Genomic DNA, 72,089 nt, shown 5'->3' on the forward strand with positions numbered 1-72,089 from the left:
GGGAACGTAAAACATCTTTGCGAGGGAACGCAAAACATCTTTGCGAGGGAACGCAATCTTTGCGAGGGAACGCAAAACATCTTTGCGAGGGAACGCAATCTTTGCGAGGGAACGCAAAAGATTTGAAAAAAAAAAAATCCTCCCATCCTAAATTTTTTTTCCACCACCAAGTAAAATTTCCTTCCTTCCCATTTTTTTTTCTACCACCATGATTCGTCTATAGGATTTTTTTTTTTTCGCCCAAAAGTCCAAACGCTTAGAGAAGTAGCACACCTCTCCTGAACAACCTGCATGATTTGAGGATTCCTTTATGTTCATAGCAGATATGGTGCAGGATGACTCAATGTATTAAATGCATAGGATCGGGACTTTGCTTAAATCCCTAACGCTAATTATGAGCAATAATATTAGTGATGCTTGACTTGGCAACACCACTAATTATAGACAAATTCTGAAAGGTTCCCTGCTTTTTCAATCTGGATTGATCCATTGTCGGTGTATTTTGTATTGTCTCTTATGTATCGTTATTTGCATCAGAGTAATGGTTAAATATCTTTGCTGGTAATGAAGCGCTCCATTGACTATCACTGTGTCCTTGAGCAAGACATTTCTCAGGTTACTCCAGGAGGGGCTGTCCTTGTGATATGAATGCTCCTAAAAACATGCTGCCAAAATGCTGTTAGCATCCGTTCATTTTCATTCAGTTAAGTTACATGATGATGAATTCATATGAGGTTGGAGCCGGTTCTGCACACACACACACACACACACACACACACACACACACACACACACACACACACACACAAACACACAAACACACACACATTGGGTTTTCATGTTTTATGGGGACTTTCCATAGACAAAGATTTTTATACTGTACAAACTGTATGTTCTATCCCCTAACCCTAAACCTACCCATCACAGAAAACGTTCTGCATTTTTACATTTTCAAAAAAACATCATTTAATATGATTTATTTTATTACTTGTTTTTTGTTTTTTTCATGGGGACGAAAAAGTCCTCACAAGGACAAGAATTTCAAATATTGCCATTTTTGTGAGGACATTTTGTCCCCATAATTAGGGTTTACCTGGACCACACACAAAAAGAAATTCAATTACATCTTAGATTAACAGGAATAGTTCAGCAAAAAATTAAAATTCTGACATATACTGTACACTACTGTTCAGATGTATGGGCGATGGTGAGATTTTTAGTGAAAGTAAACACTAAAACAGTAATATTGAGGAATATTAATGCAATAAAAAAAAATGTTTTTTTCCTGTTTTAAAGGGGACCTATTACGCCCCTTTTCACAAGATTTTAAGTCTCTGGTGTTCCCAGAATGTGTCTGTGAAGTTTCAGCTCAAAATACCCCACAGATAATTTATTATATATCTTGTCAAATTTGGGTGTGAGCGAAAACACGCCGTTTTTGTGTGTGTCCCTTTAAATGCAAATGAGCTGCTGCTCCAGAAGAGGGCGGAGCTTTAACAGTTCGTGCTTCGGTTGCTCAACAACAACAAAGCTGGAGAATCTGCTTTGAAAAATGAGGATTGTCAGTAACAGCGTTCAGCCTTACATTGTTCAAACCGGAGTCGACACTGATGGAGAGACTCAGGAAGAAGTTACAACTTTTAGAATGAAACTGGACGTTTCTGAATGGTTAGTGGATAAATTTATGTAGTTTCTGTGGAGTTGATTCAACTCATCCACTAGCATGTGCCGTCATGTTCATCTTTTGTGCAAAACCCGTATGGACGCCCACTCTACACAGCGTACCTGTTTGCCAAACAGAGCCATACACAACCAGGCTAACGTTTATGATGCTGTGAATGGTCTAATAATTTTTTCAAAAATATCACTCGGACAGAAACACTGTTTTTTTAGCCGTTGAGCTTGCCAGGGTCAACTTGCAGGTTAACCAAGCCTACGAGACTGTGCTCGTCTGTTTAGCCAACAACAGAACAGTTAACATGCTTTTGCCATGGCCTTAGAACTGGTACACCGTTGTCGCTTGTGAAAACAAAACGGCAGCTCTGTGGGTGGAAAAGTGCAAATTAAGGGGCGGTGATATTATAATAAGATCCCCTTCCTACGTCACTAGGGGAGTGAAATCTGAGCGGCTTGTCTTTTCACATGATTACAGAGAAAGGCTTACCAAAACAAAGTTACTGGGTTGTCCTTTTTCACATTTTCTGGGTTGGTAGATTCACCGGGTACCCGATTATAGCACTTAAACACGAAAAAAGTCAGATTCTCATGATATGTCCCCTTTAACATATTTCAGAATGAAATTTATTCCTGTAATGGGAAAGCTGAATTTTCAGCATCATTACTCCAGTCTTCAGTGTCACATGATCCTTCAGAAATCATTCTGATATAATGATTTGCAGCTTAAGAAACATTTATTATCAGATTACACAAAAAAAATCTTATCAACCTCAAATTTTTGAAAGGTAGTGTATTGTTATTTTGAGTAAATAACAACTTAAATATCAGCTGTTGCTCACACCAAGCTACCTTAAGGCTTATAATATCTTATAATACCTCCATCTCTTTCGTGAGCACTTAACCTCATCTTAAAAAAAAAATAATAATTCTTATACCTATCCTTTCACTTCCTCTCTATTGTAGCTTAGGATAATCTGAGCACTGCCTATAACTTGTATTATGAGCACTTCTTGTCTATTTGCCTCGTCATGACGACTCGCTTGTTGTATTCCTCACTTGTAAGTCGCTTTGGATAAAAACGTCTGCCAAATGAATAAATGTAAATGTAAATGTAATATTTTATTGGTGCTTTTAATAGACATTTTTGGAGACTGACTGCAGCGATCGTTCCCATTCACTTTTATTATACAGAAAGGAACACCAAGGTTATTAAAAAATGCCCCTTTTATGTTTTACATAAGAAGAAAGTCATACAGATTTGGACAACAAGAGGGTGAGTATATGATGATCATTTCTGAATTCTAGTGCATCCAGTTGAAATTACTCAAGTAATACTTGAACTGACTCTGATCAGATGTGAAGTTTACTCTGATTCTGAGGTGAGCCACTGCAGCACTGGCTCCTTGTTCTCTGCCAGCCACTTAATCTTGGCTGTTGTCTTCTCGATGGCCTGCTGCAGCGCACGAGTTCCCGAGCCGAATCCGGTCTCAGCGTTGTCTTGTTGGAACCGTTTCAACTGAGCAAAGACATCAAGGATTTAATACTTAAGTCAGGTTGGTTTGTATCTGTCTTATAATCCTCTTACAGTGCATGCAAAAGATTTTTGCCACGTGGTTCTAAGGTCAAAGGTCATGTACCTGACTGAGTTCAAATGGTGTGCAGAATCTATTGGTGATGTCACCAATTAATCTGGAGAAAGTGAATGATCCAGTGCCGTACCTGTTGAGTAAAACCAAAAATGTATACTTTCACATATTTTTTTTATATTTTGATCTATCTGTGTGTGAGTGAGTGTGTTATGGTATTTGCCATTCTTACACTTTGAAGAAATAGTCCCAGTTTGCCCGGACAAAGTCCCATGCCAAAGGTTGGCCAATAATATTACTGGCAATGTACCCAATGGTGGAAGTGGCATCCTGCTTGCGGATCTTTTCTGGTTTCATAGTATATTCCAGGTACCTTAATAAAACAATTATACTTGCACACATTATAACACATTATACTTGGCATTTCTTGCAGTATTACCATGTATGCACATAAACCGTCCCTGTATTCAAAAATACATAAAAAAATGCAATTCATACAGGCACTCGAACACCATTTCTACATTGAACATGTTTTTCATTTCTGAATAAAAAATTTGTTTTGTAGGGCTTAAGCGTCTGATGCTCTTCAGTCATTTTTGACCAAAAAATTTTACGTTTTGTTCTTTTAGAATTTTTTACTTCATCGGAATGGTATGAAACTTGGTAAAAGTTTTGGCACTTGCTATGTGAACATGCATCAAAAAAAAAAAAATAAAAATCATGGACATGATTCGAAAAGGTTAAATGGTCCTAAAAAAAAAATAGTCACACTTGTACTCCTCATGGTCAAAAATGAGTGCATTGGAAACAAAGGGGAAATGAATTTCATCTAGTGAAAACGTTTGGTACTGTGCCCAGACAAAATCTTGCTGAAAGCTCATTTTTTGAGATATCAAGTTCCAAATTGGAACTCAGCCTGTTTAGATTTATGGCTTTGATTTTCTCACAGTTTTAGAGTAAAACATGTTTTAGAAAATATATATTTCATATAAAAATTGAAAATAGTATTTTTGTGCATTTTTCATAACAACCATAATCTTTTTTGTAACCCCTAAAAAAACAGCATACTGCATAATAAGCATTTATGGAGCCCCACACATGACATGCAAGAAAAAAAATTAAATCGTGTGCACGATTTACTAAAACATGCGAACAATTAACTATTTAGTTCCTGAACGAAATAGTAAATCGTGCGCACGTTTTAGTAAATCGAGGGAACAAAATAGTAAATCGTGTGCACGATTTAGCCTACTATTTTTTTTCCTGCATGTCATGTCCGTAAGCATATGAATATTAGGCAATACTAATACGAGAAAAATAGAAAAAATGTGACCGCTAAATTAAAGTCATTGTTGTGTAAACACATTTTGTTGTCATCTTATAACTATAAAACTAGAAATGATGTACAGTGATATACAGATATGATGATCTGAACATTTCTCCTTAAAAGTCACCATGAAATCAAAATTAATAATTATTTTATTTTTTACAGAATGTTGCAGTGTTTATTTTAAAGGTGCCATTGAACATTTTTTTACAAGATGTAATATAAGTCTAAGGTGTCCCCTGAATGTGTCTGTGAAGTTGCAGCTCAAAATACCCCATAGATTTTTTTAAATTAATTGTTTTAACTGCCTATTTTGAGGCATAATTAGAAATGCGGCAATTCAGGCTGCGGCCCCTTTAATTGCTCGCGCTCTCCGCCCCCTCCCAAGCTCTCGACACTATCATTGCATAAACAAAGTTCACACAGCTAATATAACCTTCAAAATGGATCTTTACAAAATGTTCGTCATGCAGCATGTCTAATCGCATAAGTATTGTATTTATTTGCATGTTTACATTTGATTCTGAATGAGTTTGATGGTGCTCTGTGGCTAAAGCTAACATTACACACTGTTGGAGAGATTTATAAAGAATGAAGTTGTGTTTATGAATTATACAGACTGCAAGTGTTTAATAATGAAAATAGCGACGGCTCTTGTCTCCGTGAACAGTAATAAACAATGGTAACCACATTTAACAGTACATTAGCAACATGCTAACAAAACATTTAGAAAGGCAATTTACAAATATCACTAAAAATATCATGATATCATGGATCATGTCAGTTATTATTGCTCCATCTGCAATTTTTCGCTGTTGTCCTTGCTTGCTTACCTAGTCTGATGATTCAGCTGTGCACAGATCCAGACGTTAATACTGGCTGCTCTTGTGTAATGCCTCGATCATGGGCTGGCATATGCAAATATTGGGGGCATACATATTAATGATCCCGACTGTTACGTAACAGTCAGTGTTATGTTGAGATTCGCCTGTTCTTCGGAGGTCTTGAGATTTATAAATGAGACAAATGAGATTTATATAAGAAGGAGGAAACAATGGAGTTTGAGACTCACTGTATGTCTTTTCCATGTACTGAACTCTTGTTATTCAACTATGCCAAGGTAAATTCAATTTTCAATTCGATGGCACCTTTAAATGATTTATCTGTGCACATTTTTTTAATTGTCATTCAAACATTTCTAGAAACTTTGAAAAAGCATTTTAAATTAGAAAATATTTTTTTCCTTTTCATCCTTTCAGTCACCCTTATTCATCTTTGAGCCTTGTGCTTTCCTATAGCTCTACCTGTTCAGTAACCAGGGCACTTTGGTGCAGGCCAGAGCTGATCTCAGCTTGACTGCTTCAGCTGCAACTGTGGCCTTCTGGAACATCTGCCAGCCAAAGTTCCATTCTTCTGCTCCGCCCCCAGCGATGGCGTCACAGTACACCGTGGACCTCAGGTTAGGGTGAATCCTGAAAGGTATGAAAAAAACAAAACAAAAAGACCATCTGGACCAGTTCCTGGGACTGAATTATAAGGAGGTGTGGGTGTGGGTGGGTCATTTTTCTTTTTGATCATTTTTCTTAAGATTTTTTTGAGGAATAGAAAGTTCAAAATAGCATTTATTTGAAATAGAAATCTTTTGTAACATTATAAATGTCTTTGATCTCTCTTTTGATCAGTTTAAATGTGCAGTATGACATTATTGACAGCTAGCGGTCGAGTCCGAGTAGGACAGGATGAGGGAAACAACTGTCTCCAATATATTGAATTTGGACTGCAAGTACTGCAGAGAGTTGTTTCCCCTGCCCCGTTCTCCTCAGACTCGACCGGCAGCTTATTATTACATACTCATGCAGGTTGCCAGATTGAGGACATGCAACCGGACAAGTGCAATTGACAATGCAAAGTGACAAGCCTTAAGCCTTGGGTATACTTCGCGCACAGCCTTGCAAATTATACTTCACTTTACTCGTACGCGTACACAGGCATTTAACGCATGTGCAGTTTTGAGCAATCTCTTGCCACAAGTTACAACCCATGTAAACATCTTCGTATTCTTCCATGCTAGAGTTGTATAAATGAGGTACTTTCTAACCTCTTCACACAATCTGTCATCTATATAGGCCTCCATTGTCGCTGTAGCTTGCATGCGTTCCGGTCTGTTCTGTTTATGCAAGTTTTCTTCGACTACCTTGTGAATCGACTCCCCCAGGGCATGGTTGCCACCTTGTGGATAAACTAATTACTGCAAAAAAATTAAATGCGCATGTGTGACCCTGCGTGTACAAAGTAATAAGTTGATTTGCTAATGTGGGTTTGCAATGTTTTTATTGCTGAACTTTTTTAGGTCAGAGCCTGCAATCTCTGACCCAGTTCGTTTGCTGGATTCCTTGACTGCAATACGCTGTGTTTTATACCCGACTGGTAACCCGGGGTGTTGAAATGCTAGTGGTTAAATTGGCAGTGGGGAATCACACAGACCAAAACAAACACAGACATTCAGACACAAAACACACATCTCAAAGTAGAATAACTGGCTCTAGTGTTGTTTTTCTGTGAAATAAGTATGTGAACTTTGCATGTTTCCTAAATCTCTGCAAACATATAATGGTACTTTTATGCTTTAGTACAGTAAAAAAAAAATACATACAACATATTAATTTCTGAAGAAAAAAAAAAAAAAATCTTTTGAACAGTCTATGTTTTGCTTTTTAAATCTTTCCCCGCCATTGCCGGAATTGTCCTTCTTTCAGTGTTTTCACTGTTAATACGATAGGGGGCGCTATTATGCACATTCTGAAAGAGTACAGAATCTCTGGATCAAAACACAGGCAAAAAAATGAGCAAAAACAAGTAATAAATGCATTGCTTATGCATGTTGAAGTACTGATTTTTGTTCAAAATGTTGCTTTTTTTATGAAACTTACCCACATTCAAGTGTATATAAAAAATGCATTAAGCTAGAATAAAACAGTTTTTTCGTTTAAAAGCAGAGGGTCTGTTCTGTGTTTTTGTGAAGCGCTGGCGGTGACTGTCAACTTTTTTTTTTAAATGCTGGCAGGGAAAAAGTTAATATTTTATTATAAAGTATTGTATTCTCTTTTTAAAAATGTCTAACATGTAAACTTTTATAAAGATGTAATAATTTGCTTTAACTGTGAAATTACATTCATCCTACAATCAGCCACATAGGAAACTGATTCTGCAGTTCCTCTGCAAACTTTCTGCAAACTTCCTCTGCAGTTTGCACTCACGCATTGATATTAGGATTCTGCATCCATCTTTTGAACCAGCTCTTGGTTAGCTCTCTGCATCCCTCCACGCCGGTGCTGCAGGCTAGTGAGAGTGCAATGATCTGTGTAAACCTGAGAATAGCGTATTATTATAGCATATAAAAAAATAGCATATTATTAAACATTACTTAATATTAATCAAATAGAGTAAAGATTTGTTCTTACTGATCAGTGTGGCCATAAGGAACTGTTGTCCAGTTTGAGCTGATAGTACCAAAATGTTCAAACAGAGGTTTGACTTGTTTCTTGAGATAAGCCTAAAAGAAATCCATACAGCAGTCCCTTTAATCTCTCTGTTTTACTTTACGTTTGATTATAAAGATGAGATTCAACCAACCTGCAAGGCGCCATAAACTTCACTGCGATCAAACAACTGGAAAAAATAGTTCAGATTCCGAAGCGCCGCCTCCCATGGAATGTATTCCCGCTCATGCATGAGATATTTAGTGGTTCTCAAAGCAAGTGTTATGTTTATAATGGATGCTCTGGAAAAATAAACCAAAAATGACAGTTTTACAAGGAATACATTCATTCACAGTTCCCACACTTTTTTTTACTTTTACAGTTGCTTGTCATTACTGGATAGATACAGATTTTTAAAAAAATAATTAAGGATGTGTTCACAGGTCTGGTTCTATAAAAACGAACTCTGGTGCGATTCCTCTGTTAGTGCGGTTCATTTGATTAAATGTGAACGCTGCATCTGAACCGTGGTGCGCACTAAACAAACGGACCGAGACCCTTGAAAAGTTTCCAAACAAATTCTGATGAGATTTGAGTGAAATACGAATGCAACACGGACCAAAGGCATCTAAACGAACCAAAAACAGGATGTGATGTCACAATATGTGGTAAACCCGTCTAATTGCTACTCAAAACTATCCCAATGGCGTTTCAGGGGGGACCCATTTTTGGTAAAAAATCGTGCTGCGGGGGGTAAAATACATTTTTTTGGCAGGGTTCCCCTGGTAAACGTTACATTCCAGGGGCTAAATATCCTGTTATTTGGGGTCGCTTCAACCCACAGACATGAAAAACAACCCGCTGCAACAGTGTTAAAGTAGCCCAAGACCACGGTCTTGGCAACACTGATCTTTAGGTTTGTTGTTAAAAATGACAGCAAATCAGGAATAAATGTATTGTTTTTTTTTTTCTTTTTGTTTGGGTCAGACCAAAGAACCAAGAAAACCGAACTACAAGTGTGAACACATCCTTAGAAATGACTCAGAAGAACAGTTCAGACATTAATGAAATTTGCAAGATGTATTCCATACAAAAGTAATGTGTAAGCGATGAAATATGTTTGAGCAGTGCATAACTATAAAAAATGTTTATCAATTTTATTAATTTTTAATTTAATTTGATTCATTTCCATTACTTTCCCAGGACAAAAACACACCCCAAGATCATGGGAACTCTGAAACGCACAACCATTCAAAAGATTAGGGTTGATGAGATGCATAAATGTTTCTGAAAGAAGTCTCTTCTGCTCACTAAGGCTGCATTTATTTGATCACAAATACAGTAACAATAGTAATATTGTGAAATATTATTACAATTTAAAAGAACTGCTACAAGAAACATTACTTCTTATCAATGCTGAAACCAGTTGTGCTGCTTAATATTTTGTGGAAACTGCAATATATAGATAAGCATTTATTTGAAATAGATTTTTTTTTTTTTTGTAATATTTTAAATGTCTTCTATGGCAAGCCGTTTTGACTTTTATTCATTCTCAGGATATGAATTCTTGATATCAACAATTCAATTTTCACTAGTTAAAATGCTAATTCTTGATATCAGGAATTACATTTCCACTTAGTAACAAAGTTCATTTTTGATATCAACAATTCAATTTTCACTAGTTAAAATGCTAATTTTTGATATCAAGAATTATATTTCCACGAGTAAAAACTAGAATTCTTGATATCTGTAATTGTATTTTCACTAGTGAAATGTCACCATAGGCTGCCATTCAAATTCAATTGTTGATATCAAAAACTGATTTCTTACTAGTTGAAATTCCAGTTTCACATATCAGAAATACAATTCTTACTAGTACAAATAATAATTTTTGATATCAATAATTCAGCTATTTCAGTAGCTGAAATGTCAGTTCTTGATATCAAAAATTGAATTGGTACTAGTAAAAATGTTAATTTTTGATATCAATAATTTGATTTTCACTAGTGACAATGTTAGTTTCTGATATCATGAATGTGATTGTTACTAGTAAGAAAGCCATTTTAGATATCCAAAATTATATTGATATCAGAAATACATTTTCAGATCAAGAATTTTTACTAGTACCAATTCAATTGTTGATATCAAGAACTGACATTTCAACTAGTGACAATTGAATTCTTGATATCAAAAATTTGCATTTTACTAGTAGCAATGTAATTATTGATATAAATTCTTATTTTTCCTAGTAAGAATTGTATTTCTGATATTTGAAATTGGAATTTCAACTAGTAAGAAATCAGTTCTTGATATCAACAATTGAATTTGAATGGCAGCCTATGGTGACATTTCACTAGTGAAAATACAATTACAGATATCAAGAATTCTAGTTTTTACTAGTGGAAATTCAAATGTTGATGTCAAGAAGTAACATTGTTACTAGTGGAAATGTAATTCCTGATATCAACAATTGAATTGTTGATATCAAGAATTGCCATAGTCTTCACTGTCAATTTGATTCATTTTAATGCATACTTGCTGAATAAAAGTAATATTAAAAAAAAAAAAAAAAACTTACTGACCCCAAACTTTTGAACAATAGTGTATATTAAATGTGCAAATGAGTGCAAACCTAACAACTCTCACCTTGCTAGATTAAATGCATCATCCAGAATCTGAGCTCTGTTCACCACAGGTATAACCTATGTAAAGAAAAGATATAACAGATTGTTTTTATGTCTTTTCAGCATTTTCGTGACTGTTCTTTCTCATAATTTTCATGCAGGACCTGGTGATTTGACTCCAGTTGGCTGAGAAGTCGCTCCCAGTTTCCAAGGTCGTAGTTCACTCTGAAGTATCCTGACACACGGAGGTTGGCCAGCACCCATTCGCTTTTGCTGACTTTCATGGGTTTGTGAATAGCTTGGAGCAGAAAAAATAAGGTCATATTTCATGTATTATCTTCAAGCAAGGAGAAAGCATTTCATTTGACAGTAAGTAATTCATTATTACACTACCGTTCAAAAGTTTAGGGGTCAGTAATGAATGCTTTTATTCAGCAAAGAAGCATTAAATTGATCAATAAAGACATTTAAAATGTTACAAAACACTCTGTTCTTTTGAGCTTTCTATTTATCAAAGAATCCTGAAAAAATGTATCACTGTTTCCTCAAAAATGTGAAGCAGAACAACTGTTTTTCAACAATGATAATAATATTAAATGTCACTTGAGCAGCAAATCATCATATTAGAATGATTTCTGAAGGATCATGTGACACTGAAGACTGGAGTAATGATGCTGAAAAGTCAGCTTTGATCACATGAATAAATTACATTTTAAATATTCTTAAAAATACAAATAATTTAAATTCCAATCATATTTCACAATATTACTGTTTTATTGCATTTTTGATCAAATAAATGCAGACTTTGTGAGCAGGAGAGACTGCCTTTCAACCTTTTGAACAGTAGTGTATTTTTAAATTGAAATGAGCCAACAATATTTCAGAATTCAGTTAAAGCTGTTTGCACAAATGACTCTAAATAGTGCATAACAAAAATATTTGAACAAACCCTAGCTAAACTTAAAATGACAGAAAAACTATTTACTTTTTAGACTCTTTAGACCTGGGCCAGTAGTCAACCTACTAACAACTCAGAGCAGCCTAGCAACCATTCAGAACATTCTGGCAACTACAGAGCAACATGTTAACAGACCCTCAGAGTGCCTTAGCAACACCCTGGCAACCACCCAAAACAACCTGGCATTGTGATTACAAGTTTTGCACATGAAACACTTTTTTATCTTCAGTAAAAGTAAAAAAAAAAACAATGCGTGCACTCAAGGTCTTCTCTCGAGCCAAAAAGGTTTTGTAAGCTTCACTCCCTTGTCCTCCAAAAACAAATCTAATTTCCAAAATCCAGGATTTAATGCATCTCCAGCCCCCTGTAGAATAGGCTACTAAGTAACATTTGACTCTTTGCCTACTATGGATTGGCCCTTGTGATGGAGTGCAGAGACCCATAACCGAGTGACCTGCGATTTTATTGGCTGAGCGAGAGCTTGTAAGACCTGTTGCAAGATTTTGAGGTTGATGGTAAGTATAAAGTGATTTTAGAAGGTTTAATGTACCTGATTTCTGCAGAAGCCACAGCTGATCATGCTCCTGGCCTGTTTTCATCCATTTGATGGGCACAAACCATTCATAACTGAGATTTAACACAGCAGTTAGACTTCTAGCAAGGAGTTTCAAATGATCTAGAAATAATATATTTCAATGAAGATGCTTGACAACATACTTGAATTCAGATTTCCTTTCCACCACTGCTTCTTTCTCCAGGAGAAAGTGCTTTTGGCTGACGTTCCCTGTTCGAGTGTCAATGGTGACTACTGGGTAACCCATCTGTAGTATCCAGCGGTTCATGATCTCGTGAACACTATACGGTAGTTTCACCCTTGGAGTTTGATCTACTGCCTGGTTGAGATGTGAAAATGAGCATAACGTTGAATTCCAGCATGCCTCACAGTATGTTCTTTACACCACATATAAATCTCAAACAGTTAATAAATATCCCACCTTTTGAAGATGATCCCAGAGATCTGAATGCACCGAGCTTCCAAAAGCAAAATGGTTCAGATAGTTCTATGGGAGAGGAACAGCACAAACTCTTTTCTATGGTATTAAGTGTTGAGTAAAATAGAGCTGCACAATTCTGGATAAATTGGGAATCACGATTTCTTTGGTTTGAAATAGAAATCACGATTTCTCGCACAGTTCTGAATAGACAACTAAACAAAATAACATGTTATTTACAACAGATTCTGACAAAATGTTGATTGCTGAAATTAATTTAAAGCATTTCATTAAAGCTGCAGTCCGCATTTTTTGGCCCTCTAGCGGTTAATAAACAGAACTGCACGCGTCTTGCGGAAGAACATTGTAGCCGGAGCTACTTTTCTCTGTATATGTCTATGGCGAATCACGCAGTTACTGTGATACTCTGCAGCGGTTCCTACCAGTCCGGTCTGAAATAGTCCAAATATAAACATGTATTATAAGTGTAACATAATGATTCAGGGTAAGACAAAAACATGGTTTGGAAAATGGATTCATGTTGTACATTCTCATTATATAATTTTTGTAAATTTTGAACACAACAAAAAGTTACGGACAGCAGCTTATTGAATTAACTATTTTAAAAAATCGGGTTGAGTGAATGATTCAACGACTCACTCATAAAGACTTTGCTTGTTTCATTACTAGATGAATCAGCATTTTTGAACAAATCTCTTAAATGAATGATTGAATAAATGTTTTTTTTTTAAAATAGTTCCTTGTCGCCACCTGCTGGTGTAATGATGTAATATTTACAATCTTTATTTGAAGCGCCAAGTTACTTGCTCTATTTTAATTGCTACCATATACATCAGCAGTGTTGGGGAAAGTTACTTTTAAAAGTAATGCATTACAATATTGCATTGCTCCCTAAAAAAGTAACTACTTGCGTTACTTGGTTACTTAGTTTTTATGGAAAGTGGCTGTTTGTTTGTTTCTATTACAACAAAAAAGTTCTATTTTTAGCATATATAAAGGCCCTTTCACACCAAAAGTGAAATGAATAGACCAATTTGGTGCAGACGTCACTTGATGTCAGTTACGTCAGCAGACGTTAGTTACATTACTTGCAGCTGCGCGCTGGTGGCAGAAAAATTGTGGTAATAAGTGGAGGAAAATGGGCAAAATTATTAAATTGCGGGATATTAAAGGTGCCATCGAACGTTTTTTACAAGATGTAATATAAGTCTAAGGTGTCCCCTGATTGTGTCTGTGAAGTTGCAGCTCAAAATACCCCATAGAGTTTTTTTTAATAATTTTTTTAACTGCCTATTTTGGGGCATAATTAGAAATGCGCCGATTCAGGCTGCGGCCCCTTTAATTGCTCGCGCTCTCCGCCCCCCCAGAGCTCTCGACTCTATCATTGCATAAACAAAGTTCACACAGGTAATATAACCCTCAAAATGGATCTTTACAAAGTGTTCATCATGCAGCATGTCTAATCGCGTAAGTATAGTATTTATTTGGATGTTTACATTTGATTCTGAATGAGTTTGAGGTTTTGCTCCATGGCTAAAGCTAACATTACACACTGTTGGAGAGATTTATAAAGAATGAAGTTGTGTTTATGCATTATACAAACTGAAAGTGTTTAAAAATGAAAATAGCGACGGCTCTTGTCTCCGTGAATACAGTAATAAACGATGGTAACTTTAACCACATTTAACAGTACATTAGCAACATGCTAACAAAACATTTAGAAAGACAATTTACAAATATCACTAAAAATATCATGGATCATGTCAGTTATTATTGCTCCATCTGCCATTTTTCGCTATTGTTCTTGCTTGCTTACCTAGTCTGATAATTCAGCTGTGCACATCCAGATGTTAACTGGCTGCCCTTGTCTAATGCCTTTCATAATGTTGGGAACATGAACTGGCATATACTAATATTGGGGCGTACACCCCGACTGTTACGTAACAGTCGGTGTTATGTTGAGATTCGCCTGTTCTTCTGAGGTCTTTTAAACAAATTAGATTTATATAAGAAGGAGGAAACAATGGAGTTTGAGACTCACTGTATGTCATTTCCATGTACTGAACTCTTGTTATTTAACTATGCCAAGGTAAATTCAATTTTCAGTTTGATGGCACCTTTAAGTCACAATTCTGAGGAAAAAAGACAGAATAACAAATATATCTCACAGTTCTGTTTTTCCTTCTAAGAGTTATGAGATATAAACTCAGATTTGTTAGGAAAAAAAGTCAGAATTGTGAGATATAAACTTGAAATTAACTTTTTTATTCTTTTATTCCGTGGCTTCCACTGACTGCTACTGCAGAACTGTCGTTTTCTGCCACCAGGTAGGCTCCACCCACAAAAAACATCATCGCTGTTTGCAAACACAAAATAGGTCTATAAGCTTGAGGCTGAAGGAAACGCAAATTCATGCCTCTACAGTAGAGGCCATTCGGGAATACAGAAGAATAGGACGCAGGAGAAGTAAATGAGTAAATGTATGCTCACGTTTAGTCTAGAACCTGTCTAGCATAACCATCGTGTTTACACACACAACACCTCTGCACTTACGCAGGATTCCTCTCAACATGGGGACAGGAGAGGAGTCAGTCAATAAATTGAAAAAACAAAGTAACTTCTGTTACTTATTTGAAAAGGTAACTACAATATTTTGTTGTAAATTTAAAAGTAATGCGTTACTTTACTATTTACTCGAAAAAAGTATTCTGGTATGCAACTCGCGTTACCCCCAACACTGTACATCAGTGTTTATATCTGAACTATAAACTTTTATCCCAGTACTTCTGTGATATTTTGAATTATTGTAACACAGAAATAATGATACTGTGTGGTTAAAAAATGTTTGTGAAACTGTTTCATACCTATACATGACAACTGTTTTCTCTGGCTCAGCGGATCCTACGCAGATTTGAATCTTCCGCTGCCTCTGATGTGTTCGTACTTGTCAAAGGTTTAATAGACATAGCCGAATCGTTCTCATTTAGGAACAAGATCGAGTGGGTGTTTGAATCTAAATCGTGATCTTCTAACAATAAACCGTGCAGCTCTAGAGTTAAAGTTGCATGAACTCTTCAACTTGTTCAAAAACTTCAGACTACAGAAAGACTTACACCGAGTCCCTTGGCAAACACAGGCTCCGTCAGGAATTCTGAGAGCATTTTCAGCACCGCAGCTCCCTGTAATGACAAACATATGTAATGCTTTTATCTCCGACTGGACTGAAACTACCCTGACAGCTTTATGACTGTATTTGCAACCCCTCAAGGGATAGTGCTTTTGGTGGTCTTTCGAAATTCCACACTATCAGTGCTAAAGCTGAAACCCAACATGGATCATCCAACATAAGATCCAAAAAGTATTTCAATGTTATAATCAATACTAATGTTATGGGTGCTTGCCAGGCCGTTGCTAGGCTGTCGTTAAGGTGTTATGAATAATTATTAGCACATCGATATCCTGTTTCTAGGGTGTTCTGAGTGGTTGATATTCTGTTTGCTATCCTGTTTCTGTGTTTGTGGATGGATGGTTGTTAATTCCATTGATATACAGTTGCCAGGGTATTTTTAATGGTTGCTAGGGTGTTGTGGGTGGTTGCTATGGTATTCTGAGTGTTCTTAGTGTTTTTCAGTTCTTGGTGGTCGCTAGGGCATTGCTATATTTCTAGGTCTCATGATAATGCATTTTTTCAAAGTTTAATAAGTAATGGATGGAAAAATACAATGTTGCAGGTGGTTGCCAGGGCGTTGCTAGGTGGTCGTTAAGGTGTTCTGAGTAATTATTAGCACATTGCTATCCTGTTTCTAGGGTGTTTTTAGTGATCGTTATTCTGTTTGCTATCCGGTTTCTGTGTTTGTGGATGGATGGTTCTGAATGTTTGTTAATCCATTGATATCCAGTTGCTAGGGTATTTTTAATGGTTGCTAGGGTGTTGTGGGTGGTTGCTATGGTATTCTGAGTGTTCTTAGTGTTTTTCAGTTCTTGGTGGTTGCTAGGGCATTGCTAAATTTCTAGGTCTCATGATAATGCAGTTTTTCAAAGTTTAATCAGTAATGGATGTAAAACGACATTGCTGTGAGTGGTTGCCAGGGCGTTGCTAGGTTGTCGTTAAGGTGTTCTGAGTAATTATTAGCACATTCCTATCCTGTTTCTACGGTGTTCTGAGTTGTCTTTATCCTGTTTGCTATCCAGTTTCTAGCTCTTGGGGGTCCCAAGGGTTTGTGGATGGTTGCCAGGGTGTTGCTATACTGTATGGTTGTCAAGAGTGGTATTTAGTGTGTCCCTCTCTGGTTGCTAGAGCCGTCTGGTGATGGGATATTCTGAATGGTTGTTTTGCTAAGTGTGCGATGCTATCCTGTTGCTGAGGTTTTCTTTATGGCTGCCAGGGCGTTGTTATGTGGTTTTTAAGATGTTCTTTGTGTTGCTGTCTGGTTGCTTGGGGGTTGTGGGTGGTTTCTATGGTATTTTGAATTTTCTTAGCATCGTTCAGTCCAGCTGCTAGGGTGTTCTTATTGGTTTCTAGGCGTTGCTAAGTTTCTAGGTTTTATGATAATGCAGTAGACTTTTGTACCTTGCTGTAGGATATGGTGTTGAACATTTCACTAATCTCTGAAGGAGTGTTGACCTCTTCCTCCTTTCGTGAGAGAGGGTGAGAGGAAGTCAAGCTGTCCACAGCAAATGCTCTTTGCAGGTCGTACAGAATGATCTGGTCTTTCTGGTGAGGGACAGAGTTGATCATCAATTAAGTGTTACATGTTTTTGTCTCTTCTAAACTTTTAGCTGCACTGCAACATGCACCACTGCATCATGCTCTCTCAAAGGTGAAGTGTGTCATTTCTGCTCCACTAATGGCTCTAAACAAAACTGCAAAAATAATAAATATTGACAGATTTACCAAGAACTTAAGAAGAATAAGAATTGATTACCTTACTTACCAAGAAGAATTTATTTATTTGTTTGTTTATTTATTTATTTATTTTAGACTCCAGCATCCCTGCAACTCTACATAGGACAAGTGATTTCCATCTATCCATCCATCTGTCCATCTGTCCATCCATCCGTCTGTTTATCCATCCATCCATCTATCCGTCCGTCCATCCATCCATCCATCCTTCTGCACATCCATCCGTTTGTTTATCCATCCATCCATCCATTTATCCTCCATCCTTCCTTCCATCCACCCATCCGTCTGTCCATCCATTCGTCTATCTATCCGTCCATCCATCCATCTATTCGTCTTTCATCCATCCATCATCCATCCGTCTATCTATCCATTCGTCTATCTATACATCCATCCATCCATCTAAACATCCATCCATCCATATATCCCTCAATCCATCCATCCATCTCTCCGTCAGTCCATCCATCCATTTATCATCCATCCTTCATCCATCCTTTCATCCATCCATCCATCCACCCATCCATCTGTCCATCTATCCATCTGTCCATCCATCCGTCCATCCATCCATCCATCCATCCATCCATCTATCTGTCTATCCATCCATCCATCTGTCTATCCTTCCATCCGTCTATCCATCCATCCATCCATCCATCAGGCTTAATAAATAAATAAATAATTTATTAAACCTTTTTTAGGTTTACCAAGAATTTATTTGGCCTCAAAATAAAATAAATAAATAAACAAATAAATAAATAAGCACTTTTTTATATTTTGCCTGCAAACAAAATTCTATTTTGTCTGAGTATATGTCTGCTTTTGAATGACCATCAAAGGAGAAAGACGCTATTCAGGCAGGGATGTTGTAGTTACTGCATCCACAAGCAGGGACTAACTGAACCATGCTAACCATCTAAACCTTGACCCCTTTGCTTAAACAAACAGACCAAGGTTTTGAAATCACCACAGAGATACAGTGTTTATACTCCTCAGGAAATCAGCCTAAAAATGACTTATAGTCTATTCATTTAAACTGAGATAGAAAAAGTATGTACACACTTCACCTTTAAATGCAGGCAAGTTTTTCTGCATTATGTAAGTGCCTTGATGATTATGTAATAGTGTGAGCACATGATTATCTAGTGGATATCTTAAAATGATCTCAAACAATGGCACTATTTCACAAATCCTTTGACCGTTGTTCTTACAATGTTCCAAGTCGGCTCAGCATGATCAGCGCCCAGATACTCCACGTATGAAGCAAACCCCTCGTTCAGCCAGAGATCATTCCACCATTTCAGCGTCACAAGGTTTCCAAACCACTGGAAGACATAAATCACATGGCAAACTGTGTGAAGCAAAAGTACTCAGAATCCCCTTTACTGGGCCTAGACGTACCATGTGAGCCAGTTCGTGAGAAACCACAGTTGCAATCCTCTGCTTGTTGCCATTGGCAGATGTCCTCGGGTCATATAGAAGCGCAGTCTCTCTGTAAGTGACAAGACCCCAGTTTTCCATGGCTCCCGAGTTGAAGTCAGGCAGCGCAATCTGATCTGAAAAAAGAGGAGGATAAATTTGCATTCTGCTATACTTTGAAGGTTAAATGTTTTCTTAATGAAGTTGGTCATACCTGACTTAGAAAGAGGATAGCTAGTATTGTAATATTTCTCAAAGAACTCCAGTATTGGCTGAGTAATGTTGAGTGCATAGTTTCCTTGCCCATCATCAATGGCTTTTTTCCGTGCCCATATTCTTACCTGTGACAATCCAAACAAACATAACTTAATGGCTATAAAAAAATACCCCATCACAGAGTTTAGAATAATAAATTGGCATGGAGGTACTACCAAAACACCCTTGTTGACTTGAGCATTGATGTACGTAAAATCACTGATGATAAATGCGACGAGATATGTTGACATCCTCTTTGTGGGTTCAAATATTGTCCTGGTAATGGCTGCTCCATCGATGGTGATATTTTCTTTCTCTAAGATGAAAAAACAAGGACATTATATATAGAAAGCCGGTGCACTCGTATTATTATGAATGGGAGAAAGTGCAACGCGCAGTATATGGCGGAATAAGTCCCGCCTTCTAAATAAGAGCCAATCGCCGATTGGTAAAGTCATTGCATCACTGCAGCGGCCGTTAGTTGCTCCTGTTCCTATAGAAACAATCAGGCGCGCGCTTCCTATAGAGTCACACTTAGGACTGCACATGCACATTAGCTTGATCCAGCCTGAAAAATGCTATTTTTTGTCATGATTCGAGCATTTAGAAATAAAATTTAAGAGACAGTTGTTGTCAGATTTCATTGGTGATTTCAAATATGAAATTTAATCGAAAGCTTGGCAAACAGCTTTGGAGAATTTGATGTTTCCGCATTTAAAGTGATAGGAGCTGCAGAGGCCCGAGAGGCGTTTAAAAGATGGCCGCCGAGTGAAATGACTTGTCTTAAAGGTGCCCTAGAATCAAAAATTGAATTTACCTTGGCATAGTTGAATAACAAGAGTTCAGTACATGGAAAAGACATACATTGAGTTTCAAACTCCATTGCTTCCTCCTTCTTATGTAAATCTCATTTGTTTAAAAGACCTCCAAAAAACAGGCGAATCTCAGGGAGCGCGCGATTTAAAGGGGCCGCAGCCTGAATCGGTGCATAGTTAATGATGCCCCAAAATAGGCAGTTAAAAAAATGAAGTAAAAAAAAATCTATGGGGTATTTTGAGCTGAAACTTCACAGACACATTCAGGGGACACCTTAGACTTATATTACATCTTTTAAAAACTGGTTCTAGGGCACCTTTAATTTTGGGAGAAAACAAGAAACTACAATCAGAGATATTTGTCAGTTAATTCAAGGATTTTGAGTAAAATTAATTATTTACCTTTATGCATTTATTTTACAAATTTGGCAGATGCTTTTGTTTTTGGATGAGATAGTCCATCCCAAATATTAAATCTTCTTCATATTGTTCCAAAACCTGTATGTAAGATACTTTAAAGAAAGTTGGTAACTGAACAGTTTCAGTTCCCATTGACTTACATTTAATGATAGTCAATTGGATACAAAACAGTCTGCTTACCAATATTCTTCAAAATATCTTTTTGTGTGTGTGTTCTGCAAAAGAAAGAAATACATACAGGTTTGAAACATGAGGGTGAGTAAGAAGTTGACAGAATTTTCATTTTTTTCATTTTCATTATCTCTTTAAGGGATATATTTAATCAGTTCATGGATTCCCTGGTAATCAAACCCATGACTTTAGCTAAAGACTTGTCAAGACTTTTAGCTATAAAACGCTGTTAAATATGCCAATTAATTAATTAAATGCCAATTACTTAATCATATAAACTAATTGCATATAACAAAATTACTCAATTAAAATAAAAAATAAGAATTAAGATCGTTAAAAGACATTACATTTATTGAGGCAGGTGAAATCATTGAATAGATAAAGTGGTTTTAGAAGTAAATATATTGTTAATTAATTTCATAAATCTGTCACTGGCCTGACTGCAGCAATCCATTTTGCATTTGAAAAACATTTTTAACAGGGATACATTAGAAAATCTTGACAAGATTTAACTAATGGGATACAGAAACGTTGTTTTGATTTGAAATTGGCCCTGCAAGCAAAACATGATTTGAGGCAAAAGTTTGCCTGGTTTGCTCATGGTTTGTTCAGATAGTCAAGATTAAGTTTGAAGCTGATGGAGGCTGAGGGAATAATTGCAAGGAAAATAAACGGAGTTGACTTGCTCCGAATGACACATAACCAGCAGACTACCATGACTCAAAAACCACGCACAACATGCAAACTTTGCACTTTTAAAGGAATTAGTCATTTCCTTCATGTTGTTTTAAACCTGTGACTTTGTTTCTTCCATGATTCACACATGGTGATGGTTAGTTCACCCAAAAATGAAATTTCTGTCATTAATTACTCACTCTCATTCCAAACCCGTAAGCCTTTTGTTCACCTTCAGAACACAAATGAAGATATTTTTAATTAAATCTGAGAGATTTCTGTCTGTCCATAGAGATCCAAATGCAACTGCCACTTTCAAGCCCCAGATAGACATCATTAAAGTACTCCATGTGACTCCAGTGGTTTAACCTCAATTGTATGAAGCAACGCGAGTGCTTTGTTTGCGTCAGTTCCTGAGTCCAAATTACATGACAAAAATTGTATTCAGGGGCCGTTCACACAGAATGTGTTTTTTCATTCCATTACGCTACTTTTCAATTGTTTTTCTATGTAAACAAGCGCTAGACGGATGTTCATGACCGTTGTGCTTGCGTCTCGCTTCTTTTGCAGCATCTCGCGCGTGACACAGCTTTCTAAAAATGTGGCGCTCAAGTTAAAAGAAGTTAAAAGACTTTTTAAAAACGTGTCTCTTTCGTTTTTTCATTCTATTGACCAGCGTCTCACACTTTTAACAGCAAAAAAGCATTCTGTGTGAATCAACCCTTAGTAATGTAATCAAGATTACTCATTTTAGGTACTATTTTTTTAATTACTTTTTAGATTACTCACCGCAAAATCCCCAGAGTTAAATCAACTCTGCTCAGAGAACATATGGTCCCTCTCTACATAGAGTTAAAATAACACTGAAGCACAGTTAAAGTTAATGAGATAATATGCTGTTTGTGGAGTTGTTTAATCAGATCTTGAGAGATTTAATGTCTTTTATCTTCAGTTAATTTCATCTAAGGCTGTGGCTGGAAGTCATTTGTAGTTATTGTGCTTCTCTTCAGTGATTCTGCTTGTTAACAGCAGGTGTTCATCACTAATGCTCAATCATAGCTTAATTAATCACTTAATTATCTCATTAACTTTAACTCTGCTTCAGTGTTACTTTAACACTATATAGAGAGGGACTAAATGTAATCTGAGCAGAGCTGATTTAACTCTGGGGATTTTGCTGTGCTTTTGACTTAACTCATTTATCACATTGATTTGAATAAGATAATCGTGTACCATATTAATTTAAAGATACAAAGAGAAAGAAAATATATTCTATCTTTTGTTATCAACAACATGAAGTACGTTAAATATTACATTACATCAGGGTTTCCCAAACAGCAAAATCCCCAGAGTTAAATCAACTCTGCTCAGAGTACATATGGTCCCTCTCTACATAGAGTTAAAATAACACTGAAGCAGAGTTAAAGTTAATGAGATAATATGCTGTTTGTGGAGTTGTTTAATCAGATCTTGAAAGATTTAATGTCTTTTATCTTCAGTTGATTTCATCTAAGGCTGTGGCTGGAAGTGATTTGTAGTTATTGTGCTTCTCTTCAGTGATTCTGCTTGTTAACAGCAGGTGTTCATCACTAATGCTAAATCATAACTTAATTATCTCATTAACTCTGCTTCAGTGTTACTTTAACACTAGAGAGGGACCATATGTAATCTGAGCAGAGTTTATTTAACTCTGGGGATTTTGCTGTGCAGACTGGGGTTTGTGAAGGAACTGCAGGGGTTCATGAGTTTAAAGAAAACTATTAAGTAATTAAGTTATAATTAATAAGTAATAAATATAATCAATTAATATTTTTCAAATAAAAACAACCATAATAAAACATTTACTGAAAAAGATTAAAAAATATTTGTTTACCTATCATGTAAATTTTTATTATTTATTTTTGTCTTAATTTTGTTATTGTCCTAACTTAGCTAACCTAACTTAACTTAACTTAAAATCTAAGGGCTCACTTCAAGTAAATATATTAGAGATTCAGCTGACAAAAAAAAAAGCTGGAGAATCCCTGCTTTGCATGCAAATATGAAATGATGTGAATTTGCACATTTTAATGTGTTTTTAAAGACTTCCAGAGACAGCAATACATGGTTAAATGAGTGATCATTCTAGTAATAATGTTTGTCAGGAGCTGATTGTGCAATGCTGCAGTGTTGCAATGTGGAGAAAACACTTCTTTAAGTGAAATGATTTCTGTAAATCCAGTGATCAAATGCTGTGTGGGTCTCAGTTTTCAGTGATAGTCACATGACCAGTGGCTGGTGGTCAGTGTGTGCAATTCCACAAACCTGGAAGAGCTTCTGCACGTATACAAGCAGTAAACTTTTATTGAAAAGAACATTTAAAATATAGCAAAGAAGTAGAATTGATTAATTATGAATAATTTACTGCCATTGTAAGAGTAACATGTAATCAATCAATAGAGAAGTAATTGTCTGATTAGTCTTATTTTAAAATGTAATATAATCCAAGTACTTAATTTTTTTTGGTAATATTCCATATTACATGTAATCAGTTACTACCCAGCGCTGTTGATCATTTATTTTGATAAGTGTAAGTTATTCAATTAATTTTTTCAATCCCTTTAAAGTAGAATTGGCAGGTAACAGAATAACTGAATTGTAAAATGCCCAGTAGACCTTATTAAAAACCTTGTTGCGGCTTATTAGTGCATACAGATTAAAGCACAAACTGAATTAGTTATGGTGCTATTATACTCTTTGCGATGGGTTGATTGTCTTACTAATTTCCTGGCTGTTTGACAGTGCTGTAGTTCCCCGGTCATGGATGAGAGTGATGTGAAACACAGCTTTCATGCCAGGTTCGTCGAAACACGGGAAAGCTTTCCTAGCGTAAGTGGCCTGCATCTGAGTTATGGCAATAAGTCTGGAAAATATGAGATAAGTGTTGGAGCACACTATAAAGTCATCTAAATTTCAAAATGTCTTGATTTGCATTACATACAAAAATATCAAACCAAGTGGCATTTATTTTGAAATATAGCACAGGCACACTTATGTAAAACATTCCAGATGTTTGATAGATGTTTAAAATATAGATAAACTATCATTCAGAAGTTTGGGGTTGGTAAGATTTTTTTTTTAAATATATTTTTGAAAGAATTTTCATATGCTCACCAGGGCTGCATTTAGTGATATTGTGAAATATTATAGCAATAAGTATATTTTAAAATGTAATTTATTCCTGTGATCAAAGCTGAATTTTCAGCATCATTACTCCAGTCTTCAGTGTCACATGATCCTTCAGAAATCATTCTAATATGATGATTTGCTGCTCAAGAAACATTTATTATTATCAATGTTGAAAACTGTTGTGCTGTTTAAACACTCCCTGTGGTGAAAATCAAGTTTTTAATGTTATTTATATGTGTATGTGGTGTTTTTAATATGCTTTAAGACAAACCATGTGCAAATTCCTAAGTCAACACCATTGCTGAGTATTTTCTCTTTAAAACTGCAATGAAAAAAAAGACTGAAACCCTCGGTTTGAAATCGCTGGTGTTTCTGACGTCACAAACTACCTTGTTACCAATCACGTCAACGTGCCGGCGAGCTTTAGCATATCATTAACAGAGAACTAGTAAAGGAGTCTCGAGAGAAGCCAGATTATCCAGGTATATTTTCCTGTTGTAAATTGTATATTATTTGTTATGATGAACTCTATGCCTTTCTCCACTGATGTTCAGAGTTGTTCAAAGCGTTTCTAAGGATAATGATTGTTAGAAGGCAGCTGTCTGACTCTGAGATGAAGAACGGGAACATGGTTTGTGTAACATTAGCATCACATTATTAGCTGTTTGATAATGTAGTCAAGCAAAAGTCTAATCATTTTAATTACCATCATGTGTCTGTTGCTGTAAAGAGCGATACATTGTGCAGCGTTTACCTCAGTAAGTTGACCGAGTGGATCTCTGAGCTGCTGTGAGCGATTGGAGGCGGGGCTAATTTGCATATTCATTGATCCACGTATATAAAATTAGTCAAGGGTGTAGAGTTACATTACATATTTTAAGGCATGAAGAATTGGTTTTCACAGGGGAAAAAAAACATTTTAAATATGTCATTTTGGTGATCAAAGGGATAAAATTATTGACTACAGGGGGATTTAAATATTTTAGTGGAAACCATGATACATTTTGTTCAGGATTATTTGATGAACTGAAAGTTCAAATGAGCAGCATTTATTTGAAATGTAAATCTTTTGTTACAGTATAAATGTCTTTGCTGTTACATTTGGTCAATTTACTTCCTGAATAAAGTATTTAAAAAAAAAAAATCGTACTGACCCCAAACTTTTCAACAGTAATGTATACTGTTCAAAACTTTTGACATTTTCTGAATGCTGAACAAAAAGGAAAGTACACATGTGGTTAGAACTGAGAACTTGAAGGGAACTTAGAAGTTATTGCAAAAAGTCTCTCACATCATCTGTTTTGCATGTGCCACTTGGTGTGATAGATTGTGTATAATGCAATAACACTGGGACATTTTATCTGCTTTAGAATCTGTGTACTTTTTGTTGAAATTGTATTGGCATAAACATGTACAACGTCTCACTTCTTTTCACCATCTTCCATGTATTCACTCCTGTAGAAACCCTCCAGATCATCAGCAAGCTCTCCTCTGAACTCTGTATAGAGCCAGTAGGACTTCCCAGGCTTCAGTTTTCCCTCCAGTTGAATCACCAAGTACTGCGTTTCCTTCTGAAACCAGGTGGTCTTTATGTCTGGAGCCGTTACGCCGCTCACACCCCTGAGTTTTGCATGGTGCCCCTCAAACAGAGTCAAGTTGAGTTTGTTGGAGTGAATTAATATCAGATCTGTTTTCTTCACACAAGTAAACATCACCCCCGAGCTCCCAGTGAAAATATACATCCCGTCGGCGTTCGTCACCAAACGAGGCCAAAGAGTCACGTTGTAGTACTGCGGAGACAGAGTATCGGGCAGTCTGTATTTGTCCCAGGGTTCGTTAGAAGTCTTCAAGGTGGGAGATACTGGTGTTGTAGTTGCATTGAATTTTGCTGCGTTTTTGGACTTTTCTCGATTATAAACGACTGATAATGCAATGATGGTCACCAAGGCTATTGCAGCCAGTATCATGGCTGCAGTGGCCATTTGTTTGCTGATGTAATATCCTTTCCCCATTGTTCACTGCCGTTTGAGTTGAAGAAATGGTGGTCTATGTGCGTTTTACTTCTTTGCTGTGTTGTTGAGATGATGCTAGCATGACATTGCTTTCAACAAAAACAAATAGATGGTTTCCATCTTCGGTGATACCTAGAATACCTAGAAGAAGCAATGTTTCATTAAAGATTCAAGTAAAATGATTGTAGTAAAGGAATAGCTAAGTTGGCTTGAAAAAGCCAACTTACTGAAATGCTATTGAAAGAGTTAGTTCACCCAAAAATGAAAATAATGACATTAATTACTCACCCTCATGCCGTTCCACACCCGTAAGACCTTCGTTAATCTTCAGAACACAAATTAAGATATTTTTGATGAAATCCGATGGCTCAGTGAGGCCTGCATAGCCAGCAATGACATTTCCTCTCTCAAGATCCATAAATGTACTAAAAACATATTTAAATCGGTTCATGTGAGTTCAGTGGTTCAATATTAATACTATAAAGCGATGAGAATATTGGTGCGCCAAAAAAAAACAAAATAACGACTTTAGTGATGGCCGATTTCAAAACACTGCTTCATGAAGCTTTGGAGCGTTATGAATCTTTTGTGTCGAATCATGATTCGGATCACGTGTCAAACCACCAAACTGCTGAAATCACGTGACTTTGGCGCTCCGAACCGCTGATTCGACACAAAAGATTCATAACGCTCCGAAGTTTCATGAAGCAGTGTTTTGAAATCGGCCATCACTTTTGAAATTGGCACACCAAAAATGTTCTCGTTGCTTTATAATATTAGTGTTGAACTCACTGAGCCATCGGATTTCAACAAAAATATCTTAATTTGAGCTCTGAAGATGAACGAAGGTCTTACGGGTGTGGAACAGCATGAGGGTGAGAAATAAATGACATTATTTTCATTTTTGGGTGAACTAACCCTTTAAACTTATAGTTATTATTCTTTTGAGACTACAATTAATCAAACTTTCTGATCAGGCTTTCTCATGCCAACTCCAAAGTTTGTCTTGATTAACTTTTTTTTTATCTAGTTCAACCTAATATGTTGTTTCAAAGTGAATGACTTTCTTTTCTACTAGGGATGCACCGATACCACTTTTTCGAGTCCAATACTGGTACTTTAATTTTTAGTACTTGCTGATAAATCGGCACTTTTGTTTTGTGTTGAAGAATGAAACAATCACCCAATCTAAGCATTAGGTATACTTAATATTTAGTCTTAGTACAAAAAGTCACATAATGCACATCTGGAATAATCCAATGCACTAATTCGTTTTGTGCTCTTTTTCACAGGTGCTTCCTCTTGATAGCTGGCATCATATACCAACTTCCTGCTGTGAGTGAGTTCAGTCAACAAACACATGCACATATTTTAACACTTAAAGGGATAGTTCACCAAAAATTCAAATTTGATGTTTATCTGCTTACCCCCAGCGCATCCAAGATGTAGGCGACTTTGTTTCTTCAGTAGAACACAAATGATGATTTTTAACTCCAACCGTTGCCGTCTGTCAGTCAAATAATGCTAGTGGATGGGAACTTCTACAATAACAGTAAATAAAACTTGCATATTCAAGTCCAAATTAAACCCTGCAGCTCGTGACGACACACTGATGTCCTAAGACAAGAAACGGTCGGTTTGTGCGAGAAATTTTATGTATTTATATAATTTTTTACCTCTAATACACCACTATGTCCAACGGCATTCATCACTCGATTCGTTTGGACTGATCGCGCTCTGACAGCGGCAGTGATGTCTCGCTCTCATTGAAGTATATGCGCGAGACATCACTGCCGCTGTCAGAGCGCGATCAGACCTCACTAACCGAGTGATGAATGCCGTTGGACATAGTGGTGTATTAGAGGTAAAAAATGATATAAATACTGTTCGGTTTCTCACACAAACCGATCGTTTCGTGTCTTAGGACATCAATGTGTGGGTTTAATTTGGATTTGTCTGTCGTGTTTTATTTACTCTTATAGTCCAAGTTCCCGCTGACTTGCATTATACCACTGACAGACGGCAGCGGTTGGAGTTAAAAATCATCATTTGTGTTCTACTGAAGAAACAAAGTCACCTACATCTTGGATGCGCTGGGGGTAAGCAGATAAACATCAAATTTTCATTTTTGGGTGAACTATCCCTTTAATGGCCGTTTATGTGTTAGGAAGAAGGAATATGGGAAGAAATATGTACAAAAGTGAACAGGCCTGTATGTGAATAATCCATCTCATTGGTGATCTATATGCCACAGCCGGTAGGACAGAATGGAATGGGATGCTCTCCCTGTCTCCTGATTCATTCTCAGTTAAACCAATGGATAACCTGAGCTGTCTTTTTAAAAGAAGAATAATTTTGTGCTTGTAAGTGAGAGATGTATGTGAAAGTTCAACTTGCAGATGTTTTTGCATTGAGATACAAAAAAAAAGGATGTGCAGTGGTCACATAAGGGGGTAATGAAAATATAATCATCATTACATCAATAAGGTTTTCCATGAAAAGCAAAAATTATCTTATATTTCCCATTTTTTATATTTTGTATTATTATTTCTTCAATGCTATATAAAAATGCTGGGTTAAAAACAACCCAAGTTGGGTTGAAAATGGACAAATCCAGTGATTGGGTTGTTTTAACTCAGAGGTTGGGTTAAACGTTTGCCCAACCTGTTGGGTAGTTTTATTTAACCCAACTATTGTTTAAAAATGACTATATGGCTGGCTTAAAATGAACCCAAAATAGGTTGGAAATTAAAAATCAGACACATAATTACTAGAGGCAACAATAACAATCAAAAAATGAACATTTATTAATAAGCAATTTAATTTCCAACCTATTTTGGGTTCATTTTAAACAAACAATAAAGACAATTAAACAAACTATACAGTAATTTTTAATCAATAGTTGAGTTAAATAAAACTACCCAGCAGATTGGGTAAACATTTAACCCAACTGTTGGGTTTGTCCATTTTCAACCAAACCTTTAACCCAGCATTTTTTAGAGTATGAGATATATAATAAAGAGTATATATATATATAAATGGCCAAGCAAGTCCACCAAATGGATCAGCACAACAAGCCAGTATAAACCAGTATGGAAATTCATGCTGGTCTCAACTGATATGCCAAAGCCTTTATTGCATATTATAGTTTTGCATATACAAATTCATGCGATCACTGATCATGTAAAATCATCTTTCTTACACTAAACACTTGTGTCTTATACAGACTGACAGCTTTAAACATTTCATACTACTATGTACAACCATCTCCACCTGGAAGTTATTAGAGGTAAGTAAATATACATGAACAAATTCTCAGCTGCACTACAATATTAAACACCCACACTGCAAAGAATCCCATCTCATCCGCTGACCATATGCTAAATCACTCTGTCTGGAAAGCCATGCAATAGCGCAGAAATCTTGCAGCGGTTTTGAAAAGACTTCTTAGTTCTTGTTTGAGATAAAAGTCAAATCAAATAAAGACGCACACATGCTCGACTAAGACGAAAAGAAGAGAGTAAAAGTGCACATACCAGGTATCCATAGGGAAATTCACAGAAATGGGAGAGTTGTGTATATGATGAGGTTGATGGGAAAAACAAACCTCTCTTTCTCTCTCTCTCTCACACACACACACACACACTCACACACTCCTTCCCAGTTGGGAGGAGGGGCAAAACAAAGCTCAGGTTTTCTCACACATATATACACCCCAAAGCCAAGCCACACACACACACACACGCACGCACGCACGCTCTTATACACACAGAATGAGATTTATCTGACAAATTTCTTGAGGGTTTTAAAGGGAAAAATCACTCTGGAGATGCATGTCTTTGAGCTTATGTTTGATGTGCACAGTTTGAGACTCTTCTGAAACTTAAACTTAAACATTTAGATACAGTATTAAGATATAAATAAAATGAAGATTTCTTTACTTTTTACTTTCTTCTTTGACTATATTTTGCATTATTGAACAAAATGCAAAAATGGAAGGCTCATTATGTTATACTGTTTGTCATTATCCTGTGACAAACCTTCATGATTTTGAAAGGTGATTTGGACGTTTTGATTACACGGACGTCTCCCACTGTTTGTCTGACCTTTAGGACAAAATAAGCATCAATGCACCAAAAAAAAAAAAAAAAAAAAAAATGGAGAATATAATATAACATTCAAAAGTTTGGGGTTGAAAAGATTTTTGGTTTATTTTTTAAAGACGTCTCTTCTGCTCACCAAGGCTGCATTTATTTGATCAAAAATACATTAAAACAGTAATATTGTGAAATATTAGTGAAGTTCACAACGTACAGTTGCAAGAAAAAGTATGTAAACCACTTGCAGAATCTGTGAAAATGTGAATAATTTTAATAAAATAAGAGAGATCATACAAAATGCATGTTGTTTTTTATTTAGTACTGTCCTGAGTAAGATATTTTACATAAAAGATGTTTACATTTAGTTCACAAGACAAAACGATAGCTGAATTTATTAAAATAACCCCATTCATAAGTATGTGACAACTGAGGGACTCAAACACAACTATTAAAAAAGGTTCAAACATTCACTGATGCTCCAGAAGGAAACACGATGCATTAAGAGACGAGGGGTGAAAACTTTTGAATTCAAATATCAAGGTAAATTGTACTTAATTTGTCTTCCGGGAAACATGAAAGTATCTTCTGTTGTTTCCGAAGGGCAGTACCAAATGAAAAAAAATTATATTTCAACAAAATAAGAAAACTTGTGACATCTTCATCCTGTTCAAAAGTTTTCACCCCCCCGGCTCTTAATGCATCGTGTTTCCTTCTGGAGCATCAGTGAATGTTTGAACCTTTTTTAATAGTTGTGTTTGAGTCCCTCAGTTCTCCTCAGTGTGATAAAATGGATCTCAAAATCATACAGTCACTGCTGGAAAGGGTTCAAATATGCAAAAATGCTTGAAAACTGATGAATCTGCAGGAGCTGGAGGATTTTTCTGAAGAACAGAGCTCAGTTTAGCTGCTCAGGACAAACGAGACTTATGAACAACCATCACAAAACATAAAAACAGTCGTGGATCATCAGGTAACCACACACAGTATTGAGAATCAATGGTTCACATACTTATGAATGGGGTTATTTTAATAAATTCAGCTATTGTTTTGTCTTGTGAACTAAATGTAAAAACCTTTTTGTAAAATATCTTACTCAGGACAGTATTAAATAAAAAATAACATGCATTTTGTATGATCTCTCTTATTTTATTAAAATTATTCACATTTTCACAGATTCTGCAAGTGGTTCACATACTTTTTCTTGCAACTGTAATTTCGGGAGGAGTGAACCCATCTAATCTTTAAATTACATCCAGAGCATATAAGCAGCTACTCACCCTGCTCTGGCATCAGTTGTTTCGATATCCCTCCACCTCCCCAACTCCACCACATAATTTAGGCATCTCATCTATCATACTCCTCTTCCAGGCACTAGTAGTCCCTGGGGGGTATATCCAAGCTCGAGCTGAAGCTGCTTCCTCGAGTCCCTCCACAGCGGACAGCAAGCCAAATACACTTAACCTTATTAGCTTAAACATTTTACGAGGAAACAAACTCGTGAATTATAAATTAAAACAACTGTTTTCTATTTGAATGTACTTTAAAATGTCATTTATTCTTGTGTTGGCAAAGCTGAATTTTCAGCATCATTACTCCAGTCTTCAGTGTCACATGATCCTTCAGACATTATTCTAATATGATGATTTGCTGCTCAAGAACTTTATTATTATTATTAATGTTGAAAACAGTTGTGCTGCTTAATATATTTTTGTGGAAACCGTGATCCAGATCATCATTTATTCTCTTACCAAAAATCTTTGGTGACAGTTTAAATGTCTTTACTGTTAATTTTGATCAATTTAATGCATTCTTGCTGAATAAAGTATACATTTCTTTAAAAAATATGTATATTACTTGTAATGTTCCTCATTTGTAAGTTGCATCTGCTACATGAATAAATGCAACAAAAATCATGTGAAAAAGCATTTATGGTTTAAAAACAAAGGCAAAATTAAACAAACAGTATAAAAAAATTATAGAAACTCATCTGTTCTCAGAATGCACGTGATAGTATTTTCACAACAGGATACAAGAAACCATTTCAGCTGAGATGCAGTGCAGGAAATGCCAAACAAAGAAAGAGAAAGTCTTAAAGGAGATGTTCACAACCAGAAGTGAGCCTCATATTATTTCAGCTATTGTTTCAAGAGATGATTCAAACAAGTTATAATAACTTTAACCCCAAATCTGATGGAAATTGTTTGAAGTGTGAATGTGTGTCGTTGCACATTGTTAAAGTGTTGCACCTAATAAAGGTTAGAGATCATGTTACCACAAGACTCGGTGTTATGTGTTTCAAACTGCAATAACCAGAAAACCACAGCTTTAAAGACGCTCTTTAAGTGGCTAAAATGAAAGTACAGTTTGCATCAAATACACACATAAGCTAAGGCTTGAAAAGCCACTACATGGAGACAACTAATAGCTAAACATGTTTCAGTTTCTTTCAACACATTCAGGTGTCTGAGATTCATTCTGAGGTACTTTTATCAGTTCTTATTGCTTGCAAAACATTTCCTTTCCAGTAGGAACTTTAATGCAAGTTAAAGTTGCCCTAGATTCAAAATTTGAATTTACCTTGGCATAGTTGAATAACAAGAGTTCAGTACATGGAAAAGACATACATTGAGTTTCATACTTCATTGCTTTCTCTTTCTTATATAAATCTCATTTGTTTAAAAGACCTCCGGAAAACACGCAGATCTCAACATAACACCGACTGTTACGTAACAGTCGAGGTATACGCCCCAATATTTGCATATGCCAGCCCATGTTCCCAACATTATGAAAGACATTAGACAAGGGCAGCCAGTAACGTCTGGATCTGCACAGGTGAATCAACAGACTAGGTAAGCAAGCAAGAACAACAGCGAAAATGGCAGATGGAGCAATAATAACTGACATGATCCATGATAGCATGATATTTTTAGTGATATTTGTAAATTGTCTATCTAAATGTTTCGTTAGCATGTTGCTAATGTACTGTTAAATGAGGTTAAAGTTACCATCGTTTCTTACTGAATTCACGGAGACAAGAGCCGTCGCTATTTTCATTTTTAAACACTTGCAGTCTGTATAATGCACAAACACAACTTCATTCTTTATAAATCTCTCCAACAGTGTAGCATTAGCCGCTAGCCACGGATCACAGCCTCAAACTCAGAGAGAATCAAATATAAACATCAAAATAAGTACTATACTCACATAATTCGAAGCATGCATACAGCATGCATGACGAACATCTTGTAAAGATCCATTTGAGGGTTATATTAGCTGTGTGAACTTTGTAAATGTGCTGTAATATAATCGAGAGCTTGTGTGGCAGGGAGCACGCGAATTAAAGGGGCGGCGCGCTGAAAAAATCAGTGCATAGTTAATGATGCCCCAAAATAGGCAGTTAAAAAAATTAATAAAAAAAAATCTATGGGGTATTTTGAGCTGAAACTTCACAGACACATTCAGGGGACACCTTAGACTTATATTACATCTTGTGAAAAAGCATTCTTGGGCACCTTTAAAACTAGCCATAAATCATGTGTTTTATGCATTCATGATATGTATAACCATATATAATGATAATGATATATAATGTATAATTTTAGGGGTTCTCATCATGGGATCATTTTATGGATTTAGTTAATTAAATTTTGTTTTAATTCATTTTTGATTGAATTCTATAAACATAAACTCTAAAAATGCTGGGTCAAAAACAATCCAAGTTGAGTTCCAAACTACTGAATAGAAACAAAAGATTCATAAAGCATCAAAGCTTCATGAAGCAGTGTGTTGAAATCGCCCATCACTAGATATTGTTGGGACAACATGAGGGTGAGTAATTATTGACAGAAATTTCATTTTTGGGTGAACTAACCCTTTAAAATACCTCCTTTTGTGTTCCACGGAAGAAAGAAAGCCATACAGGTTTGGGAACGACTTGAGGATGAGTAAATATCCCTAAAAGTCAGTGTCTTTAGGTTTTATATCAAACTATAATGACTGAAGAAAAGAAATGTGCTGAATGTGAGAGGACTGACAGTATGGTTAAACTGGTGAGTATTTGATTAGTTCCACAAAAGAATTCCACCACTGGAAGGAAAATGTAGAACATTTTGGCTTCTGTGGTTCATGGTGGTTAAGTTCAAATACCTTGGCCTCAAAACACATGAATCTCATTTCCTGTGTGAAAATGAATGCAAGATGGTCATTTGGACACTTAGAATACCTCACTTGACTCCTTTAACCTCTTTAAAGCAGAGAAGATCAGATCTTTCTGTCTGAATTTATTGACACTAGCACTGTGTCTGTTATCACTAGCGGCTCCTGTCCTGTCCAGATTCTGGTTCTTAGTGCTAGTTTATTATAAACATTTTGTAAGCATTATATTCTAATAGCTGAACACATTAGACACACTTGTGGCCAAATTCTAATGTCCTTGCATTTTTCAGCCTGAGGGTGGCGCTCTAATGATGATTGACAGATTTAAGTACACGCGTGCCAACTTAGAATTGCCTTAATGTAGTATTTATTGCCTCAGAATGTTGTTTTAGATTGTTGTAAGTTGTGTAGGAATTCCAGTGAGGAAAATAAAGTCATGTCTATTCTCAGAACAAACATAAAACAAACACAACAGAACTACTGTATATAAAGGCTATGAGCATGTTTAAACTAAAGGATTTATACTTTCATTAATTTGATATGCTACTCCACATAGGAAGAACAGACATGCCAACTAGTTACTGACCTGATGCAGACACAGCTGAAGTGGACTGATATCGTCTTGGTCTGGAGCGAGGTTTACGTAAGATAAGGTGAAAATAAGCGGGGCAGTCGGAAATCTGCCCCAATGGCTCTCAATAGAGAGCGCTGTAGTTCCATTTTTCACCACAGATTTACATTGGAAATTTGTGGGGCGCTGTAGAGCTGGAGGGAGCTCTGAGACCGGCTGCCTCACTTAGGGCCCTATTTTAAAGGTGCCGTAGAACGTCTTTTCACAAGATGTAATATAAGCCTAAGGTGTCCCCTGAATGTGTCTGTGAAGTTTCAGCTCGAAATACCCCATAGATTTTTTTAATTAATTTTTTTAACTGCCTATTTTGGGGCATCATTAACTATGCGTCGATTCAGGCTGCGCAGCCCCTTTAAATCTCTCACTCCCTGCCCTCCCGAGCTCTCGACTATAAGTGCAGTTATACAGTGAATAAACAAAGTTCACACAGCTAATATAACCCTCAAATGGATCTTTACAAGATGTTCGTCATTCATGCTGCATGCATGCATCGATTCCTGTGAGTATAGTATTTATTTGGATGTTTACATTTGATTCTGAATGAGTTTGAGGTTATATGCTCTGTGGCTAACGGGCTAATGCTACACTGTTGGAGAGATTTATAAAGAATGAAGTTGTGTTTATGCATTATACAGACTGCAAGTGTTTAAAAATGAAAATAGCGACGGCTCTTGTCTCCGTGAATACAGTAAGAAACGATGGTAACTTTAACCACATTTAACAGTACATTAGCAACATGCTAACGAAACATTTAGAAAGACAATTTACAAATATCACTAAAAATATCATGATATCATGGATCATGTCAGTTATTATTGCGCCATCTGCCATTTTTCACTATTGTTCTTGCTTGCTTACCTAGTCTGTTGATTCAGCTGTGCACAGATCCAGACGTTAATACTGGCTGCCCTTGTGTAATGCCTTGAACATGGGCTGGCATATGCAAATATTGGGGTCATACATATTAATGATCCCAACTGTTACGTAACAGTCGGTGTTATGTTGAGATTCGCCTGTTTTCCGGAGGTCTTTTAAACAAATGAGATTTATATAAGAAGGAGGAAGCAATGGAGTTTGAAACTCAACATATGTCTTTGCCATGTACTGAACTCTTGTTATTCAACTATGCTGAGGTAAATTCAATTTTTGATTCTAGGGCACCTTTAATGATCTAAGCGATCTAATCCACTTTTGCTAGTTTAACGATGGGAAATGGTCCAAAAGGGTTGTCCCTAGTCTCTTAATGAGTCATTGGTGTGAACGTGCAATAAACCACATTCACACCACTCTCCTTTAAAAGCCATTGCAGATTCACTATTTACATGGCGGAATTTGCAAGGGGAAAAAATGAACGCTTCTTTAGGGAGGAAACGGATCTGCTCGTGCATGAGGTTAAAGCGCGCAAGCAGACCATCTACGGGACAAGCCGAATTCCACCAAAGCATTTTTATCTTTATGCACACAATAATAATTTTCTACACTGTAATCCTTTTATTTTTAATATTTGACATGTTTGTGTGCTGCTGCGTGTGTGTAATAAGCAGAGTGTACGCGTGTTGTGCACCCGCCTGTAGGGTTCATATTACTAACACACTCTTTAAATAACAAAAAAATACTGTGCCATTGACCAGGTTTCAGTTGGTCAATGGCGCAGTTGTTTTCAATTGCCTCAAAATAGCAACACGCCAACAATGCGCCTGAACACACCTCGTTTTCAGACCAGCACGCCCATTGGAACACAAATGGATGCAAATGCATTTGCTATTTAAACAACGTGGCGCAGGACGTGAAATTGATATCTGCATCTGGCTGAAACTAGCAAAAAACACTTTGCGTCAGGTATTGCGCCAGGTGTATGATAGGACTCATAGTATCATAATACATGCCTGCCAAAGCCATACGTAAAATATTTAGAAAATCCGAAAAATATTTGTTGCAGAATGCTCTTTGAGAGATACAGCTTCAAGCGTCCAGGCAGTCGTGACAAGTTTGGCAAACATAATTTCTGACCGATCTCAATGAGGGCATGAACATCTGGTGCTCATTGTCTTGTCTTTCAAGCTCTGTTGTTTATTGTGGAGGTCTTTCTTTTGGATTGTATGCGCTAAAGCAAATGCCAATTAATAAGTGCAGAGCTTTGTGTTCATAAACATTTCTCTCCTGTTTTCCATTATTAATGTTCATTAGCACTGGCACAAATTGATTCCCATGTGCTGGGCAAAACTCTTGTGAATCATAGGAGCAAAGAAGGTGGCGTATAGCTTTTATAATGATATAAATAAATCAACAGGCCTAGTTGTTTATACCTTAATAGTTGCTTTGCTTAGTTTTGTGTTACTCTTTGTTAATACTGTTTATATATTGTAGAGTGCTGTACTACTCTGTGTATGTCTGCATTTGTCTGTTCACTTCTTTGTACCACAATCACCACCGACTTTTACTTACTTTAACTTGAATCCTCTGACTGAATTTAAATGTGTGCTGCTATTTTAAAGTGGGAGTTTGATATCAATATGTCATCTATAAATGTACACTGCTCAAAAAAATTAAAGGAACACTTTTTAATCAGAGAATAGCATCAAGTCCTGGGATATTGATCTAGTCAGTTAAGTAGCAGAGGGGGTTGTTAGTCAGTTTCAGCTGCTTTGGTGTTAATTTCATCAACAGGTGCACTAGATGGGCAACAATGAGACGACCCCCAAAACAGGAATGGCTTTACAGGTGGAGGCCATTGACATTTTTTTTCCCTACTCATCTTTTCTGACTTAATTTTTTTGAGCAGTATATATATATATATATTGCACAGTATTTACTTCATTAATAACAAAATAAAATAATATAAATGTGCATTATTAATTAAAAGAGCATCTACTGAGGAAGCTCTGATAATCACATTGCTGCATATGTCAGAGCGCATGCACTGCTTGGCAGGAGATGTCTCCAACAGATTACATTATATAGCAAATATATCTAAACTAGAGAATGATTCACAGGCTGATGGCATTGATGCATCACAGCTGTGAAGTTCAAGGACCAACTGTGGCAGGGACGACACCAGCCTCCTGTAGAGCTCAGACACAGCCCAGCAGTGGTGGGTGGCCTGGACGGCCTACTGCTGTTCTCAGATCAAGTATTGCACCTCGTTGCACTGAATGCACGGCTGTTATGCTTTTCAGGAGATCTGAGGAGCAACAGCAGGTTCACTCAACCTTCTGCGACCTTTTCATTCATTACGGGGAGTGTTTAGATAAAGTACTGTCAAATAGAGGTTCAGCCTCAGACGGCACACCCATGGACCGCCCACAGTCTGTTGACTAGCCGGCTGATGCATATTGTACACAAAAATGGCAAGAGCTTTCTCAAACTGGTAAACTTTAAACTGATTGAATGGCTGCAATGCAATTTATGGGAATTGGTCCAACAGAAATGTGTGCTTAAGTACTAAACTGAACACTTCTGAGAAAGAAATAGGCTATATGTATCATAACATTTTTTTAAATAAGGCCAATAATAAGGTCTCATTTGTTAACATTAGTTAAAGGTGCTAAAGAGGATCTTTTCGTCGACTGAGAAAACCAAAGACTGTTAGTGAGTTTTTGAAATGAGCGCATGCGTAAGAACAACCCCCCTCCTTCACAGCTCGTTTCGAGGGAACGCCTCCCAAAACTCGAGTGGAACACGAGTGTTTACCACCGGCATTCGCTGTGTAGTGTTAGTGGATTCATTATGTCGGACTCACCGCAGGTAACTCATAATCTGCAGTTGTTACTCCTGTCTCCTGACAAAAACATTGCATGCGGCGCCTGTAGAGTGTGGAAAGTTACTGGAGCGCGCAGCCGCGCTCGTCTCTCACAAGGAACGTCATGGCAGTGATTGACAAGCCAGAGGGCCAATCGTTTAAGCGATGATAGCGTAAACGATTGGCTGATGTTTTTAAGGCCCTACCTCGTGCACAGATGATGTATATTAATATTATTCCTTTCAGTGCACCTAATAAATAGTCTTTTATCAGTTAGTAAAGACAGTTTCAAGTAATATTGCAAAAATGTATAAAACAAAACATCCTATTTAGCACCTTTGATGCATTAATTAAAGTGACAAAGACATACAGGGTTTGTCCTCTGCATTTAAAGGGATAATTCACACAAAAAATGAAAATTATCCCATGATTTACTCACCATCAAGCCATCCAAGGTGTATATGACTTTAGATGAACACAATCGGAAATATGTTTAAAAATATCCTGGGTCTTCCAAGATTTATAATGGTAGTGAAAGGGGGGTAGATTTTGAAGTAAAAAAAAAAGTGCATCCATCCATCATAAAAGTAATCCATACGGCTCCAGGGGGTTAATAAAGGCCTTTTGAAGCTTTTTTATAAGAAAAATATCCAAAAATAACTAGCTTCCGGCAGATGACTTGCAACAAACAAATAGGAATGGGCAACAAACTTTATAAAATTTTGTCGGAAATGTTACAGTTTGATTTAGAGCTGGATCCACTGGTGGTGATATTGGGTACTTCAGATAACCTCACTTCTTTTCAAAAATCTCAACAACAGTGGTTGTCCAATGGGCTTATTATTGCAAAGAAACTAATATTACAGTTTGGAAGAAAAACAAAGTCCCCGCTATCAAATTGTGGTTGGATGAAATGGTAAGGCTGTTACATCTGGAAAGAACAAACTGGTTCAGTTTGATAAGATTTGGTCTCCCCTTCTCCATTACCTTGATAGCGTAGGCTGTGTAAGTGTGTAGCATTGAATGTCCCATTAGTGTGGCATGATTTAAGTCCCTATGGTGGGGTGGGTGCTATGGCTACTGTTTTGTCTTTCTTGTTCTTTGTTTTTTATTTTATTTTAATACATATATTTGTTGTTTGTTTCTTTCTCATGTTTATAATGAGGAATCATAAAAAGCTATGTAACAGTCAAATTGTTTGATTCCCTAATAAAAAGAGTGTAAACACACAAAAGTTCTCATTTTAGACTTCTAATTCGTGACCGGTGTTTTGTTTTGCTCTATCCTCTGCACTTCTGTTATCGTCATGCGCCGGGTCAGAGGTCACTCTTCCGCCGCAAATCAATGCGTACAGCCGTCTGCCGGAAGCTATAGTTATTACATATTTTTCTTAGAAAAATCCATTGCTTCGCCTCAGAATGCCTTTATTAAACCCCTGGAGCCATGTGGAGTATTTTTTACGATGAATGGATACACTTTTTTTTGGCTTCAAAATCACAATTTCACTGCCATTACAAAGCTTGGAAGAGCCAGGATATTTTTAAATATAACTCCTAATGTGTTCGTCCGAAAGAAGTCATATACACCTGGCTTGAGGGTGAGTACTATCTGGGTGAACTATCCCTTTAACCCATCCAAGTTAGCGCACACACATTAGGAGTAGTGAATAGTGAACACACACACCCGAAGCAGTGGGCAGCCGGGATTGATTGGGGGTTCCTGCTGGTATTGAGAATCGAATCTGCAACTTTCGGGTTACCAGTCTGACTCTCTAACCTTTAGGCCACGACTATTAGGCCTTATTTGCCTGTGGAGCTTGTCTCAAAAGTGTGCATCGAGGGCACATATTGGCCATGAGCTCCCTTCAGAAACCTAAAATAACAAATGGGACACCCTAAGGTCTTTTGAACTTTACGCGCATACGTCAGTCATTGTAAGTCCACAAGATTGTAAGTGCACATTTGGGACAGGGCCTTAAAAGAAACGTTCATATAAGTTTACAGTGCATTAACTATTGTTAAAAGATACAACTTTTGATCTTAAAAATGTATTAATAAATGTTTAGATTAACATTAGCTGAGATTAATAAATGCTGAAGAAGTATTGTGAATCATTATTTCATTATTATTTCTATAAATTCCATGCTTTTGTGCTATTAGATATTTTAGATCAACACAGACTGTATGTCTGTATCTCCCACAATAAAATGGTGATTTTGACTTATTTCTTTACTGTTTTTGTTTAACCTTCAGAGAGACTGGCTCATAATATCAAGTAGTTACTTTGAGGTTGTAAATTTCAAATGTGTCCACCCCTAAACATCACATAAAATCAAAAAGGCCTGTGCGTGGTCTGTACTTGGCAATCACATGGTCTCTTGTAAGTCAATAATTCTTTGCAAGAACAAGCTGCAATGGAGTAGACTTCTGTTATTCAAAAGTGTGGCTTTGTTGGTTATTTTGAGAAACAAATGATCAAAAACATTTCTTGTACAGTACCATTCAAAAGTTTCTGGTCAGTAATTGCTTTTTTAAAAAAAATAAATAAATAAATAAATAATAATAATAATTTTATTCGCAAATGACAGTAAAGACATTTATATGATATAAAAAAAACTATTTCAAATATATTCTGTTAATTTTTACTTTCTATTCATCAAAGAAAAATGTATCACAGTTACATAAAGTGGCACAACTGTTTTCAACATTGATTATAACATTAAAAAATGTTCCTTGAGCAGCAAATCAGCATATTAGAATGATTTCTGAAGGATCATGTGACGCTGAAGACTGGAGTAATGATGCTGAAAATTCATTATTCATTAAAATAATTACATTTTAAAATATATTTAAATGGAAAACCGTTATTTTAAATCGTAATATTATTTTACAATATTGCTGTTTTTACTGTATTTTTTGATTAAATAAATGCAGCTTTGGTGAGCAGAAGAGATTCTTTACAAAAACATAAAAAATCTTACTGACCTGTAAAAATGGTACTGTAGGTTTATCTATAAAATAACTATAAACCAATATTTGATCAACAGCTTAAGAATGCTACATTTGCAACATATTCATATGTTTGTTTTTTTATACATTTTTATAAATTTTGTTTATATAATTTGTAAGGTATAATATTAGTAATGCACTGACCATAAAATATGATCTAGATGACTAGCCGTCTAATCTTGTCATGCAGTGATGTTTAAAGTCTTGTAAAGACAGATGCATGTAAATGTGCATAGCTAGAACCATCGTGAGGATAGTGATATGTGTGCATAGGTGTGTTTTTGTTATTTCCCTTCTTCTTTCTGACCTAGCTTTTCCATCTAGTGTCATAGCTGAAATCCAGACTTCCTGCCCAGAGAGACTGAGAATTCCCCTTGCACTTTTCACATTCCTTGCTCATGCTGATTTCATTAATATCATTATCTCATGTGGAGTGAAATATCTTTTTTTTTTAATCCAAAATTGTGACTTTTGGTTGAACTTATTGCTATAGAGGAAGCCTTTGGTTTGAATTGAAAAAAAAAAAAAAAAAAAAAAAAAAAAGCTCATCCATCCAGATAGCAAATTTCTCTGTTTTTACCGTTATTTCTATTCCTTATGTTCTATTTTTATTCTTCTTCTTTATGTAAAGCACTTTGAATTACCATTGTGTATGAAATGTGCTATACAAATAAAATTGCCTTGCCTTGAATTGCCTTGCCTTGCCTTGAATTCATAACACCATCAATATTATTTGCATGGCTAGAATACAAGAAATGCATTACAGTGTCTATTTATGAGCTTCTCGTCTCTACAGCTTGGATGGTCAAGTGGTGCTTAACATGAGCACTGATTCACTGCAGTGCTGACCACTTGCAGCATGATGAGACCAACACCTCTTCTTGACATTTTTAAAATCATGCTGGATTTCCTTTACCATCTTATGATAGAGAATTAATTATAAAGATGACTGAGTCTCATAGAAAGGAATATAGCGAGGAAACTATAGTCAGTATTCTGTGAAATGCTGTTTAAAATTTGTTATAAATAGTGCTCTCAAATCGATTCACCACAATTAATCGCATATAATATATAATATTATATATATATATAGAGAGAGAGAGATGTGATTAATCGATTTGACAACACTAATTATAAAATATATAAAAAGTGATATTAATTTTCTTTAATGGTAATGCATGCATTGGCAGGTTTTTTTTCTTTATTTCTTTTTCATCTCTCTTTCTCTCTCTCTTTTGGACAAGTAATTACAAAATACCAGGACAGATTGTTTTTTTTTATTAAATTAAATTAAATTAACATTATATTTATAAGAATTTCTAATGTATCATTTTACATTAGATGTTTTGAAATGCTTATAATTAAATTAAACACACTCAAAACATTATTGATGTGATTTTCATATTGCTTTAAAATATATTGTTTTATAAAAAGTGATATTAATTTTCTTAAAAATGATATTAAAAGTGATGTTAAGTGCTACTATGGGCTTTTAACTTTTATTTTATTAACTTTTTATTTTTAATCAAATAAAATTGTTTTTATCTAAACATGGATTATACAATTATTTAGTTTAAATAAGATTATTTAAACAATTATATAAATTATGAATACCCAACTGTGATAAAATCAGCAGTTGTCATCTTTTATTTTAAATTGGGGAAAAAGTCCTTGATCATTCAATTTAAATAAACATACAACAAGACTTTCTAAAAACTGTAGCCTGTTTGTTTAACCTAATTCACAAGTTTCTTATTTTATTTCATTAAGTATTATTTCATCATTATTTTAAGTCAGATGTCATCTCAAATTTACATCCAGGGCCGTGTTTCCCAAAAGGCTCCTCTCAGATGTTTTTTTTTTTGGAAACTCAGCCCACTTCAGTTGTTTTGGTCCAGTGATGAAGGCTGTAGATTTGTTTTGTGGTGCCCTCTGCTGGTAACTCTGACAAATCAACTTGAACACATCTTAGTCAAGCCTCTACACAAATATTTTGGGTAAATTGTAATCTATTAATTACACTAGTAAGATAATATTCAGTTAGTTCCAGAATGATTTTTAAAAAACTTTTTTGGGTTATAAAGGATTCTATTGCAGTGCTTTGGTTTGTAATCATGCCAGTATTATGAATCACTCTTGCTGCAGAAGAGTGAATTGTATTAGTGTAAATCAGTCTGAAGTGTGATACTATGCATCCACTCAACATAATACTTGTTGGCCCAGCTATTGTACAGTCCATCTAACTAAACGTAATGTGTAGAGTCTTAACTGTTTTTATGAAGGGAACCCTTGATTACAAATATCCAGATGACCCATGCAATTTTGAGATGACTTGCGCAATAACTAAAATAGCAACGTGCTGTTTAGCCAGCATTCAGTCAGTCTGGTTATATTCTTCAGATATGGCAGGATTATTCACTGCTCTCTTGATACCTGGAATCATTCTCAAAAAGATAGACTGAACCTTTCCATAAATCCAGGATGTTTTTGTTGATACACTCTAAAAAAAAAGGTTCCAAAAAAGAGTTTTCGCATAACTCTTCATAACTTTTGTTGATACACTCTTGATACACTCTTAAAAATAAAGGTTCCGAAATGAATTACTAGCTACTAATTACATCTTCGACATGCAGTGTAATTAGATTACTGTACATACTCTCTCTAAAATGTACTGGATTACTTATTACTAATAATTTTGTAAATCCCATATCAACCTTGACCGGTTGAACAATACAAGGACAGACACTGTTCTTTCAATTCTTTCAAATACAATTGCATAAATTATTTTTGAATTAACCAAAGTGTGCAAAGGGAGAAGGTTATGTTAAAAACACATTTTGATGTTAAATCCACTAATTGTTTTATATAGACTTGTTCTGTAGTCTATAATGCAATTACATCAGAAATAACTATAATTAAATTACAGAAAAATTCCTTACGGAGCCTACCTGATGACAGTTCTGCAGTAGCAGTCAGTGGAAGCCACGGAATAAAAGAACAAAAAAAGAGTTTATATCTCACAATTCTGACTTTTTTTTTTTCTTGCAAATCCGAGTTTATTTCTCAAAATACTTAAAAGGAAAAACATACTCATTATTCAAGTCTTTTTTTCTCAGAAAGTTTATATCCCGCAATTCTGACTTTTATCCCCTCAGAATTGTGATACAAACTCACAATTGCGAGTTACAAAGTCCGAATTGGGAGAAATAAACACGCAAATGCAAGAAAAAAGTCAGAATTGTGAGATAAAAATGTTATAGGCTATGTTTAAAGGTTATCTTTGTGAAATGTTATAGGTTTAAATATTATTTAATGCTGTAACTGCTTTGTATGAATGAACTGCATATGTGAATATTATGTAGACATACTGTGTACATCAAATTCATGCTTTAATAGTAGACTAAGGCTACGTTCACACTGCAGGTAAATGTGGCCCAAATCTGATTTTTTTTTTTTTTTTTTTTTTTTTGCCCACATGTGACTCATATCTGTTTTCCCCATGACAGTCAGTGTGAACAGAACAAACCACATGGAATCTGATCTTTTCAATTTTGATTTGTGCCACTTCCATATGTGGTACTAAACCCGATACAGATCAGATGTTTTATAATACGACCACAGTGTGAACAGTCATATCGGAATTCATGTGGTTTTTACGTCACTCGAGATCAACATTCGTTACAAATCTGCGCTGTGTGTGTTGCCAAGTCCAGGATTTTCCTGCGGAATTGGGTTACTTTTTCACTATTGCCGTGGGTTGTTTTGCACTAAGCGACTGCACTAAAACGATATTTAACCTCTGGAACGTGATTTTTATCGGGATACCCCATGGAACGCAACTGTGCTAGTTTTGGACTAGTTTTGAGAAGCAATTGAGTGGATTTTGTGGTAAAAACCTGGAAACCCTGTTTGTATCATTCTTTTGCGCATGTTAAGCCGGGTTCACACTGAGCGATTTATAATAGTCCTTTACGATGGTTTCTTGTCAGACTGTACGAACATGATCCTCATGTCACACTATGGGATCTCAGCTGTCATTAATGTCAGACTGTAGGACAGTCAAGACGCGACGCGCGCATGAAAACTTGTCCGGAGTTTTACATCATCAAAACCAAAGTCCCTTTAAGACAAGTCACTCGGCGGCCATCTTTGAAACGCCTCTCGGGCATCCTGGGCATCATGCAGCTCCTATCTCTTTGAATGGGAAAACATCAAATTCTCCAAAACCGTTCGCCAACCTTACGATTAAATTTGATATTTGAAATCACCAATGAAATCCAACAACAACCGGCTCATAAATTTCGTTTCTAAATGCTAGAATCTTGACAAATAAAACTATTTTTCAGGCTGGATCAAGCTAATGCGCATACGCAGACCTAAATGCGCGTCTCTTCGGAGGCGCGCGTCTGACTGTTTCTATAGAAACCGATGATTCTAACTGCCGCTGAAGTGACGCGATGACTGTACCAGTCGGCGATTGGCTCTTGTTTAGAAGGCGGGACTTATTCCGCCATATTGCGCTTTACACTTTCTCCCATTCAAAACAATACGAGTGACACGTCTTGTGTTATTCTATAGTCTTTGTCAAAACATACACATTCGATGACAGTGAGCTGCGTTACACACGGGACTGAAATGGTGGCTAACAACGACATCTCTAGCATTAATTTTGATCACGGCTTGTCTTGAAAAATGAAGACAATTTGACGTTCGTCGTAGGAGAAGTCACACTGGAGGATTGTGCGCCAAATCTTCTGACACTGCCAGAATTTCGTCAGAGGTCAAATTTGATCGCAATGATCATTAAAGCAGAACTAAGTAACTTTTTTACCTTCATAAATAGTTTTCTAAGTCCTTACGATGGTTAATTGACTTGTAGTGGTGTGTTTGAGGCGTGCACTAACCCCCTCTGGCACGTCTACGCCAGAAAACGGCACTTGCAAGTTGAGCTGCACCGACCCGAAACAATCTCGCCTCATGTTCACGTTCACGCGAGAGTGACAAAATGCTTTACAGTAATTCAAAAACAATGTATATATTATGACTTTATAAGACAATTTCGAAAATTACCCACCTCCATCGAGATTTCTTGTACTGTATTTGCAAAACTACTGCGCTGGTGAGCGTTGTAGTCCAGAGCTGCGCTTGGAGTATTTACGACAGTGTGATTCACTGAAGGAACCTGTAGGGGGAGCTTCGCAAATCTTACTGAGTTCCGCTTTAACCGGCTGTTGGTGAACATGTCAAACTAGCGATCAAAGACAACAGATTTTAGGCTAGGATTATAGGAATCTTTTAGGATTTGCAAAATTTGTCTCAGACGACCAAATCGTGGCCAAAATCGCACAGTGTGCACCCGCCTTTAGTCTTTGGAACACAATAGCCGCGTTTCCACTGCCGGGCCAGTGCGAGCCAGGGCTAACAGCGTGCCGGGCTGGGCCTGTGGCCACAGACCTTAGGCACCGAGGCCAAAATCAAGTTGCGTTTCCACTGTCGGTCCGCTAGCTCCGCAGCGCTGATCTAAAAACCGCCCTTAAACACACCTCCCTTGATCAAACGTCACACAACCCAACCCATTTCAGCGCGTAGACCATCACCTGACTACGATTAGCTCCGCCTTTCACCTCGACCGTGCCTCAAGCCCCAGCTGGCCGCTTTGGACCAAGGTTTTCGGCGGGCCGAAAAACCCGTGCCTTTGGCACCGAGGAAGCACCGAAGAGGCACGATCAAGCCCCGGAAGTGACAGTGGAAACGCGACCGGCCCTGGCACGCACTAGCACGCCCGCCTTTGGCCCGGCAGTGGAAACGCAGCTAATGTGTTCATGTGACTACAGTGGTTCAATCTTAATATTATAAAGTGACAAGAAAACTTTTTGTAACGACTTAGTGATCGGCGATTTCAAAACACTGCTACGAATCTTTTGTTTCGAATTAGTGATTCGGATTGCCAAAGTCATGTGATTTCAGCAATTTGGCGATCCGAATCACTGATTCAAAACAAAAGATTCAAAGAAGTGTTTTGAAATCAGCCATCTCTAGATATCGTTGAAAAGTCGTTATTTTATTTTTTTTTAGTGCAAAAATATTCTTGTCGCTTTACAATATTAAGGTAGAACTACTGTACTCAAATGAACTGTTTTAAATACATGAACCATCGGATTTCATCAAAAATATCTTTATTTGTGTTCCGAAGATGAACAAAGTTCTTGCGGGTGTAGAACGACATGAGGGTGAGTAATAAATTATATTATTTTCATTTTTGGGTGAACTAACCCTTTAAGGCTCGCAGTGTGAACGTAGCCAAATCATTGCAGGTTTCATCAGTCCAGAACGTCTGTGTTTAGCTTCAAAGGGCATCTTCAACGACGGTAATCTATAATGATGAAGACAATATTTTTTGCATTCCGATTCTGACATCCAAAGGTGTAACCGTGACGTCTGCTCCAAATTGGTCTAAGCATGTGCTGCAGTTTTGTCATCTGCCACTTTAAATGCTTGAGCTCTTTAAAGCAGGTTCAATTCTGATTGGCTGTTAATGTTCATCAGCTGGAACAATCGGTCTGAAAGCGATTTCAGCAATAGCTGTGGTGTGAACTGTGCTATTCTTTTACTTTTAGTACGATTTTTGAAACTACATCGTTATCGTTTCCGTTACAGTTACAGTTATCGTCCTTGGTGAGACTCTGTTGTGTAATAGAAAGGTGACATGGAAGTTAAAGGTTCTTCACAGAACCTTAGGTGCCAATAAAGAGCATTTATGTGTGTAAGGAGATATTTGGATTCAGGCACTTTCATAATTTTTCACTCCTTTTCCCATCTCATCCCGAATTCCATTCGTCCTCAAAAACAAAAAATCGCTCATTAGCATGTGTGACCCGCTGGTGGTAAACACATTTATTTCCACTTGAGCGCAGAGAGAGAATTAAACCAACAAGAGGCGCTCGAGGTAGGTGGGCTGTATTATGGGGACGGTTTATGAGATTTAACAAATGCAAGAGGACAGGCAAAACATTCAGCGGGTGGAACGGGGTGGGGGGGATCGGAAGGGCATGTTGGTACAGTTTGTGCTCGTTCAAGGCTGGTTTGCAGTAGTTGTAGTCTTGGGTGGCCGTGGATGTACAGTCCATTGTTAAATGGGTGTATGTGTGCTCTCTCCCTATAATTTTCGAAATGTGACAGGAGCTTAAATGTGTGTGCCAGGATCGAGTTATTTGTGCCGCGTTAACACAGTTCTTTTGTGCTCTCCTCTTTGGGCCGAAAGAGCTCTGTAATTATGCTGATAATCAAGACTGTCACAGATTATACTTCAGCAAAAAAGCTTTTCTTGTTTCATTAGAGAAAGGACCACCAACATCCAAACAAACCCTGAGCTTGTTTCACTGTCTATCTCCTGTTTGTTTGAAAATGGATCGTATCAGCCTCAGGGTTAAATTATGATATTCAGCATTGGAAGGGAGTTAATTACAGTTATTTATAAATTCTAATATATAGAATCACTTTTGTCTAAAATATGGGAATTCAGAGTTCGGGGAGAGCGTTTTGATAGATTTTTGACCATCACAAAATAGGTAATGATGCCCGTTCCTACTAGTCAGACCACTGTCCCCCATATTATACTTGAAATTTGTGACCATGCTGTAATGTGGAGGCTGACAAATACTGCAAATTTTGTTTTATTTTAGACATATTTTTAAATAATAATTATTATTTTGATCATGGACACTTTAATGTGGATGTCTGAAATTAATGATAATGCACTTTTTATTATTTTTAATTTTTTATATGTATTGTTCAATCATTTTTAATGTTATTATTATCATCATCATGGTCAATGTAATGTCGAGGGATGAAAATATTCACAATAATGGCAGTTATATTTTATTATTTCATTAGCTTTATTATATTTTTTACTTTATTTGCATTTTGTTTTATTTTAGATGTTTTTAGAATGTTATTATAAATAGTTATGTTTTATTATTTTATTTTATTTTATTATTTATTTTATATTATTATTTTTAAATGTATATACTATATGTGAATGTTACACTCTAAAAAATGCTGGGTTAAAAACCACCCAAGTTGGGTTAAAAAAAACGATTGGGTTGTTTTGACCCATAATAAATGTTAATTTCCAATATATTTTTTGTTCATTTTAAGCAAGCAATATAGTAATTTTAAACAATAGCTGAGTTAAATAAAACTACCCAGCTGGTTGGGAGAACATTTAACCCAACCGCTGGGTTAAAACAACCCAATCACTGAGTTTGTCCATTTTCAACCCAACTTTAACCCAGCATTTTTTAGAGTGTACATAAGTATTAATATATATTCAATTCATATATTTGTTGATGACTTGTTTACCTGCTCAAATACTGTTATGGTCATGGTATGAATTGTTTTTTGTCTGTTCACAGTTGTTGTTTGTTGTTTTGTGTTGTATAAATGTGTTGTATATGTATATTCATTTGTAAGTTGCTTTGGATAAAAGCGTCTGCTAAATGATTAAAGGGGTCATGAACTGCATTGTTTTAATTTATAAATAAAAGGCATTTTTTAGCCCTCTTATTTGAACGCTCTGTTTGAAGAGGCGTGTCTGCTGTGAGACTTCAGTGTAAACGCCCACTGCTGTGATTGGCTGACATATTTGCATATGAAATAGTTAAGTATTACATGTGGAACAGTGGAACTCTTTTAGTATGTTTTTACTATTACAGCTCTCAAGGTTAACTAATCGTGAAAAGTGTTGATTATAGCATTACATTTAGATCAGTGGCATTATATTTAGATGATGGCATGAAAGATTGTAGTGATGAGCATGTAGCTGATCACAGACATGTTGTTGAGCGCATGAATGTAGTGATCTCGTCATTGCAACTCAATTTATTCACACTAACAAACGCTTTCATCATAACTTACAGTGCAAACACAATGTAAATAAGAGATTAGTTTATTATAACGGGAGTTTTTCCAAAACTGATAAACTGCGCTGTTTGATTGACAGCTTCTCCAGTTATTTTAAAGGGAGCATGCTTTGATAGCTTTATACATATATCTATAATTTAATCACTAAGAGAAACAACGTGAAGTTGCTTGTTTAGTCACTGGTTTGATTGACTGACACATAGACAAAGAACATCTGACTGTACATGAATCATTACATATCTGATCAGGCATTAGAATTAACACAGTTACTTACATGTTGTTGCATTACTGTCAAGTCCATATCATAAAAGTATGTTTTTTAAAGCCTGTGTTGAAATGATTTGCCAAAGAATCCACAGTGAAATGTACCGAATACAAATAAATAAAGCTCAACTGAGACATTCACATTGTTGAAAATAACTAACCATATTCCTAGCATGAGGATCCTTTGGGAAGACAACGTTATTTTTTTGCCCAGTGAGTGATCCTGTGCTCTTCTCTCCTCCTCATCTCACTAACACGACGCTGGGCGGGGCTAAATTTGCAATGATAAAGTAGGCGGTGATTTTCTTCTGCATAGGCAGTCATTTGTCACACTATTACGTAATAAAGAGGCAATAAAAAGTTACAATAAAAGCTGTTTTTGGACTAACAAGGATGTTTTCAGTTCTGAAACTTACAGGATATTCTTATAGTATTATGACCTCATATATATATATATATATATATATATATATATATTCTCAGTTCATGACCCCATTAAAGGGTTAATTCACCCAAAATTATTCACCCTCATGTCGTTCCACACCCATAAGACCTTCGTTCATCTTCAGAACACAAGATATTTTTCATAAAATCCGATGGCTCAGTGAGGACTGCATTGCCAGCAAGATAATTAACACTTTCAATGCCCAGAAAGCTACTAAAGACATATTTTAAAAAAACAGTTCATGTGACTACAGTGGTTCAACCTTAATGTTATGAAGCGACGAGAATACTTTTTGTGCGCCAAAAAAACAAAATAACGACTTTATTCAGCAATATCTAGTGATGGTCGATTTCAAAACACTGCTTCATGAAGCTTCGAAGCTTTACGAATCTTTTGTTTCGAATCAGTGGTTCGGAGCGTGTATCAAACTGCCAAAGTCACACCCCCCAGTGGTGAACCATTGAAATTTCAAAACACTTATGACGTAACAAAGCCACGTTTACTGAAATCACATGACTTTGGCAGTTTGATACGCGCTCCGAACTGATTCGAAACAAAAGATTCATAAAGCTTCAAAGCTTCACACTCAAAAAAATATTTCAGGCTAAACATAAGTTTTATGTAATTGAATTACATATAAAATTTCCATCCATTTGGATTACATAGTTTTTACATAAACAAAATAATAAACTTAATGTGATTCATATTTGTAAGTCATATGTAAATGAAATAGGTAAGATTTATCTAATAGTATGCCCAGTCTATATAACACTGCTTAGTGTTCACGTGTTTGCGCACTACTGAGTTAAAGTACCATTGAAGCATGTGTCAGAGTTAATGAGATAATTAAGTGATTAATTGAGTGATGATTGAGCATTATTGAAAACACCTGATGATAACAAGCAGAATCACCAAAGGAGAAAATCACAATTTTTAAGCCACCATCGTGGAGATGAGGGTTTGCTTTAGTTGAGCTCTTGACCCTTCACTCTTTAATATTAGTTTTTGTTTGGGCTGTTGTAACAGCTAGTCAAGCAAAGAGAAAAGATGATCAGGTGGTGTTGGTTATGTTTTCACATAATCATTATTTGATCTGAATCATTGAACTCATTTAGAGATCAATCTCTGAGTTAGATTGACATTATTGATTACAGCAGCACTGGTATTCTACAGTAGAAAACCAGCTTTATACAACATAAACTGAAAAATCTCTCAAAAGTTCTGAACAAAAAAAAAAAAGTTACGTGTTTAGAGACACAGACATCAAGAATCAGCCTGTGAATCTCAACAATGGTGACCATCAAAAAGCATGTTGCAATGCATTCTGGGAGCCACCAATCAAAATCCATCCATGGCTCCCATCATGCATTGCTGCATGAATAAATTATGAGCTGAATTGTCTTAGTAATTTCCTTTATTGTCACTATTTTTTTTTCTGTTTTTCTGTGACTTTTTAGTAGCTTGTTTTCTAATGTTCAGAGTTGATCTGTTGATCAGAATATGTTGCTTGTCACCGTCATTGAGATTCACAGGCTGATTCTTGATGTCTGTGTGTGCCTAAAAGACAGACTTTTCTTTTTTTTTTATTCTGAACAACTTTTGAGAATAACTTTGGATATATTGAATCACAGTGCTGCTGCAATCAATCATGTTAATTTATCTCAAAGATTGAGCTCTAAATTAGTTCAGTTATTCACACAAATAATGATTACGTGAAAACATAACCAACACCACCTGATCATCTTTTCTCTTTGCTTGACTAGCTGTTACAACAGCCCAAACAAAAACTAATATTAAAGAGTGAAGGGTCAAGAGCTCAACTAAAGCAAACCCTCATCTCCACGATGGTGGCTTAAAAATTGTGATTTTCTCCTTTGGTGATTCTGCTTGTTATCATCAGGTGTCTTCAATAATGCTCAATCATTACTCAATTAATCACTTAATTATCTCATTAACTCTGACACATGCTTCAATGGTACTTTAACTCAGTAGTGCGCAAACACGTGAACACTAAGCAGTGTTATATAGACTGGGCATACTATTAGATAAATCTTACCTATTTCATTTACATATGACTTACAAATATGAATCACATTAAGTTTATTATTTTGTTTATGTAAAAACTATGTAATCCAAATGGATGGAAATTTTATATGTAATTCAATTACATAAAACTTATGTTTAGCCTGAAATATTTTTTTGAGTGCATGAAGAAGTGTGTTTTGAAATTGCCCATGACATGATCTTTCAGAAATCAATCTAATATGCCGATTTGCTGCTCAAGAAAAATTTCTGATTATTATCAATATTGAAAACAGTTGTGTACTTTTTTCAGGATTCCTTTTTGAATAAAAGTTCAAAAGAACAGCATTTTATCTGAAATACAAAGCTTTTGTAACATTATACACTACCGTTCAAAAGTTTGGGGTCAGTAAGAATTTTTATTTTTTTGAAAAGAAACTAAAGAAATTAATACTTTTATTCAGCAAGGATGCATTAAATTGATCAAATGTCAGTAAAGACATTTATAATGTTACAAAAGATTATATTTCAAATAAACACTGTTCTTTTGAACTTTCTATTCACCAAAGAATCCTGAAAAAACAAATATTGTACACAAATATTTTGTACAATTGTACACAATAAATATTTCTTGAGCAGCAAATCATCATATTAGAATGATTTCTGAAGGATCATGTGACACTGAAGACTGGAGTAATGATGCTGAAAATTCAGCTTTGATCACAGGAATAAATTACATTTTAAAATATTTTCAAATAAAAAACAGTTATTTAAAAAAAAATGAAAAAATATTTCACAATATTACTGTTTTTACTGTATTTTTAATTAAATAACTGCAGCCTTGGTGAGCAGAAGAAACTTATTTTAAAGACATTAACATTTTTTTGAATGGTAGTGTGTGTATATATATATATATATATATATATATATATATATATATATATATATATATATATATATATATATACATTGTTATTGTTGTACCCAAGGATTATTCAGGTAGGGTAAGGTTAGTCAAAGCCTAAACCATAAAGTACTCACCAGCTGGCAGGTTGAAGTCCTTCCGGAATGACCTTTATTGAGGCTCAGTTTGTAGTTATATATAAAGTCTCACAGAAGGCAATCGTAACAATAAAATACCTCTTTTATTGGTTATACAAAGCAGTTAATGCAAAATAAAACTTTATTAATCTGCCGGATGTTCTTCCTCTGTAGCTTACGCTGTTATCTTCTTGCACTCTTCCTCTTCTTCTGACTTACCTCCGCTTAAGGTTGCAACATGCTCTCTTCGCCCTTATTGTTAACCATTGTGATTGGTTACAATCATCAAACTCAAAAACCTAACTTTCACAACTGTTACATAGTCATCTTATCTTATAACAAACAAAGGAAGTATTGCAGTTACTTAATTTCATAATCATTCAAGAATTCAAATACATATGGCCTTAACTTAAAAGCAAGCAAATAACAACACTGAAACAGGTAAATAGCTATATCAGTTTCCAAAACAATATATATAATTACAAAATACCAGGCTAGAAGCATCAATTTAGTCTGTAAGATCCTAGTCTAGACATGTAGAGTATGAGTAGATGGTGTGTCATTCGTTTTTAGAGTCTCCTATTTTGCAACGTCTCAAAGAAAACAGCTTAATGGAACTATTCATTTTGATGTTTCAACTCGTAATGTGTCAGTGTTAAATGTATATAATTTGTTGAGCAGCCCAAAGCTATTGCTCTTGGTTTTGAGTTAATATTGCTTTCAGTAACCCAAACCGGTTGTTATTTGCGCAGTGACTCAATGGTGAGGACATAAACCTGAACCAAAGACTGAAAACCAAACCAAAATCTCTTCAAAGGACATAATATAAACTGTTTATATAAACAATGTAACATATATATTAGAAGTATAAAAATAGAATTTCTTGTAATCTTTAAAGGTGCAATATGTAATATTTTTGCAGTAAAATATCCAAAAACCACCAGGCCAGTGTTATATATTTTGTTCACTTGAGTACTTACAATATCCCAAATGTTTCCAACTATTTGTAAATCGTGAGAAAATTGCAATTTTAACCAAGGCTCCGGGACGTGTGAGGAGTCGCCTGTCAATTGTGTCATACCTGCGTTATCCTTGGTTTCCGGTGTTATTTTGTAGAAACCATGGAAACACCAAAGACGCTTTAATATATTACAAGTTTTAATAGACAAGGGAACAACTGTTTTGATATATTTATAGACAGAAAAACTAATTATTGTTATATAGCTCAACACGTTTAGTCTTATTGTTTAAATCTAATTTTCTTGATTTTTTTTGCGAGTACCATGCTTTACCATGCCTCAGAGAAAAACACTATTTTATGAAGTAGCTAACATAGCATAATCAGATGCAGCTTTATTTTTAGTAACAGTAATACAGCATTTTCTCCATCATACAATATGTGTTAAAATGAATTTCATGTCATTTATCAACACAAGCCATCCAGTATTTAATATGATATTGTAAAATCGATCTATCTTACTGCAGTGTGTAACAGTGTCTCACAGCAGCCGCCGAGCGAACGCACAGAGTAATGTTATAACATCATTTTCAACACTCTCAAATGTATCTAATATGATAAACAGAGCTGTGTTACCTCGTACTCACGACCGGAAAAGCGGAAGCAGTGCCGGCGACTGTGTCATAATAAAAGTCCCGCTGCTCGTGAGGCGTGTGTTGCGCAATCGCTCCAGCGGCCTCGTTCAGCTCCACAACACTCCCCACACAGCAGGAGACTCCTAGGCGGATCCTCATTCAAGTCGCCAAACCCGCGTGACTGTCACATTCGTTTTTGGCGCCGCCCAGAGGATCAGGTCCGCCTCTCTGTCAATCAGCGGATCCTGAGCGGACCGGAGCGGACCCATGTCGGATCCGCGGAGGCGCACACGCCTTTAATGTAATGGTTGTATCCATGGGCGTCGGAAGCAAAAAAAAAAATGTGGGTGGGTCTTCCCCCAAAGATTGCTCCCATTTATTTCCACACATTGATCACACAGTGCATACGTTTACCCGCAAAAGTGCACACAACTGGAGAAATACACGATTACTTTTGATTTCGTTAGTTAGAAAAGAAGCAGGGCCATACGCAGGGTTGTATAATTACCGAGGTCACAAAACGTAGTTAGCTAGGGGGGTTGGGGGGCATGCTCCCCCGAGAAAATTTTAATTTCCTTGGTGTACCAATGTGCATTTTAAGACGTTTTAAGGCCAACAAATTGGATAACAATAGCTTTCAAACCATGTCAACAAATACATACATGCACAGTTTTGAGGAAGCATTAATCGCATGTTTGGTCATTTCATTACTTCATTTACAACAGAATAACGACGGTGAATGCCCGTAGTTTCTTTTGTGCTTTAGTTAAGCTATAAATAAAGTATTATGCAGCGCGCGCTGGCGCATTTGCGCGAGTAATTATTGAGTTCGCGCCTCGAGCACAGTAGGCTACAGCCTAACGGCTGATTGGAGTTTTACTGGCATAGCCTGACAACATCTCATATGATGATGTTCAACTGAAAGTCCCCCTTGCTCACCGCGCTCGTTTGACTTGCGCCTGTGTCTGAGGCGAAGTTGGAATGCGCGTCTGTGAAAAGTGTCCCATTTGTTATGGTCGTAAAGAGACATTTCTTTTTAAACACACTTTTAAAAAAAAACATTTTTATTTTTGGTATTTTTATGCTCTTTTGGTGGTGTGTGGAATAGTATATATCACCCGGGGGGGGGGGGGGGTTCATAATGATAATTCAGCAGAAGCTCCCCATCCCCCCTAGATGCACCCTAGATATGCACCCTAGATATGATCACCTTTCGAAAATATAGGGCAAAACGGTAATGATTTGGGGAAAAGAATCAAGAGATTGCATATCCAGAGCAGAGGAATACCTCACCAATTAATGGACAGGGCTAAGTGTCTGTGACTGTGACCCATTAACATAGTATGTTATATTGTACAACGCGATATACATGTGCTAATACTGTCAAATAAACACAAGGTTTACAAAACATAGTCTGTTATGTCTAATTAAGTGACTGACGCGCTCTGAAAAATAAACAGACAAATGCTGAATAAAAGTAAGTGGGTCCAATGTCATTGGTCTTAAAAAGTGGGTGGGTCTTGTCTCACCCACATATGGCAATGGTTCCGACACCCATGGTTGTATCAATTTGCGGGTCCCAAACGGACCCACCGCGGAGGTAAGGTTTTAAGCGCGGATGCAGCGCGGAGCCACGGCGCGTCCGCGATCCGCCTTCGTCGCGGATCTGTCACTGCAAGCAAGTGGACGCCGATACGGGTCCGTTCGCTGATATGTTCCGGAAGCCGTTCTTTTGCTGTGTGGGTCGGTCCTGCTCTGCTTCATACTATAGTAACGTTAATAATCACATCCATGAACATGATTTCTTCCCGAATCCTATCCCGATTATTTTCCACCTGCTGTGAGGTGAAGACCACATGTCCCAAGATTCCGCGCTCAAACTTGGCATCATCAAGCTACGCCTTTGTTTTGAATAGGCCTCTGGCGGACAGAAAATATTACATATCGCACCTTTAATTTGCCTTATATTTTAATGTAAAATATCGTAATGATTATATTTTTGTCGCACTGTGTATTTATTTCAACATGAATAGTTAAAGGGTTAGTTCACCCAAAAATGAAAATAATGTCATTTATTACTCACCCTCATGTCGAAATCGGCCCATCACTATATATCGCAAGCAAAAGATGATCACCAAAGTCCCCTGCCCTGCTGTGGTGAAAGAATACAACAAGAATATGGGTGGGGTGGATCTTCTTGACTCACTGCTTGCACTGTATAGGATCAAAATCAGATCAAAGAAGTGGTACCACCGGCTGGTGTTCCACCTTCTGGATATGATCATCGTGACCACATGGCTGCTCTACCGAAGAGATTGTGAAGGTACTGGCATGAGAAAGAATGAACATATGAAGTTGTATACCTTCAAATCCTACATTGCTGAAGCCCTATGCAAAAGTGGAAAGAGCCTGGAGCGCAAGAAAGGTCACCCCTGTTCCACAATTGCTGGTGAGTATGAGGAAAAGAGGAGAAAAGGACCCGCTGCTCCAATTCCACTCCCTGATGTGCGCCTGGATGCCACAGCCCACTGGATGATTATGGCTGAAAAGAAGGGGAGATGCAAGGTACCAGGGTGCACAGGTACACCAAAAGCCAAGTGCCGGAAATGTGATGTTCACCTCTGTTTTACATCCACCAGCAACTGCTTTCTGAGGTTTCACACAGAATAGGAAATCAGAGTATGCTTTGTCAAAAAGAGAAGCTCTGATTCAAACAATATCCAAAAAAACACACAAACACACATTCACACACACATACACACATAGTCATTCGGATGTTGGTTAATATATAAGTGTTACAATATGTTTATATGAAATGTCAGAAACATTTGGTGTTGTAATTAGTAGTAGTTTGTTTATTTGATTGTTCATTGTTTTTTTTTTATTGGTTGGAACCATTTGTTATTGATGTTTGTCAAAATAAAACATGTTCTAATGAATATATTACATGTTTTCCTTATTCCACTTATATAGAAAACCTTGCTGTTTTAGTACCCTCGTAGCACATTGTTGCCCTGAGGCAACGAACCAATATTTTGTTCAGGGGTGGGGGGGGGGGACACATTTTATGATGGATATATTATCAGGGACCCCCAAGCTCCCAAAAAATGGGGTAACATATTTTTTCCCCCCCAAAATAAAAAGTCATGCCATAGAGGGTTAAAAAGTCGGCATTTAGTTTTTTTTGGCGCACAAAAAGTATTCTCATCGCTTTATAATATTAATATTGAACCACTGAACTCACATGAACTGATTTAAATATGTTTTTAGTACCTTTATGGATATTGAGAGATTCATTGGAAATGTCATTGCTGTGAATGCAGAACTCACTGAGTTCTCAGTGGCCTCACGGAGCCATCAGATTTCAACAAAAATATCTTAATTTGTGTTCTGAAGATGAACGAAGGCCTTACGGGTGTGGAACGACATGAGGGTGAGTAATAAATGACATTATTTTCATTTTTGGGTGAACTTACCCTGTGGCAGACATTAATTTATGTGATAACCCAATAAATATTATTATTTTAACATTTTATATAACATGTTTGGTATTTATTTACAACACAAAACATGCAAAATCTGTCAATTACACTAATTATGGATAAAACCAATGATGTCATATTATGACATCATATTACATGAGTGTTTTCCTACCAGCAGAACACAGAGTCCTTTGTGAAACAAAATTACAGTGAAACTAAATTGCATCTTCCCAAAAGAGGCCTGACAATAAACTTGCTGTGTTTACTGTTTGAGACTAGGAATTGAAACATTCATTTTGCATATGACAATATGTTATTGTGTGACTGTAATATAACACTTTAAAATACATATTTATTTTTATTTGTGTGGTTGTAATTTAAATAAATATTTTTTATAACAAATATTTATTTTTATTAATTGCATGCACATCCTATGTGACTATAATTGTAATAAATAAGTAAATAAATATTTCACATGGCAAGAACATGTCTGTGTAGGCAGCTAAAGGTATTGAGACAGTGTTTTTCTCCAGTTCCAAAATCCCTTTTGCGCGTGTGTGATCCAGTCCGGTGTTTCCCTCATACCTTCATCCAACGTAACGTTAGCCTACTATGCGTGTGAGTGCATGAGCGTGTGTGAGAGAGATCGAGCCTTGTTTACAGCGTCAATTCAACGGAGAGAGACTACAGGATCTACTACACATCCTTCACATCTCCTAAATGAACACGGGTCCGATCCTTCAAAAAGCATCTGTGTCCTCCATGCTCCGCTTCTTGAAGGGAAAAATCAAGTCCTGAAATCTCAGACTGAAGATGGTGGGAGGCAGTGAGAGACCATTTTAAACCCTGGACGGATATTATTTGGCATCTTTCTGAGTTTCTCCACCGATTTTAGGCCTTTAGAAACGCTGGATGAGAAGTACAAGGCATTTCACAGCTGATGAAGATCATACACACATACACACACTCATCCAGACTGTTTTAGCCAGCGGACCTAAGCGGGTTTCACTGAATAACTGCTAAAACCAGCCTGCGAGGAGACCTACAACGTGTTTTCCCCATTTTTCCCACGACATGGAGCATGGAATTGCGGATTATCAAGCCGTTACGTGTTTTTCTCGGTTATTTTCACATATATTAACGAGGAGAAGCTGTCAAAAATAATATTAAACACGTTTAAGGAGCCCGAGAATCAGTGCGGGTCAATCCCCCTCATGGTGAGGGCAAAGCGGGCTGAATCTGCTGGATAATCTCGCTGGGGTGTCTGGAGGGTCATTTATCCCAGCAAAACACCATGAAGATGGAAGAAATTGGTTTTGTTTGATTATTCCCAGCTCTTGTGTATCTCTATTTTTGTTTTCACCCCCTCTCTAAGCTGGATAAACCAACTTTGATCATATTTTTGTACTGAGAACGAAGACTTCAAGAGTCAAGCATCATCCACTTTGAAGGGTTGAGCTGCCTCCCCTTTTTTGTAATATATTTAATTTTTTTTTTTTTTAAACAAGTGTTTGCCTTGTTTTTGTACAGGAATGAGGTCTAGCAGACAGAGGCGATATTGGACCTTGTTTTGTGGTCTGGTGCTGGTCCTCTCCACACTCTGTCATGGAGAAAGTAAGTTAGAGTAAATGCATATGGATTAGAGCAACATATCATAATTGTTGCTGGTCTAAGAAAACCTTCACTTTCATTTTGCTTTCAAAGTGATTTCATTTCACTGATGTTTTAAGCTTTCATTTGTGATGTATGGCTAGAAAATAGTTCCAAATTTCAGACCAACCTGTTACTTTTCACTTAATTGCATGTTTTTTCCCCTCCTGCTTTCCTTGATTTAAATGATTCATAATAGAAAAGACATACACATATAATGCGTCACTGAAGTGTCACAGTGTTCTAAGTCAAAGAACACAACAAAGTCAACTTTGGTCATCCTACCACTGCAGTTATATTACTATATCTAATGTGCTAATATTGGAATCCAGTGTGGTCTAATTGTGTTTTACAAGTGCCATCATCTGCACATGTCGGTATAGATCTACTTTTAGCAGAAGTATGAAAGTCAGACTTGAGTTATCATGACCATTTTAGCAGCATGGGAGATTTTGGTGACCGTATCTGGTTTAAGCCATAAACCAACAGGTTCTTTAATAGACTAGAAGTTAGATGCAGTTGTTTTCCAGCTAACAAAAATATGTTCTAAGAACGTTTCGGAATGTTCTCAGAATGCTCAAAACATTCAGTTTTTTAAATGTTTTCGTTTATGTGAATGTTAGAGAAAACATTAAGGGAATGCTGTCTCTATTTCTCATTTTGCAAGTATAATAGGAACATTCTAAAAAAAAATGCTGGGTTAAAATCAACCCAAGTTGGGTTGAAAATGGACAAACCCAGTGATTGGGTTGATTTAACCCAACTATTGTTTAAAATTACTGTATAGGTTTCTTAAAATGAACCCAAAATAGGTTGGAAATTGAAAGTCAGACATAATTACCAGATGCAACAATAATAATCAAAAGGTGAACATTAATTAATAAGCAATTTATTAGTATTAATAAGCAAACTTTTTAATAAATGTTCATTTTCAAAATACTTTGGGTTCATTTTAAGCATGCAATACAGTAATTTTTAATCAATAGTTGAGTTAAATAAAATTGCCCAGCCGAATGGGCAAGCATTTAACCCAATCGCTGGGTTTGTCCATTTTAAACCCAACATAGTTTGTTTTTAACCCAGCATTTTTTATTTTTTATTTTTTTTTTTTAGAGTGAACGTTACCTTTGAATGTTTTTCCTTACCACCTAAGTAGTAACATTTCAAAAACAGTAGACTAACGTCCAACTTCAGAGAAACGTTCCATGAATAACGAATAAATAAATAATTTTTTGCGTTAATGTTTTGATAACGTTATTAAAGACCAGATAACTTTGAACGAACATTAATGTTACTTGAAGAATGTTTGTTTATAACTCTGAGAGAACCTTTCCAGAATGTTAGGGAAGTCCCTGTTAGCCTTAACTTCCCTGTTAGTTCATGAAACAACAATAATAATTCTGATTTCATATAAGCTATTCTCTGGAAATTATACTTTAAAACTCAATGCCTATTTTAAGTGCTGAAGTTCTGTTTTTTTAATGCTTTAGTAATGTTTTGTCTCTTAGCAAGTGTTTGATCTTCCTAAACCGTTTTAATTTGGTTCATGTATAACTTGAGTAGTCTCGCAACTGTTTAATGTAGATTTGATAAATCACATATTATCTGTTTCACTATGACACTGAGGGCTGCTGGCAAGATTGGCCACAGATTATCATTTGTTTCCTTTGGTGAACATAACTAACAGATAGTATTGATAAGTGTGGTTGGTTACAGTTCATGAGTTTGCAATCAGGAAGGGGCTGGTCTCTGTGATGTGGTTGGCTTTAAATGAAAGTTATTTTAGAAGAGAAAATACCATGACATGCTCGGTGCAAGGCGTGTTTGTTTACTTGTTAATGTATGTCTTGTGTGTGTAGGATCTGGAATATTAACCATTGCATGCAAACATGCTGGAAGAACTGAGTCATTTTTATTATTAGTTTTGGACTATGCAAATTTGCCTTTGTTTCTCTAAGCAAAATTGTCTTGCGTTCTTTAGTGCTAACACGGGGCCGTACGTATGTGAAAAACATGCCAGATATTTCTGTCTCTTTTTAAATCAATAAGTTCTTCTTACAAAAAAGCAATTTTTGCTTCCCTTAATGTTTGACCACCACAAAATTTCCATGTTTCCAAGTAAACTGCAAATAAGACCCCCTGATTCATCCGATTCATCAAGAGAGAGGGGAAAAAATCTGTGTTTTTAAAATAGAACATGTAAAAACACCCGCTCTAGCAAAACAGACCCGGTTCTGTTGATCGGAAGAGTGAGGAGTTTGTGAAGTCTGTGTAATTGGGTTTTACTGTTAACCCCAGCGGTTGCAGGGCAGCGAGGCAGAGGAGGTTCTCGGTGGAAATCCTAAGTATAACCTGTCTCTCTTGGCGCAGGACGGTTAAAGATTCCCAGTGGGACATAAATGTGGCTCAGGTTAACTGGTTGACTTATCTCGAAATCAAACCATTGGCTTATTAGTTGATCTGTCTTTTTGGTTGTGTTAAAGCAGTTTTTGTGTTTGCTTGTCAGTTTGAAATTTTTGGAATCAACATTTTAGTTGCCATTGACCCTTCGCCGGGAGTTTGATTGACAAGCGTTCTTAACCAATTTGATTAACCAATCAGAATGCCGAATCCGCCATTTTGTCCGACAAAGCAGTCAGGAGTTAGATGATTAACCTAGGAAAAACTAGAAAAAATGTGTATATTGACGTCTTTCCGCGTTTGAAACAACATTCATTCTCATGTTCATTCATGTTTATTTGATGCTATAAATGAACTAGTAGGAAGAGATGATCGGTTTACGAGCCTCTTGAGCTGAGGCGCTACAGCAATCTGTCACGACCATGGTCACGACACATTAAAGAGCCACAAAACGGTATTTATTGTTTGAATTTCTTTAAAAACTACACAGTTTGAAAGCTGGGACTTTGTTTAATATCATAAGTAACCTGCTCTGTCGTGTCTGTCGACGTGTTGTCAGTGTCTTCTTTTCTCCGCGATGTATTTTTCACTGCGTGTGGCGTGACAGCGTTACGGCTTGTCGGACAAAGCAACAGTAACTAAGGGGTAACACACTCAAACTGGATGGAATGTTGTAAAGTTCCAAACAAACTCATTAAATTCATCAAATAAGTTGCTGATAGTAATGTTTGTGCTGTTGTTTTGGTTCTAAAAATGACGTCACTTCTTGGAAGATAATGTCATGAAAGAACTTGCTTTTAGTCTTTTACAAAAGACCAAAAAGTGATATTGAGGAAAATGAAAATCTATAAATTTAAAACCAAATCTATACTAAATCCAATCAAAACCAGTGTTTCCAAGTCTGCGGTTTTCCCGTGGAATTGGGCTACATTAACACTGTTGCGTGTAAATCCTTGTTTACATGTCCGAGGGTTGAAGCGACCCCAAATAACATGATATTTAGCCCCTGGAATGCAAATTTTACCAGGGAAACCCCACCAAAAAACACGTATTTTACCCCCCGGAACACGTTTTTCATAGGGGAACCCCCTTAAAATGCGATTGGGCTAGTTTTGAGTTGCAATTGGGTGGTTTTTTGTTGTAAACCTGCAACCCTGCGAAACACCTGTAATGTAAGAGAATATTTAACATTGACCCCATGTTCAGTTTTTGGATTTTCTAAATTAAATTCTACTTTTAAAAGTTTAATCTTTCCCTCCAGTTTATTAAGAGATATTTGATGGGAACATACAAAAGTAAACGGTAACACTTTACAATAAGGTTAATTTGTTAACATTATTTAATGTATTAAATAACAATGTATTATTGTATTAAATGTATTAAATACATTTGTTACAGTATTTACTAATCTTTGTTAATGTTAGTTAATAAGAATCCAGCTGTTAGCTCATGTTAGTTCACAGTGCATTAACTTATGTTAACAAATACAACATTTGATTTTAATAATGTATTAGTAAACATTGAAATGAACATGAACCAAGAATGAACAATACTTTTACAGCGTTCATTAATCTTAGTTCATGTCAACTAAAGTAGTTAACTAATGAAACCTTATTGTAAAGTGTCACCTTGTAAACTATGCTATGCTTACAAACATTTGATGTCAACGTTGAAATGATGAGCAGAGGAAACCATTAAAGTACCGTCTGACCTGCTGTGGCCACCTTGCTTTTTGGTTTTGTGAACACATTCTGTTTTGTTGTAGAATCTGAAGTGTTAGGATTTACTAGCTTGGGTTAAAAGCTTTTTTTTTTTCTGCTTCATTTCTAAACAATGACATCAGTTTGTGACCTAATTTCCAAATGCCTCCACTCTGCTACCTATGAGAGTTCGCTATGGTGGGCTGGAATTGGGTTATCAAATGTAAACATGAGATTTGGAGAGCCATCAAAGCAATAAAGATAGCACAGTTTACTCAGCAGTGTGAAAATGTTAGAGTCCGCAGACAGGCCGGGTGCTGTCTGTCTTCCAGGGCGGTGAAAGATGCTTGTTTGTGCCATGGTTTAATTTTGTTTTCTAGCATAATGGATATAATACAAAAATGCATACTTGTTAGAGTCAGAATTTAAGGATGACTATAAAAGAAAGGACCTTCAAGAGGAAGAAGTGGGCCTTTTTACTCTGAGAATGTTTTCTAAGATTTAAAGGGTTATAATCTTTTAGGTAATGTTATCTCTTAAAGTTTCATTTAAGCTCTATAATTCAAGAGCTCTATAATTATCTTGTTGCATTTTCCAGGATTCATTTTTTAGCTCAGCTTAAATGTTTTAGCATCTTTCTTTGTGTTTAGCCTGTGGGCAAATCACACTGTGGAAAATAAACAGCATAATGGGTGGTAGTGAAAGCAGGGATTTCTTTCTCAGGATACCTGTCATAAAAACACAAAAATCTGCCTTGTGAAGGCTCGCTCATGGCTGTGTGTCAGTAGCAGAAGAACACCCTCAGTTGGTTGAAACTTCTCACACGTCTCTTTGGCTTGACAACCAGTTAATGCGTGTTTGTTTCTTTGGCCCAAATCATTCGATTTTTGGTAAAAAAATAAGTACATTTGTCATCATTACTCGTACTCAATCCTACATGCATGTCTTTCTTCAGAGGAACATTAAAAAAGGTATTTTGAAGAACATTGGGGTGCAAACAACATTGACTTTCAATGTAAAAACACATCTTCAAAATAGGGGTAGTCGATCTTCCCAAAATTTCATATCACAATCTTATAACAAACAATCATGATCCACGATCTGAATCGTGATCTTCCCAATTTTGAAAAGTACTATCGAGAATATCCAGACTGGAACAAGCCTATGGACTTAACTATTTGCACAATTTAAAACAGTATTACATTAACCAATAAGTTGTCAAAATAGTAACTAAACCCCGAGTTAAACTTTAAAACACTGCAAAGTCTTCACTGTATGCATTATACATTGATTCTTATTTAAACTACTAAAGTTATTCAGTCAAAAGCAGTGAGTGATTTTGTCTTTGTCTTTTGTTTAACATTAAACGGTTAGTTCACCCAAAAATGAAAATTATCCCATGATAATGGGGATCAGTTTATTTCACAGTTTAAAGGGTTAGTTCACCCAAAAATGAAAATTGTGTCATTAATGACTCACCCTCATGTCGTTCCAAACCCGTAAGACCTCCGTTCATCTTCAGAACACAGTTTAAGATATTTTAGATTTAGTCCGAGAGCTTTCTGTCCCTCCATTGAAAATGTATGTATGGTATACTGTCCATGTCCAGAAAGGTTATAAAAACATCATCAAAGTAGTCCATGTGACATCAGTGGGTTAGTTAGAAGTTTTTGAAGCATCAAAAATACATTTTGGTCCAAAAATAACAAAAACTACGACTTTATTCAGCATTGTATTCTCTTCCGGAATCCTTTCCATTGAATTGATTCCATTGAATTGATTCCACTGAATTGATTCCATTGAATCCTTTCATCTGTCGGCGTTGGCAATGCACTTTTTGGCGATTAGGACATCCGCGACATGCACACTTACGCACCATTTTAAAAAATATAGCAATACCAAAATACAAACAATGTAGAATAGCTTGAATACAGCGTGCGTCTCCCTCAGACTGTAAACGAAGCTGCTGCTTCTTCTTCTTCTTCTTCTTCTTGTTTTACGGCGAATGGCATGCAGCGTTTGGTGCATTACCGCCCCCTTCTTGTTCAGCGCCGACAGATGAAAGGATTCAATGGAATCAATTCAATGGAATCAATTCAATGGAATCAATTCAATGGAAAGGATTCCGGAAGAGAATACAATGCCAAAATGTATTTTCGATGCTTCAAATAAAATCTAACTGACCCTCTGATGTCACATGGACTACTTTGATGATGTTTTTATTACCTTTCTGGACATGGACAGTCTACCGTACATACATTTTCAATGGAGGGACAGAAAGCTCTCGGACTAAATCTAAAATATCTTAAACTGTGTTCTGAAGATGAATGGAGGTCTTACGGGTTTGGAACGTCATTAATGACTTAAATTAAAATTTTGGGGGAACTAACCCTTTAATGGGCTTATAATAATTCTTTTTCAAATAAAATAAAGCATGTCCCGCAGTAGACTGCATTTTACGACAGTCACGTTACATGATTACATGACGTTACATGATCGTTACATGACATGAAAAGGTTAATCTCACAGCCCTTCTGCAATTGAATTGTTTTTCAAATGTGTCACCACGCATTAAAGACATGATAGACACATGATATAATTTGGCCAGTCAGCACAGCCATCTAGTGGGCAGACATTGCTGTATTTTACCATTATTACGAGGATATAAACAATCACAATCTCTCGAAAAGTAGATTGTGAGCGTCTTCTAGATCAATCACGGTATAAAATTCTCAGATCGCCCACTCCTACTTCAAAATATCTTCTTTTGTTTCACTGAAGATTGAAAGTCACACAGTTTTGAAATGACTCATTGCCAAGTAACCTGACTATTGCACTGCAAATTATGTAACATTTTCATGAATCTAACTAGTCATTCAAATATTCAAGGTCAGTTTTTAGCGTCATTAAAATCTCTCGAAAGCATTGCTGCCCTTGACTGTTGAATATTACAGTCTGCATTGATTATCATCTGAATATTTCTGTTTTCCTCCTTCCAGTCTGTGGTCCAGGCATTGACATTGGCAATGACATCAGTAACTTCAAGCGGCTGGAGAACTGTACAGTGGTTGAGGGATACCTGCAGATCCTCCTCATCGGAGGCAAAAACAATAACAACCAGGAGGTCTTCCGCACCCTCAGTTTCCCCAAACTGACCATGATTACGGATTACCTTCTCCTCTTCCGTGTATCCGGGCTGGACAGCCTCAGCACTCTCTTTCCTAATCTCGCCGTGATCCGGGGCCGTAACTTGTTCTACAACTACGCCCTGGTCATATTTGAGCTGACCAGCCTGAAGGACATCGGCCTCTACAACCTGCGGAACATCACGCGGGGTGCCATACGAATCGAGAAGAATCCCGAGCTCTGCTACTTGGATTCCGTGGACTGGTCTCTCATTATGGGTGCCGATTTGAACAATTACATTGCTGGAAATAAGCAGTCCAAGGAGTGTGGAGATGTTTGCCCGGGAATCATGGAGGACAACCCTCAGTGTATCAAGACGAACTTCAACGACAATGACAATTACAGATGCTGGACCTCCAACCATTGCCAGAAAGGTGAGTTACTCTGGGAGTCTTAGTCTTTACCTGTTTTGTAAGCCAATTTCTTTTTTTTTTTTGCAATTGTTGAGTTCTGATCCACTTTTTCAGACAGTGTAGTCAATATCTGATGTGTTGACTTTGGGTGGTATAGTGATGAAATGTATTGTAGTTTGCGATATGAGAAAAAAGTGAGCAAAAATGAGTTCCTGACAATATTGTGCACTTTGTATGATGTTATACATGTTTTGTCCCTATCTAAAAATCAGAAAAGTCTGAGCAAATCCAAAAAGGTTGTTAGAATTAGCTTTAAATGACTGTGCTGTAATTGTTTGGGGAGCTAGCCTAGTTCTTCACGTTAACAATTTAACTTTCCTACTGCAAATCTTTTTTTAAACTGTTACTCGACTATGATAGCAGTCAACCTGGGGTGTGTTTCAATTTGTGCTAATGGACTTTATAGTGCCTCTTGTGGTAATGCTGAGAATGCAACTTTGAGATGCAGATGAATTCCTGCATTTCGCAATACCTTGATGCGTTGCATAGCTAGTGTTTATGCAAAGTATGTTTTTGTGCACCAATCAATCATAGAGTACATTCCTTTGACAGTTTTTGTCTGTCGGAGATATCCTTACATTCTGTCATCTGTCATCACAAAGCTTTTCTCTGATTGTTATCAGTTAAGTAGAGTGGGGTCATCCAGCTTTCATTCTATGGGCTTCATCAATAACGAACATGACATTTGACTGCTACTTCACTATTTTTGTTGCCATTGTTGCTGATTCCGATTTTGATTCTGATTTCCGATTTTTTTTTTTCTCTCTCTTTAAGCAAATTTATTTGTTGTTTATTTGCTCTATAACAGGCCAGACTGGTCTTAAACAAAAATATCTGTTGCCATTTGAAATTAGAGGCACCACTGCATTTTAATTATGATCCAAACAAATATGCTACACACATGGAGTGTGAGCAGTTGCTTTTTTTTTTAATTTAAATTGGATTTAATTATAGGATTTAAAGTAAAAACAGAGTGGTCTGTCTTTAGATTTGTGAAATTATGCTACATAAGACACACCTGCACAAAACAAAAACAGCAGACAGACTGAATGAAAATACAAACCCACTCTCTGACAGTAGGTGGCGCTTATGGAACAGCAGTGATATAGCTTTTCTTTGGTTGCCGCTGTACACAAATCAGTGCTGTACTTATGAATACTACTTTATATGTAGATACGAGAAATAGAAAATGCCATCTAAATTTTTCTAAAGACAATCAGTTTCCTTCAGAGATAAATTCATATAAACCCCCATCCCCAATTCAATATTTATATTTCTTTGAGAATCATGATCAGTGAGCTGTGTCTGGTACAGTATTTTTTCTGCTGGCGCGTCTGTGTTCTCCTCTTTGCGCCATCCTGTTTACAGACTTGGTAATATTTCACACAAATTACATTTTGGGAAATGATTGCAATGCAGTTTGTGTGCAAGTCCAGAACAGATCGCCCAAAATAAAACTAAAAAACGATTGCCAATCGTGTGTTTGGAGCAAAACCGGCCAGTTCCGACCGGCGCATCTCCAGAAAAAAAGAGGTCGCACCACAAGAATTATTTGCACTCGCACAAATGCTCCCAAATATATTTAGAGGTTCAGGAGCATACGCGACCAAAATGATCGCAATTTCGAGCCTTGGCACTTGTTAACTTGCTTATTTTGCTCGAAAGCATGACCTGTTTAAGTACACATGTCGTACTAACCAGAAACTATGCTTCTAACCACAGATCGAGACTGTAGTTTCACACAGTTTGAATGTTCTTTGGAACTACGGTTTTGGGAAACTCCGATGTTGAACTATGTTGGTAACAACAGAACTTGAGATCCTAGTTGGCTAACAATGCTTTTGGGAAACGCATCCCTGAAAGAGAAATTAAAAAGTGCAGTTTGTGCTAATGGACTTTATAGTGCCTCTTGTGGTAATGCTGAGAATGCAACTTTGAGATGCAGATGAATTCCTGCATTTCGCAATACCTTGATGTGTTGCATTGCTAGTGTTTATGTAAAGTATGTTTTTTTGTGCACCAATCAATCATAGAGTACATTCCTTTGACAGTTTTTGTCTGTCGGAGATATCCTTACATTCAGTCATCTGTCATCACAAAGCTTGTCTCTGATTGTTATCAGTTAAGTAGACTCACGCGGGGTCATCCAGCTTTCATTCTATGGGCTTCATATCTTGGCTAGTTTATATATTACAGTGAAGAAGAAAGTGCAAGTTTGTTATAGGGCATATTTGTATATGTTTGGTTCTTCCTTTACCTTACTTTCACAATGAAAAATGGAGTCTGGCCATTGCAGGGGGTTTCATATGTGCTAGACTTTGAAGATAATGGCTTCGTCTACAGGAAAGTTTGTCTCTGGAAGCGTTCTTGAAATATCGAATTCCTGACAATGGTAGTGAACCGGGGGGAAAAAACAAAACAAGCAACTTCGTTGGAGAAATGTAACTTTTTTTCATCGTGATGAGAAAAACGAGGTGAAAGAAAGATCCAGAAAGCCAATATAAACGTGCAGAACGCATGCATGAAGAGGTCTGGTTGTAGTCTTCCACTATTGTGGTGTTTTTGGACAGAAGGATGCTGCAGTGGCAGACAAAGCGCCTCTCTCTGAAGGCAAAATACTTTAGCAGTTCCTCCCTCTTTCCATATAATTACCTTGTTTTCCTTTAACACAGATGTTTCTTCAAGGGCTGGTAGTGGTTTCCAGTCAGTCTGCCTAGCCTTTTTTTCTTCCCAGCTCTTTAATTACCCAGTCAGGACTTGTTGTTCACCAGCCTTGTACTTTGCATTTCAGCTACATTTAGAGTAGATAGAGCTTACTGCAAATGTCTGCACACAGGAAAGAGCC

The 72,089-nt window shown here is 36.5% G+C and overlaps 2 protein-coding genes across 4 annotated transcripts in view; one reads left to right on the forward strand and one right to left on the reverse strand.

The window, feature by feature from the left end:
• Positions 1-2,840: 2,840 nt before the first annotated feature.
• Positions 2,841-54,940, reverse strand: anpepa (alanyl (membrane) aminopeptidase a). Of its 2 annotated transcripts, none has more exons than XM_048183744.1 (21): positions 54,821-54,940; positions 25,907-26,634; positions 24,073-24,215; positions 19,409-19,548; positions 19,192-19,318; positions 18,960-19,114; positions 18,770-18,883; positions 17,235-17,378; positions 15,778-15,843; positions 12,647-12,712; positions 12,369-12,544; positions 12,202-12,278; positions 10,858-10,991; positions 10,716-10,771; positions 8,224-8,371; positions 8,052-8,143; positions 7,848-7,958; positions 5,895-6,062; positions 3,496-3,636; positions 3,315-3,396; positions 2,841-3,193 (listed from the first exon to the last, which is right to left on the reverse strand). In XM_048183744.1, exons 2-21 carry the CDS (start codon positions 26,491-26,493, stop codon positions 3,041-3,043), a joined length of 2,880 nt encoding a protein of 959 aa, XP_048039701.1. In that variant the 5' UTR covers positions 26,494-26,634; positions 54,821-54,940; the 3' UTR covers positions 2,841-3,040. The 2 variants fall into 2 exon arrangements, with proteins under 2 accessions (XP_048039701.1, XP_048039700.1); XM_048183743.1 differs by lacking the exon at positions 54,821-54,940 and adding an exon at positions 30,030-30,182.
• Positions 54,941-60,466: 5,526 nt separating this feature from the next.
• Positions 60,467-72,089, forward strand: part of igf1rb (insulin-like growth factor 1b receptor) — a 122,360-nt gene continuing 110,737 nt past the window's right edge. Inside the window, exons 1-2 of one of the 2 annotated variants that reach the window (XM_048183745.1) lie at positions 60,467-61,509; positions 68,645-69,205. In XM_048183745.1, coding sequence (XP_048039702.1) covers positions 61,428-61,509; positions 68,645-69,205 — 643 coding nt within the window. In that variant the 5' untranslated portion in view covers positions 60,467-61,427. The remainder of the gene's footprint in view (positions 61,510-68,644; positions 69,206-72,089) is intronic. The other variant, XM_048183746.1, reaches the window with a different exon arrangement.

Source organism: Megalobrama amblycephala, linkage group LG3, assembly GCF_018812025.1.
Source record: "Megalobrama amblycephala isolate DHTTF-2021 linkage group LG3, ASM1881202v1, whole genome shotgun sequence".
Classification (NCBI taxonomy): domain Eukaryota; kingdom Metazoa; phylum Chordata; class Actinopteri; order Cypriniformes; family Xenocyprididae; genus Megalobrama; species Megalobrama amblycephala.

Bases quoted from the DNA above. Each gene is read 5' to 3' on its own strand.
- anpepa (XM_048183744.1), bottom strand. From the start codon at position 26,493: ATGGGGAAAGGATATTACATCAGCAAACAAATGGCCACTGCAGCCATG. The intron at 19,319-19,408 runs GTAGTACCTCCA...GGATTGTCACAG, and splicing joins AAGTCAACAAGGGTGTTTTG to GTAAGAATATGGGCACGGAA. The intron at 6,063-7,847 runs GTGAGTGCAAAC...CATACCTTTCAG, and splicing joins CAGAATCCTAATATCAATGC to GATTCACCCTAACCTGAGGT.